Source organism: Gadus chalcogrammus, chromosome 5, assembly GCF_026213295.1.
Source record: "Gadus chalcogrammus isolate NIFS_2021 chromosome 5, NIFS_Gcha_1.0, whole genome shotgun sequence".
Classification (NCBI taxonomy): domain Eukaryota; kingdom Metazoa; phylum Chordata; class Actinopteri; order Gadiformes; family Gadidae; genus Gadus; species Gadus chalcogrammus.
This window is the reverse complement of record NC_079416.1, coordinates 809,033-869,980: the sequence shown is the minus strand read 5'-3', so window position 1 is coordinate 869,980 and position 60,948 is coordinate 809,033. Positions and strand designations below refer to the sequence as shown.

General features: G+C 45.0%; 2 protein-coding genes, 13 non-coding genes and 1 pseudogene across 15 annotated transcripts; 1 reads left to right on the top strand and 15 right to left on the bottom strand.

Moving 5' to 3' along the window:
• Nucleotides 1–672: 672 nt before the first annotated feature.
• Nucleotides 673–808, bottom strand: LOC130383316 (U1 spliceosomal RNA; annotated as a pseudogene).
• Nucleotides 809–2,866: 2,058 nt separating this feature from the next.
• LOC130383332 (U2 spliceosomal RNA) lies at nucleotides 2,867–3,057 on the bottom strand. The gene has a single exon (XR_008895771.1). It is a non-coding gene; the product is annotated as a U2 spliceosomal RNA (small nuclear RNA).
• Nucleotides 3,058–7,923: 4,866 nt separating this feature from the next.
• On the bottom strand, nucleotides 7,924–8,088 carry LOC130383314 (U1 spliceosomal RNA). The gene has a single exon (XR_008895755.1). It is a non-coding gene; the product is annotated as a U1 spliceosomal RNA (small nuclear RNA).
• Nucleotides 8,089–8,432: 344 nt separating this feature from the next.
• Nucleotides 8,433–8,623, bottom strand: LOC130383330 (U2 spliceosomal RNA). Its single transcript, XR_008895769.1, has one exon. It is a non-coding gene; the product is annotated as a U2 spliceosomal RNA (small nuclear RNA).
• Nucleotides 8,624–13,476: 4,853 nt separating this feature from the next.
• LOC130383313 (U1 spliceosomal RNA) lies at nucleotides 13,477–13,641 on the bottom strand. The gene has a single exon (XR_008895754.1). It is a non-coding gene; the product is annotated as a U1 spliceosomal RNA (small nuclear RNA).
• Nucleotides 13,642–13,985: 344 nt separating this feature from the next.
• LOC130383321 (U2 spliceosomal RNA) lies at nucleotides 13,986–14,176 on the bottom strand. The gene has a single exon (XR_008895760.1). It is a non-coding gene; the product is annotated as a U2 spliceosomal RNA (small nuclear RNA).
• A 5,696-nt stretch (nucleotides 14,177–19,872) lies between these two features.
• Nucleotides 19,873–20,037, bottom strand: LOC130383309 (U1 spliceosomal RNA). The gene has a single exon (XR_008895751.1). It is a non-coding gene; the product is annotated as a U1 spliceosomal RNA (small nuclear RNA).
• Nucleotides 20,038–20,381: 344 nt separating this feature from the next.
• Nucleotides 20,382–20,572, bottom strand: LOC130383328 (U2 spliceosomal RNA). Its single transcript, XR_008895767.1, has one exon. It is a non-coding gene; the product is annotated as a U2 spliceosomal RNA (small nuclear RNA).
• Nucleotides 20,573–23,869: 3,297 nt separating this feature from the next.
• On the top strand, nucleotides 23,870–26,324 carry LOC130382656 (E3 SUMO-protein ligase ZBED1-like). The gene is made up of 2 exons (XM_056590525.1): nucleotides 23,870–25,120; nucleotides 25,428–26,324. Exons 1-2 carry the CDS (start codon nucleotides 24,134–24,136, stop codon nucleotides 26,307–26,309), a joined length of 1,869 nt encoding a protein of 622 aa, XP_056446500.1. The 5' UTR covers nucleotides 23,870–24,133; the 3' UTR covers nucleotides 26,310–26,324.
• Nucleotides 26,325–30,549: 4,225 nt separating this feature from the next.
• On the bottom strand, nucleotides 30,550–30,714 carry LOC130383308 (U1 spliceosomal RNA). The gene has a single exon (XR_008895750.1). It is a non-coding gene; the product is annotated as a U1 spliceosomal RNA (small nuclear RNA).
• A 3,624-nt stretch (nucleotides 30,715–34,338) lies between these two features.
• On the bottom strand, nucleotides 34,339–37,204 carry LOC130382690 (uncharacterized). Its single transcript, XM_056590567.1, has 5 exons — nucleotides 36,616–37,204; nucleotides 35,742–35,870; nucleotides 35,432–35,625; nucleotides 34,985–35,132; nucleotides 34,339–34,882 (listed from the first exon to the last, which is right to left on the bottom strand). The coding sequence occupies exons 1-5, from the start codon at nucleotides 36,826–36,828 to the stop codon at nucleotides 34,637–34,639; spliced, it is 930 nt and encodes a 309-aa protein (XP_056446542.1). The 5' UTR covers nucleotides 36,829–37,204; the 3' UTR covers nucleotides 34,339–34,636.
• Nucleotides 37,205–37,532: 328 nt separating this feature from the next.
• LOC130383320 (U2 spliceosomal RNA) lies at nucleotides 37,533–37,723 on the bottom strand. Its single transcript, XR_008895759.1, has one exon. It is a non-coding gene; the product is annotated as a U2 spliceosomal RNA (small nuclear RNA).
• Nucleotides 37,724–42,151: 4,428 nt separating this feature from the next.
• On the bottom strand, nucleotides 42,152–42,316 carry LOC130383303 (U1 spliceosomal RNA). The gene has a single exon (XR_008895745.1). It is a non-coding gene; the product is annotated as a U1 spliceosomal RNA (small nuclear RNA).
• Nucleotides 42,317–42,660: 344 nt separating this feature from the next.
• Nucleotides 42,661–42,851, bottom strand: LOC130383319 (U2 spliceosomal RNA). The gene has a single exon (XR_008895758.1). It is a non-coding gene; the product is annotated as a U2 spliceosomal RNA (small nuclear RNA).
• A 4,850-nt stretch (nucleotides 42,852–47,701) lies between these two features.
• On the bottom strand, nucleotides 47,702–47,866 carry LOC130383302 (U1 spliceosomal RNA). Its single transcript, XR_008895744.1, has one exon. It is a non-coding gene; the product is annotated as a U1 spliceosomal RNA (small nuclear RNA).
• A 10,860-nt stretch (nucleotides 47,867–58,726) lies between these two features.
• LOC130383331 (U2 spliceosomal RNA) lies at nucleotides 58,727–58,917 on the bottom strand. Its single transcript, XR_008895770.1, has one exon. It is a non-coding gene; the product is annotated as a U2 spliceosomal RNA (small nuclear RNA).
• Nucleotides 58,918–60,948: the final 2,031 nt, after the last annotated feature.

The following is a 60,948-nucleotide window of genomic DNA, read 5'->3' as shown; positions in this document are numbered from 1 at the left end:
TTTTAACTAAAATGATCTTGTTTATTTGTGTTTATATGGATTGACTTTTCAATGAAACACATTCTGGTTGAAAAATAAAAGTTGTAAAAGTATTTTGGAGTCTCAGTGTGCTTGGGTTTCAGAAGGGGTGGGGTATTGGAAAGAAAAAACACACCAAAGAAATTAGAAGTCCTTGTGTCTTCACTCCCGCAACCAGAGGTGTGAATACACCCCCACTGTGATGGCTGCACTCCCTGTGTGGTCAAAACAATGAGTTATGTGAATGGCTCTTATTATTTTTCTTAATTCAGCCCAAAAATGTAACAATTTAACACTTTTCCACTTGATTGTATGAATCTCATCAGCTACATCCACTCAAAGTATGAAAATAATAAACAAAACATCCAGCAGACTAGTGGATTTTGATAATCTAGGCCTTGCACATGACATTTCTGAAAATAAAACCACCCACCAGTGGCCACCAGATGGAGCCGTCCGTTTTGATCCTCGATCCTTTTGGATCGATCCCAGTGTTGAGGGATAGGGACTTTGGGGGGTCATGAGCCATTCCCAGGCGGTCACCCATCCAAGTACTAACCAGGCCGGACCCTGCTTAGCCTCCGAGATCAGACGAGATCGGGCGTGCTCAGGGTGGTATCATTCATAGCTATTATTTCTTTAGAACAACATGATCAGGGGAGAGCGCGAACGCAGTCCCCCACTACCAGAAATTATGCAATCGAGATTCCCACATTTGGGGAATTCGCACGGGTCAGCAACAGCCTCAGTGCAATGGCTGAGCCTCGCTATGGGTGAACCAATTCAATTTTCAATTTTTAGGCGTTTATTTAAGTCAGGCACAGAGTTACATTTTACAACATGGTTTCAAGGTCAAAACACATTCAAAGGTTAACAAGCAAAATAGTTACATTTTACAGCAAGGTCAACGCATTCAAATGTTAACACAAAATTCTACATAACTCAGTGTTCTCTATTTTCCAGAGTTCCTTACATACCACAATTCCATATCGTTCCTTGTCCCTCCACACATAATCCTTTACCAAGGTTATGCTCAAATTAACGATTGATTCCGCTGAAAACAAAAGGCTCTTGTACACCATTAGGTTACGACACCTCCACATCGATTCTTTTGTGCAATTAATCAAGGCCCACCATCTTTCCCAGCCCTTACCGTCACCACTCTTTATAACCCCATACAGGACATCTGATTCCGTTGGGACTCTAAACAGGTCACCCAGCCATGGCCCCAATAAGCGCCAAACCCTCCGAGCCACCCCACATGACCACAGCAATTGTGAAACATCCTCATCTCCACCACACCCCACCCTGGGACATCTTGCACTCTTAGATGACCCCCGTCTCTTCAGAAAGTCTCGTGTAGGGAGACACCTCTGAACTGCCTGCCAAGCGAGCTCTCTATATGCATTGAACAAAAAAAGCGCATTGACATTTCTCCACACCCTAAGGCAGCTGGTTTCAGCCAGCACGCCAACAGTAACCAGTCTTGACCGTTCGGGGCTCAAACAACTCTCCACAAAGGCTCGGTCTACCCGACCAACATCCCGCCACTTTCCAGACTTTACAAAGGTCACCACCCTTTCATACAGCGGAGGTCTCTTCTCTGCATGAGGTCTTTTTAGGCACGGTCTTAACCCCACTTTCCTTAGGACTTGATGGCCTACCCAGAACATGGCGAAATTTGGCCATAGGCTCCTCCTATTTTCGTTTAGTACTGCATGCAATATGGGCGTCAGGAATAGAGCCTCCATTTTCTTTGCTAGATCAGGGACATTTTGACCCCCTTTCGGCAATGGTCTATACATTATCTCTCGTCTAATTCTCTCTTGCTGCGCTCCCCACACAAACTGTGGGGTGAGCTATGGGTGAACCACCTTCTTGATCATGGTATCTCCCTTGCCAGGTAAGTATGAGTTGTACACGTTCAGGTGGGCTGAACGATGCCCACGCGTGTTCCCCAGGAGAACGGTTGCAAAGCATTCGGAGATGTCTAGACTTTAATAAACACTGTAGACCACCGGTCACACGATGACAGGCGAATCTGAAATCAGCGTGATGGAAGCATAACGAAAGGAAACCTGGAGGTCCGAGTTATCGACACGCCACAGAAAGAATCCTTTTTTCTTTCTTAAACAACAGAATAGTGGTGGCGAGATGATGCCTCATGAAACGTCAAAGCCTCGCAGCCAGGTGAACCATCAAAGTGGTTCGACCTCGAAGCTTCAAATGAGTACGCTAGGGACAAGGAATGAAATTATGATGAAAGAAAGAGTTTCCTGTGATGATGTGATGTTTGCTTCGTACAACATCAAAACGTTTAAGAATTAAAGTCATTTCAGTGATACGTGTGAGTGTGCCGTTCATAAATATCTCCCGAGCTCATGGTAGAGAACAAATCATTTGACAAAGGTTTTAAGTCATCCCGGGCAAAATAGATTGTCTTATAACTACAGTAGCCTACTAATAATTGTAATAATAGAACTGCATGATGTCTGAGAACGAGTGTGATTAATTACATAGCCATAAAAGTGATCTTGGAACTGGGTAGGGTCTTCTTTTTGTAGAAATGTGCCAATTGTGAACCCATATCGCGGAACAGCCCGAGATGAAGCCTCGAACGTCACGCGCCACGTCATTTCGCCTATGTGATACGGAGCTTCGCTGGGGGAGGAGCCGAGGTACTCGACACACGCCCCGATGCCTCGACGCAAACCATAACATCACTACAACAGAATATCGTTGGAGTAATTGTAAACAGTGCGTTTGTGAATTGTAAATGACACTTTATTGTCTACAGGCGGACGGGTGTACTCTCAGGAGGAGTTTAGTTTTGTTTTTCACAGTGAGAGAGGGGTGCACCGGTCCTGGAGTTACTGCAATACCAGGTCGATGCGTGGAGTGGACGGAGCAAGCCCCTTTTCCATCTCCCAGTTCGAAAAATCAATTTAATATATGGTCCCCGGGTAGGGGACGTATCAGATATTAAACTGATAAGAACAGATACTACACTTGATCTTAGCCAAAAGGCCGAGAAGCGATGCACACACATGCTCAGACCAAGAGGCTAGCTTCCCAGACACGTCGCTCCACTTGGCGGTTTAACAGACAACGACGAAACAAAAAAAAGACCAAGCAATCTGTGTGCGTGTTTGTGTGTCTGTGAAAGCTGGAGAAATAAACCGAGGTCGCTACATCTCTTTGCTGCTGCCTGCTGGCAGTCTCACTATTCCGTCTGCATGTTTCACAAATAGAGTTTGGAGCAGTGGAGGCTTATATGAGACTACAGGTGAAGCAGTGAGTGAACGAAATGTTGAATGTATTTTCTTTCTTTATTTATTATTTATTATGTTACCTTTTTAAATTAGACCAGTACGTGAGTGCACTGAATTTCGTTGTACTTCTGTCCAATGACAAATAAATATATATCTATAACACCCGGAACTCTATTGCAGCCAATGAGCTCGAGTTGAAAAAGAAAATAGCTTACAGCGCGTGGTATTCCCCGGTGAAGCAGTCAACGGAGGATTCACTCAGGTACATTTTATCCCCTGCATCGTTTGCTAGTTAATAATTAGACATTTTTTTTTACGGTTTGTATTAAGCTGTTTCGATTTTGTAGAAAGAGAAAAGATTTCGACCGTGTCATAACGTGGTCGTTGTGTATAAAGGGAAGACGTAGAGGTTACGTTTTTAGCTGCTGGGTAGACTTTAGTCAACCTATCGCCGTTTTGTCGGTGAGCAACCATATTACCCGTGGGAAGTCTCGTTTTAATCGTGGCAATCTAAGCTTTCCAACGGTGTATGGCATTACTATATTCACCCAAGGGTTGTTGAAATAATAAGCTGATTAATGTGTGTTTTGTGACGATAGCTAGGCGCGGCTAACGACACTGTTTACAATAGTAAGGGCTACGTCGCATACCTGCAAACTTGTTGCTTTTCGGCGACAATCAACGTTTTCTTGGTCAATTTGATGTGGATATGTGTTAATATGGGTAAATGTGACTGTTGAGACAACAGCTGATGCGAGAGTAATTGTAACATGAAGCAATTTGGCGACCGTGTTAATCTCTTGACAATCTGGCGAGCTTGTTGTCCTAGGCTAATGCACCAACAGCAGATTTCTGTATAATAAAGGGCTACATATTGTCAATCTCAATGATCTGCTTTTAGTTTTACTCATTTATTCATGTTTTACAGTACCAGATGGAACATGCCTACACATCAGTGCACCGTGTGCGACAAGACATTCAGTGAAAAGTCCAAACTGGCGAGTCATCTGAAGATCCATGCAGACGCCAGGGAGACCTTTACCTGTGATGTCTGCGGGAAGAGCTTGGCCACTAAACCATCGCTGGTCAGCCATCAACAGCTACACCAGTACCCCAACATCATTTTGTACCGGCTAAGGAGAGGCCAGGCTGTACTGTACAGAGGCAGCAAGGTCTGTGGCAGAGGCCCGCAGCAGCACTGTTGTTGACCCTAAATGGCTGGATCTCAAGACAGCAGAGGCGGCTGCCAAGAGGTCGGGGGCTGAGCTGTGGAAAGGTCAGCTGGTCATCACGTTCGGGTAGTACGCCGGTCAGACCTTCAGGTGGCTTGTGGAGAATGATGTCGGCTGGCTGGTGTGGCTGCTGTTCCAGTACTGCCAGCAGGGAGAGCAGAACGAGCTGCTGAAGTGGCAGAAGGAGCGACTGCTCCTTCGGCCACAAGGTGACTCCTCACCTGAAAGTGCTGTCGGACGCACCGTTCCCGGAGGCTCCTGCGCTGCCAACATCCCTCCCTCCGCCAGACCGGCCTCAGGTCCAGTACCGGCTCATCCATCACGAGGCTGGAAAGAGACGTGGTGAGAAGCGGAGGTAAGTTGTCATAAGCACTTTGTTTCACCTGTTGGCTGTGGAAAGCAAATAGCACACACGTCATATCAATACTGATCACATGTGTATTTTATGTTTCCAGATTATTTGTTGATGTGCCACAGCCTGTGACTCCCGCGAACCGACCCGTTCAGCCCACTGGGTTGTCGTCCTCCACCCGGCCGAAGCCTGCTGCACTCACCCCCATTCTGCCGAGGCCTTCTGCGCCCACCCACCTCCAGCCGAGGCCACCCGCTGCGTTGACCTACGGCCCACCCCCTGTGTCGGCAGCACCCATACTGCAGGTCTTCCCCGCACAGCCACAGGCCCCCTCCGTCCTGTTTCGTGGGACATCCTGCAGCCAGAGCTTTGTCCCTCCTGCACCAACAGTGAAGGCATTCATGCCTAACAAGTCCTCAAGGCCATGTGGGCCTTGCCACATGCCAAACTGTGGTGGACAGTGGAAGAGGTACAACCCTTTCAAGGACAAAGTGGCTGGAAGCATGCAGAAAATGTTTTCCTACTGTCCATCCACTAGGAAGTCCACTACCCCTGGCTTCGACAATGTGGTGTATGACAACTTTGAACTCTTTAAGAGTGTCGTGGATGCAGAGTTGGAAAGGAGGACTGTGTGTGTGTGTGTGTGTGTGTGTGTGTGTGTGTGTGTGTGTTAGGGCTGGGCGATATATCGATATTTAAAATATATCGATATTTTTTCAAACGCGATATGAAACGAGACCATATCGTTAATATCGATATAATTTAATTTGCGTTGAAATTACAGCACATTTGTTCCAAATAACACCAGTTTCGAACCGCGCCTGCCGCCTGCTATTTCGTAACTCTGCTTATGTCTCTCCCGCTCTGCCTCCGGCTCACACACACAGCCTCTGCCTGCCCCCGGCCCCCTCCACTGACTCACGTCACTTTTTGAAACATGAGCCGTGTTCGAAATCGTTCACTATTTATTGGGTATTTTAAGTGCACTATATTGTGCATGAAATTAACCACTGAGAATTCGAACACCACTACAAAATGGCGAGCACCCTATATAGTGCACTATATCCGTGATAGGGAACGATTTCGAACACAGCTATGGAGTCCGCCTGCGCATGAAGCTTGCAGCTCCGAGGAGCTTGTTTGCAAGCGAAAGACCAACAGCTCCATAGTATGAAAATGGTTTGGATATAAGTTGTCTGACGAATTACAAAATCACGTAATTTGTGGAGAGTGCTTAAAAACTGTCGCAACCAAAGGGTTGCAATTCTGTCCATTATATTTCGGAGGCGCACAAAGCTTTTGGCCGTGATGTTATATATTATAATGTTCTCTAATACGAGGCGGAGGCAGTGTCTAGTCCACGGTTTATTCAACCATCAAACTGTATTCAATTCCGAACGGTAGAAATAGTAATATCAAATCTGCGCACGGAGCGCGCCGCACCCCCCCGCCTTCGACAAATATCGATATATATCTTATATCGATATTCTGCTTGAAGATATCGAGATATGACTTTTGGTCCATATCGCCCAGCCCTAGTGTGTGTGTGTGTGTGTGTGTGTGTGTGTGTGTGTGTGTGTGTGTGTGTGTGTGTGTGTGTGTGTGTGTGTGTGTGTGTGTGTGTGTGTGTGTGTGAATAACTTACCTCTGTGATGCCACTGTTCCTGTGCCATCTGTAAGAGAGAGAAAGAGGCTTGTTTGTGTGTGTTTGTCTCTGTCTTTGTGTGGGTTATTAAAGTGCTTCAGCAAGCACTATCTATTTATTTATATCGTTAAAAAAAATGCAAAAAAACTTTGTAGTATCCATTCTGGTCTATTTTCAATATCAAGGCCAATCTTTTTAACCTTAATCAGTTCCAATCTAACACAATCAGTTTACATACCCTTTGGTGGTTGTTCATGTTCAGATAATCTGTGTTTTTGTCATGCATGTTGTTTGTCTTTGTCAGCTTCATGTGTTTGTGATGTTTGTATGTATTTGTCTGCTTCAGTTTTAACAAAAGTTTGCTAAAGAAAACACAAAAAAACACAAAAGGGAGGAACAGCTTGAGCCTTTATTTGTTGATTGGTCACCTGAGTCTTTGGATAATCATGTTCATTATTGAACTTTAGCCTGTACAAGCCAATTGTTGAGTTGTATCTTGAGTACAAGTGTGTGTTCTTCAAATGTTGAGATTTTTGCATTATTATTAATGTTATTTATATGTGCCTTTCCTTTTGATGTGTGCATGTCTGTCAGCTCCATGTTTAACTAAATGTTTGCAAATGGTAGTACATGTTTGTCTCTCGTCTCATGCTCTCGTGTTCTCGCCTGTAGATCTGTACCTTGTTGTGGTGGGCGAGCTTTTAATTAAACAGATCTTGTTTACTTGTGTTTTATATGCATTGCCTTTTCAATGAAACCCATTTGGGGTGAAAAATAAAAGTTGTAAAAGAATTTGAGTCTCTTTGTGCTTGGCTTTCACAAGGGGTGGGGTAGTGGAAAGAAAAAACACACCAAAGAAATTAGAAGTCCTTGTGTCTTCTCTCCCGCAACCAGAGGTGTGAATACACCCCCACTTTGCTGGCTGCACTCCCTGTGTGGTCAAAATAATGAATTCTGTGAATGGCTCTGTCATCCAGACAAAGTGAGTGCACTGAATACATTCTTATTATTTTTCTTAATTCAGCCCAAAAATGTAACAATTAAACACTTTTCCACTTGATAATATGAATCTCATCAGCTACATCAACTCAAAGTATGAAAATAATAAACAAAACATTCAGCAGACTAGCGGATTTTGATAATCAAGGCCTTGCACATAATATTTCTGGAAATAAGGATCCATAATGAATGAAAGAAATGAATGAATGAATGAATGAATGAATGAATGAATGAATGCGTTATTCCAGACTCAGAGTTCCATATTTGAACGCAATGCATTACACTGCTTGGGCGTCATCGTTTGCGTGATCTTTTGAAGAAACGTAGCGATGCAAAACATGGTATGGACTGCAATATAGCACGATGAAGCCATTCATAGCTATTATTTCTTTAGAACAACATGATCAGGGGAGAGCGCGAACGCAGTCCCCCAGTACCAGAAATTATGCAATCGAGATTCCCACATTTGGGGAATTCGCACGGGTCAGCAACAGCCTCAGTGCAATGGCTGAGCCTCGCTATGGGTGAACCACCTTCTTGATCATGGTATCTCCCTTGCCAGGTAAGTATGAGTTGAACACGTTCAGGTGGGCTGAACGATGCCCACGCGTGTTCCCGTGGAGAACGGTTGCAAAGCATTCGGAGATGTCTAGACTTTAATAAACATTGTAGACCACCGGTCACACGATGACAGGAGAATCTGAAATCAGCGAGATGGAAGCATAACGAAAGGAAACCTGGAGATCCGAGTTATCGACACGCCACAGAAAGAATCCTTTTTTCTTTCTTAAACAACAGAATATCGTTGGAATAATTGTAAACAGTGCGTTTATGAATTGTAAATGACACTTTATTGTCTACAGGCGGACGGGTGTACTCTCAGGAGGAGTTTCGTTTTGTTTTTCACAGTGAGAGAGGGGTGCACCGGTCCTGGAGGTACTGCAATACCAGGTCGATGCGTGGAGTGGACGGGGCAAGCCCCTTTTCCATCTCCCAGTTCCAAAAATCAATTTAATATATGGTCCCCGGGTAGGAGACGTATCAGATATTAAACTGATAAGAACAGATACTACACTTGATCTTAGCCAAAAGGCCGAGAAGCGATGCCTACACACGCTCAGACCAAGAGGCGAGGTTCCCAGACACGTCGCTCCACGTGGCGGTTTAACAGACAACGAAAAAAAAAAAAAAAAAGAACGACCAAGCACCCTGTGTGCGTGTTTGTGTGTATGTGAAAGCTGAAGAAATAAACCGAGGTCGCTACATCTCTTTGCTGCTGCCTGCTGGCAGTCTCACTAGGCCGTCTGCATGTTTCACAAATAGAGTTTGGAGCAGTGGAGGCTTCTATAAGACTACAGGTGAAGCAGTGCTTCACCAAATTTTTTTTTAAAAATAAATAAACCAACAATACTATCGAATACTGCCAAAATGGTGGTGCCCACGATTTCCCCGCCCCAACAACGTCAACACCCGGAACTCTATTGCAGCCATTGCAGCCAATGAGCTCGAGTTGAAAAAGAAAATAGCTTACAGCACGTGGTTTCACTCAGGTAAATTGTATCGCCTTCACCGTTTGCTAGTTGATAATTAGACCTTTTTTTTTAAGGTTTGTATTAAGCTGTTTCGATTTTGTAGAAAGAGAAAAGATTTCGGCCGTGTCATAACACGGTCGTTGTGTATAAAGGGAAGACGTAGCGGTTACGTTTTTAGCTGCTGGGTAGACTTCAGTCAACCTATCGCCGTTTTGTCTGCGAGCAACCATATGACTCGTGGGTGGTCTCCTTTTAATCGTGGTAATCTAAGCTTTCCAACGGTGTATGGCATGACTATATGTACCCAGGGGTCGTTGAAATAATAAGCTGATTAATGTGTGTTTTGTAACGATAGCTAGGCGCGGCTAACGACACTGTTTACAATGAGTAAGGGCATACGTCGCATACCTGCAAACTTGTTGCTTTTCGGCGACCATCAACGTTTTCTTGGACAATTTGATGTGGATATGTGTTGATTTGGGTAAATGTGACTGTTTAGACAACAGCTGATGCGAGAGTAAGTGTAACATAAAGCAATTTGGCGACCGTGTTAATCTCTTGTTGCATGGGATGCGCTGCATACCTGGTAGACAGTAGCTAATTTCTAACAACATAGATAACAATCTGGCGAGCGTGTTGTCCACCTAGGCTAAAACACCAACAGCACATTTCTGTATAATAAAGGGCTACATATTGTCAATCTAAATGATCTGCTTGTTGTACTCATGTATTCATGTTTTACTGTACCAGATGGAACATGGAGGAGCCTACACATCAGTGCACCGTGTGCGACAAGACATTCAGTGAAAAGTCCAAACTGGCGAGTCATCTGAAGATCCATGCAGACGCCAGGGAGACCTTTACCTGTGATGTCTGCGGGAAGAGCTTGGCCACTAAACCATCGCTGGTCAGCCATCAACAGCTACACCAGTACCCCAACATCATTTTGTACCGGCAAGGAGAGGCCAGGCTGTACTGTACAGAGGCAGCAAGGTCTGTGGCAGAGGCCCGCAGCAGCACTGTTGTTGACCCTAAATGGCTGGATCTCAAGACAGCAGAGGCGGCTGCCAAGAGGTCGGGGGCTGAGCTGTGGAAAGGTCAGCTGGTCATCACGTTCGGGTAGTACGCCGGTCAGACCTTCAGGTGGCTTGTGGAGAATGATGTCGGCTGGCTGGTGTGGCTGCTGTTCCAGTACTGCCAGCAGGGAGAGCAGAACGAGCTGCTGAAGTGGCAGAAGGAGCGACTGCTCCTTCGGCCACAAGGTGACTCCTCACCTGAAAGTGCTGTCGGACGCACCGTTCCCGGAGGCTCCTGCGCTGCCAACATCCCTCCCTCCGCCAGACCGGCCTCAGGTCCAGTACCGGCTCATCCATCACGAGGCTGGAAAGAGACGTGGTGAGAAGCGGAGGTAAGTTGTCATAAGCACTTTGTTTCACCTGTTGGCTGTGGAAAGCAAATAGCACACACGTCATATCAATACTGATCACATGTGTATTTTATGTTTCCAGATTATTTGTTGATGTGCCACAGCCTGTGACTCCCGCGAACCGACCCGTTCAGCCCACTGGGTTGTCGTCCTCCACCCGGCCGAAGCCTGCTGCACTCACCCCCATTCTGCCGAGGCCTTCTGCGCCCACCCACCTCCAGCCGAGGCCACCCGCTGCGTTGACCTACGGCCCACCCCCTGTGTCGGCAGCACCCATACTGCAGGTCTTCCCCGCACAGCCACAGGCCCCCTCCGTCCTGTTTCGTGGGACATCCTGCAGCCAGAGCTTTGTCCCTCCTGCACCAACAGTGAAGGCATTCATGCCTAACAAGTCCTCAAGGCCATGTGGGCCTTGCCACATGCCAAACTGTGGTGGACAGTGGAAGAGGTACAACCCTTTCAAGGACAAAGTGGCTGGAAGCATGCAGAAAATGTTTTCCTACTGTCCATCCACTAGGAAGTCCACTACCCCTGGCTTCGACAATGTGGTGTATGACAACTTTGAACTCTTTAAGAGTGTCGTGGATGCAGAGTTGGAAAGGAGGACTGTGTGTGTGTGTGTGTGTGTGTGTGTGTGTGTGTGTGTGTGTGTTAGGGCTGGGCGATATATCGATATTTAAAATATATCGATATTTTTTCAAACGCGATATGAAACGAGACCATATCGTTAATATCGATATAATTTAATTTGCGTTGAAATTACAGCACATTTGTTCCAAATAACACCAGTTTCGAACCGCGCCTGCCGCCTGCTATTTCGTAACTCTGCTTATGTCTCTCCCGCTCTGCCTCCGGCTCACACACACAGCCTCTGCCTGCCCCCGGCCCCCTCCACTGACTCACGTCACTTTTTGAAACATGAGCCGTGTTCGAAATCGTTCACTATTTATTGGGTATTTTAAGTGCACTATATTGTGCATGAAATTAACCACTGAGAATTCGAACACCACTACAAAATGGCGAGCACCCTATATAGTGCACTATATCCGTGATAGGGAACGATTTCGAACACAGCTATGGAGTCCGCCTGCGCATGAAGCTTGCAGCTCCGAGGAGCTTGTTTGCAAGCGAAAGACCAACAGCTCCATAGTATGAAAATGGTTTGGATATAAGTTGTCTGACGAATTACAAAATCACGTAATTTGTGGAGAGTGCTTAAAAACTGTCGCAACCAAAGGGTTGCAATTCTGTCCATTATATTTCGGAGGCGCACAAAGCTTTTGGCCGTGATGTTATATATTATAATGTTCTCTAATACGAGGCGGAGGCAGTGTCTAGTCCACGGTTTATTCAACCATCAAACTGTATTCAATTCCGAACGGTAGAAATAGTAATATCAAATCTGCGCACGGAGCGCGCCGCACCCCCCCGCCTTCGACAAATATCGATATATATCTTATATCGATATTCTGCTTGAAGATATCGAGATATGACTTTTGGTCCATATCGCCCAGCCCTAGTGTGTGTGTGTGTGTGTGTGTGTGTGTGTGTGTGTGTGTGTGTGTGTGTGTGTGTGTGAATAACTTACCTCTGTGATGCCACTGTTCCTGTGCCATCTGTAAGAGAGAGAAAGAGGCTTGTTTGTGTGTGTTTGTCTCTGTCTTTGTGTGGGTTATTAAAGTGCTTCAGCAAGCACTATCTATTTATTTATATCGTTAAAAAAAATGCAAAAAAACTTTGTAGTATCCATTCTGGTCTATTTTCAATATCAAGGCCAATCTTTTTAACCTTAATCAGTTCCAATCTAACACAATCAGTTTACATACCCTTTGGTGGTTGTTCATGTTCAGATAATCTGTGTTTTTGTCATGCATGTTGTTTGTCTTTGTCAGCTTCATGTGTTTGTGATGTTTGTATGTATTTGTCTGCTTCAGTTTTAACAAAAGTTTGCTAAAGAAAACACAAAAAAACACAAAAGGGAGGAACAGCTTGAGCCTTTATTTGTTGATTGGTCACCTGAGTCTTTGGATAATCATGTTCATTATTGAACTTTAGCCTGTACAAGCCAATTGTTGAGTTGTATCTTGAGTACAAGTGTGTGTTCTTCAAATGTTGAGATTTTTGCATTATTATTAATGTTATTTATATGTGCCTTTCCTTTTGATGTGTGCATGTCTGTCAGCTCCATGTTTAACTAAATGTTTGCAAATGGTAGTACATGTTTGTCTCTCGTCTCATGCTCTCGTGTTCTCGCCTGTAGATCTGTACCTTGTTGTGGTGGGCGAGCTTTTAATTAAACAGATCTTGTTTACTTGTGTTTTATATGCATTGCCTTTTCAATGAAACCCATTTGGGGTGAAAAATAAAAGTTGTAAAAGAATTTGAGTCTCTTTGTGCTTGGCTTTCACAAGGGGTGGGGTAGTGGAAAGAAAAAACACACCAAAGAAATTAGAAGTCCTTGTGTCTTCTCTCCCGCAACCAGAGGTGTGAATACACCCCCACTTTGCTGGCTGCACTCCCTGTGTGGTCAAAATAATGAATTCTGTGAATGGCTCTGTCATCCAGACAAAGTGAGTGCACTGAATACATTCTTATTATTTTTCTTAATTCAGCCCAAAAATGTAACAATTAAACACTTTTCCACTTGATAATATGAATCTCATCAGCTACATCAACTCAAAGTATGAAAATAATAAACAAAACATTCAGCAGACTAGCGGATTTTGATAATCAAGGCCTTGCACATAATATTTCTGGAAATAAGGATCCATAATGAATGAAAGAAATGAATGAATGAATGAATGAATGAATGAATGAATGAATGAATGAATGCGTTATTCCAGACTCAGAGTTCCATATTTGAACGCAATGCATTACACTGCTTGGGCGTCATCGTTTGCGTGATCTTTTGAAGAAACGTAGCGATGCAAAACATGGTATGGACTGCAATATAGCACGATGAAGCCATTCATAGCTATTATTTCTTTAGAACAACATGATCAGGGGAGAGCGCGAACGCAGTCCCCCAGTACCAGAAATTATGCAATCGAGATTCCCACATTTGGGGAATTCGCACGGGTCAGCAACAGCCTCAGTGCAATGGCTGAGCCTCGCTATGGGTGAACCACCTTCTTGATCATGGTATCTCCCTTGCCAGGTAAGTATGAGTTGAACACGTTCAGGTGGGCTGAACAATGCCCACGCGTGTTCCCGTGGAGAACGGTTGCAAAGCATTCGGAGATGTCTAGACTTTAATAAACATTGTAGACCACCGGTCACACGATGACAGGAGAATCTGAAATCAGCGAGATGGAAGCATAACGAAAGGAAACCTGGAGATCCGAGTTATCGACACGCCACAGAAAGAATCCTTTTTTCTTTCTTAAACAACAGAATATCGTTGGAATAATTGTAAACAGTGCGTTTATGAATTGTAAATGACACTTTATTGTCTACAGGCGGACGGGTGTACTCTCAGGAGGAGTTTCGTTTTGTTTTTCACAGTGAGAGAGGGGTGCACCGGTCCTGGAGGTACTGCAATACCAGGTCGATGCGTGGAGTGGACGGGGCAAGCCCCTTTTCCATCTCCCAGTTCCAAAAATCAATTTAATATATGGTCCCCGGGTAGGGGACGTATCAGATATTAAACTGATAAGAACAGATACTACACTTGATCTTAGCCAAAAGGCCGAGAAGCGATGCCTACACACGCTCAGACCAAGAGGCGAGGTTCCCAGACACGTCGCTCCACGTGGCGGTTTAACAGACAACGAAAAAAAAAAAAAAAAGAACGACCAAGCACCCTGTGTGCGTGTTTGTGTGTATGTGAAAGCTGAAGAAATAAACCGAGGTCGCTACATCTCTTTGCTGCTGCCTGCTGGCAGTCTCACTAGGCCGTCTGCATGTTTCACAAATAGAGTTTGGAGCAGTGGAGGCTTCTATAAGACTACAGGTGAAGCAGTGCTTCACCAAATTTTTTTTTAAAAATAAATAAACCAACAATACTATCGAATACTGCCAAAATGGTGGTGCCCACGATTTCCCCGCCCCAACAACGTCAACACCCGGAACTCTATTGCAGCCATTGCAGCCAATGAGCTCGAGTTGAAAAAGAAAATAGCTTACAGCACGTGGTTTCACTCAGGTAAATTGTATCGCCTTCACCGTTTGCTAGTTGATAATTAGACCTTTTTTTTAAGGTTTGTATTAAGCTGTTTCGATTTTGTAGAAAGAGAAAAGATTTCGGCCGTGTCATAACACGGTCGTTGTGTATAAAGGGAAGACGTAGCGGTTACGTTTTTAGCTGCTGGGTAGACTTCAGTCAACCTATCGCCGTTTTGTCTGCGAGCAACCATATGACTCGTGGGTGGTCTCCTTTTAATCGTGGTAATCTAAGCTTTCCAACGGTGTATGGCATGACTATATGTACCCAGGGGTCGTTGAAATAATAAGCTGATTAATGTGTGTTTTGTAACGATAGCTAGGCGCGGCTAACGACACTGTTTACAATGAGTAAGGGCATACGTCGCATACCTGCAAACTTGTTGCTTTTCGGCGACCATCAACGTTTTCTTGGACAATTTGATGTGGATATGTGTTGATTTGGGTAAATGTGACTGTTTAGACAACAGCTGATGCGAGAGTAAGTGTAACATAAAGCAATTTGGCGACCGTGTTAATCTCTTGTTGCATGGGATGCGCTGCATACCTGGTAGACAGTAGCTAATTTCTAACAACATAGATAACAATCTGGCGAGCGTGTTGTCCACCTAGGCTAAAACACCAACAGCACATTTCTGTATAATAAAGGGCTACATATTGTCAATCTAAATGATCTGCTTGTTGTACTCATGTATTCATGTTTTACTGTACCAGATGGAACATGGAGGAGCCTACACATCAGTGCACCGTGTGCGACAAGACATTCAGTGAAAAGTCCAAACTGGCGAGTCATCTGAAGATCCATGCAGACGCCAGGGAGACCTTTACCTGTGATGTCTGCGGGAAGAGCTTGGCCACTAAACCATCGCTGGTCAGCCATCAACAGCTACACCAGTACCCCAACATCATTTTGTACCGGCAAGGAGAGGCCAGGCTGTACTGTACAGAGGCAGCAAGGTCTGTGGCAGAGGCCCGCAGCAGCACTGTTGTTGACCCTAAATGGCTGGATCTCAAGACAGCAGAGGCGGCTGCCAAGAGGTCGGGGGCTGAGCTGTGGAAAGGTCAGCTGGTCATCACGTTCGGGTAGTACGCCGGTCAGACCTTCAGGTGGCTTGTGGAGAATGATGTCGGCTGGCTGGTGTGGCTGCTGTTCCAGTACTGCCAGCAGGGAGAGCAGAACGAGCTGCTGAAGTGGCAGAAGGAGCGACTGCTCCTTCGGCCACAAGGTGACTCCTCACCTGAAAGTGCTGTCGGACGCACCGTTCCCGGAGGCTCCTGCGCTGCCAACATCCCTCCCTCCGCCAGACCGGCCTCAGGTCCAGTACCGGCTCATCCATCACGAGGCTGGAAAGAGACGTGGTGAGAAGCGGAGGTAAGTTGTCATAAGCACTTTGTTTCACCTGTTGGCTGTGGAAAGCAAATAGCACACACGTCATATCAATACTGATCACATGTGTATTTTATGTTTCCAGATTATTTGTTGATGTGCCACAGCCTGTGACTCCCGCGAACCGACCCGTTCAGCCCACTGGGTTGTCGTCCTCCACCCGGCCGAAGCCTGCTGCACTCACCCCCATTCTGCCGAGGCCTTCTGCGCCCACCCACCTCCAGCCGAGGCCACCCGCTGCGTTGACCTACGGCCCACCCCCTGTGTCGGCAGCACCCATACTGCAGGTCTTCCCCGCACAGCCACAGGCCCCCTCCGTCCTGTTTCGTGGGACATCCTGCAGCCAGAGCTTTGTCCCTCCTGCACCAACAGTGAAGGCATTCATGCCTAACAAGTCCTCAAGGCCATGTGGGGCTTGCCACATGCCAAACTGTGGTGGACAGTGGAAGAGGTACAACCCTTTCAAGGACAAAGTGGCTGGAAGCATGCAGGAAATGTTTTCCTACTGTCCATCCACTAGGAAGTCCACTACCCCTGGCTTCGACAATGTGGTGTATGACAACTTTGAACTCTTTAAGAGTGTTGTGGATGCAGAGTTGGAAAGGAGGACTGTGTGTGTGTGTGTGTGTGTGTGTGTGTGTGTGTGTGTGTGTGTGTGTGTGTGTGTGTGTGTGTGTGTGTGTGTGTGTGTGGACTATATGTACCCAGGGGTCGTTGAAATAATAAGCTGATTAATGTGTGTTTTGTAACGATAGCTAGGCGCGGCTAACGACACTGTTTACAATGAGTAAGGGCATACGTCGCATGCCTGCAAACTTGTTGCTTTTCGGCGACAATCAACGTTTTCTTGGACAATTTGATGTGGATATGTGTTGATTTGGGTAAATGTGACTGTTTAGACAACAGCTGATGCGAGAGTAAGTGTAACATAAAGCAATTTGGCGACCGTGTTAATCTCTTGTTGCATGGGATGCGCTGCATACCTGGTAAACAGTAGCTGATTTCTAACAACATAGATAACAACCTGGCGAGCGTGTTGTCCTAGGCTAATACACCAACAGCACATTTCTGTATAATAAAGGGCTACATATTGTCAATCTAAATGATCTGCTTTTAGTTTTACTCATTTATTCATGTTTTACAGTACCAGATGGAACATGCCTACACATCAGTGCACCGTGTGCGACAAGACATTCGGTGAAAAGTCCAACCTGGCGAGTCATCTGAAGATCCATGCAGACGCCAGGGAGACCTTTACCTGTGATGTCTGCGGGAAGAGCTTGGCCACTAAACCATCGCTGGTCAGCCATCAACGGCTACACCAGTACCCCAACATCATTTTGTACCGGCTAGGAGAGGCCAGGCTGTACTGTACAGAGGCAGCAAGGTCTGTGGCAGAGGCCCGCAGCAGCACTGTTGTTGACCCTAAATGGCTGGATCTCAAGACAGCAGAGACCTTTGGAAAGGTCAGCTGGTCATCATGTTCGGGAAGCACGCCGGTCAGACCTTCAGGTGGCTTGTGGAGAATGATGTCGGCTGGCTGGTGTGGCTGCTGTTCCAGTACTGCCAGCAGGGAGAGCAGAACGAGCTGCTGAAGTGGCAGAAGGAGCGACTGCTCCGCCAGACCGGCCTCAGGTCCAGTACCGGCACATCCATCACCAGGCTGGAAAGAGACGTGGTGAGAAGCGGAGCTAAGTTGTCATAAGCACTTTGTTTCACCTGTTGGCTGTGGAAAGCAAATAGCACACACGTCATATCAATACTGATCACATGTGTATTTTATATTTCCAGATTATTTGTTGATGAGCCTGTGACTCCAGCGAACCGGCCCGTTCAGCCCACTGGGTTTGTCGTCCTCCACCCGGCTGAAGCCTGCTGCGCTCACCACCATTCTGCCGAGGCCTCCTGCGCCCACCCACCTCCAGCCGAGGCCACCTGCTGCGTTGACCTACGGCCCACCCCCTGTGTCGGCAGCACCCATACTGCTGGTCCTCCCCGCACAGCCACAGGCCCCCTCCGTCCTGTTTCGTGGGCCATCCTGCAGCCAGAGCCTTGTCCCTCCTGCACCAACAGTGAAGACATTCATGCCCAACAAGTCCTCAAGGCCATGTGGGGCTTGCCACATGCCAAACTGTGGTGGACAGTGGAAGAGGTACAACCCTTTCAAGGACAAAGTGGCTGGAAGCATGCAGAAAATGTTTTCCTACTGTCCATCCACTAGGAAGTCCACTACCCCTGGCTTTTACAATGTGGTGTATGACAACTTTGAACACTTTAAGAGTGTCGTGGATGCAGAGTTGGACAGGAGGACTGTGTAAATACCTGGAAATGCGTGTGTGTGTGTGTGTGTGTGAATAACTTACCTCTGTGATGCCACTGTTCCTGTGCCATCTGTAAGAGAGAGAAAGAGGCTTGTTTGTGTGTGTTTGTCTTTGTCTTTGTGTGTGTTTTTTAAAGTGCTTCATTAAGCACTATCTATTTATTTATATCGTTAAAAAAAAAGGCACTTTGCAGATTTACTTGAAGTTCTTTTGTTCGCTTTTTATTTATTATTATTTATATTGCTGTTAAAATTAACTTTGTAGTATCCATTCTGCTCTATGTTCAATATCGAGGCCAATCTTTTAAACCATAATCAGTTCCAATCTAACACAATCAGTTTACATACCCTTTAGTGGTTGTTCATGTTCAGATAATCTGTGTTTTTGTCATGCATGTTGTTTGTCTTTGTCAGCTTCATGTCTTTGTGATGTTTGTATGTATTTGTCTGCTTCAGTTTTAACAAAAGTTTGCTCAAGAAAACACAAAAGGGAGGAACGGCTTGAGCCATTATTTGTTGATTGGTCACCCGAGTCTATGGATAATCATGTTCATTATTGCACTTTAGCCTGTACAAGCCAATTATTGATTTGTATCTTAAGTACAAGTGTGTGTGTGTGTGTGTGTGTGTGTGTGTGTGTGTGTTCTTTAATTGTTGAGTGTTTTTTATTATTATTAATGTTATTTATATGTGCCTGTCCTTGTGATGTGTGTATGTCTGTCAGCTCCATGTTTAACTAAATGTTTGCAAATGGTAGTACATGTTTGTCTCTCGTCTCATGCTCTCGTGTTCTCGCCTGTAGATCTGTACCTAGTCGTGGTGGGCGAGCTTTTAACTAAAATGATCTTGTTTATTTGTGTTTATATGGATTGCCTTTTCAATGAAACACATTCTGGTTGAAAAATAAAAGTTGTAAAAGTATTTTGGAGTCTCAGTGTGCTTGGGTTTCAGAAGGGGTGGGGTATTGGAAAGAAAAAACACACCAAAGAAATTAGAAGTCCTTGTGTCTTCACTCCCGCAACCAGAGGTGTGAATACACCCCCACTGTGATGGCTGCACTCCCTGTGTGGTCAAAACAATGAGTTCTGTGAATGGCTCTTATTATTTTTCTTAATTCAGCCCAAAAATGTAACAATTTAACACTTTTCCACTTGATTGTATGAATCTCATCAGCTACATCCACTCAAAGTATGAAAATAATAAACAAAACATCCAGCAGACTAGTGGATTTTGATAATCTAGGCCTTGCACATGACATTTCTGGAAATAAGGATCCATAATGAATGAAAGGAACGAATGAATGAATGAATGAATGAATGAATGAATGAATGAATGAATGAATGAATGCGTTATTCCAGACTCAGAGTTCCATATTTGAACGCAATGCATTACACTGCTTGGGCGTCATCGTTTGCGTGATCTTTTGAAGAAACGTAGCGATGCAAAACTGCAATATAGCAATATATATGGACTGCAATATAGCACGATGAAGCCATTCCTAGCTATTATTTCTTTAGAACAACATGATCAGGGGAGAGCGCGAACGCAGTCCCCCACTACCAGAAATTATGCAATCGAGATTCCCACATTTGGGGAATTCGCACGGGTCAGCAACAGCCTCAGCGCAATGGCTGAGCCTCGCTATGGGTGAACCACCTTCTTGATCATGGTATCTCCCTTGCCAGGTAAGTATAAGTTGAACACGTTCAGGTGGGCTGAACGATGCCCACGCGTGTTCCCGTGGAGAACGGTTGCAAAGCATTCGGAGATGTCTAGACTTTAATAAACATTGTAGACCACCGGTCACACGATGACAGGAGAATCTGAAATCAGCGAGATGGAAGCATAACGAAAGGAAACCTGGAGATCCGAGTTATCGACACGCCACAGAAAGAATCCTTTTTTCTTTCTTAAACAACAGAATATCGTTGGAATAATTGTAAACAGTGCGTTTATGAATTGTAAATGACACTTTATTGTCTACAGGCGGACGGGTGTACTCTCAGGAGGAGTTTAGTTTTGTTTTTCACAGTGAGAGAGGGGTGCACCGGTCCTGGAGGTACTGCAATACCAGGTCGATGCGTGGAGTGGACGGGGCAAGCCCCTTCTCCATCTCCCAGTTCCAAAAATCAATTTAATATATGGTCCCCGGGTAGGGGACGTATCAGATATTAAACTGATAAGAACAGATACTACACTTGATCTTAGCCAAAAGGCCGAGAAGCGATGCCTACACACGCTCAGACCAAGAGGCGAGGTTCCCAGACACGTCGCTCCACGTGGCGGTTTAACAGACAACGAAAAACAAACAAAAGAACGACCAAGCACCCTGTGTGCGTGTTTGTGTGTATGTGTAAGCTGAAGAAATAAACAGAGGTCGCTACATCTCTTTGCTGCTGCCTGCTGGCAGTCTCACTAGGCCGTCTGCATGTTTCACAAATAGAGTTTGGAGCAGTGGAGGCTTCTATAAGACTACAGGTGAAGCAGTGCTTCACCAAAAAATGTTAAAAAATAAATAAACCAACAATACTATCGAATACTGCCAAAATGGTGGTGCCCACGATTTCCCCGCCCCAACAACGTCAACACCCGGAACTCTATTGCAGCCATTGCAGCCAATGAGCTCGAGTTGAAAAAGAAAATAGCTTACAGCACGTGGTTTCACTCAGGTAAATTGTATCGCCTTCACCGTTTGCTAGTTGATAATTAGACCTTTTTTTTAAGGTTTGTATTAAGCTGTTTCGATTTTGTAGAAAGAGAAAAGATTTCGGCCGTGTCATAACACGGTCGTTGTGTATAAAGGGAAGACGTAGCGGTTACGTTTTTAGCTGCTGGGTAGACTTCAGTCAACCTATCGCCGTTTTGTCTGCGAGCAACCATATTACTCGTGGGTGGTCTCCTTTTAATCGTGGTAATCTAAGCTTTCCAACGGTGTATGGCATGACTATATGTACCCAGGGGTCGTTGAAATAATAAGCTGATTAATGTGTGTTTTGTAACGATAGCTAGGCGCGGCTAACGACACTGTTTACAATGAGTAAGGGCATACGTCGCATACCTGCAAACTTGTTGCTTTTCGGCGACAATCAACGTTTTCTTGGACAATTTGATGTGGATATGTGTTGATTTGGGTAAATGTGACTGTTTAGACAACAGCTGATGCGAGAGTAAGTGTAACATAAAGCAATTTGGCGACCGTGTTAATCTCTTGTTGCATGGGATGCGCTGCATACCTGGTAAACAGTAGCTGATTTCTAACAACATAGATAACAATCTGGCGAGCGTGTTGTCCACCTAGGCTAATACACCAACAGCACATTTCTGTATAATAAAGGGCTACATATTGTCAATCTAAATGATCTGCTTGTTGTACTCATTTATTCATGTTTTACTGTACCAGATGGAACATGGAGGAGCCTACACATCAGTGCACCGTGTGCGACAAGACATTCAGTGAAAAGTCCAAACTGGCGAGTCATCTGAAGATCCATGCAGACGCCAGGGAGACCTTTACCTGTGATGTCTGCGGGAAGAGCTTGGCCACTAAACCATCGCTGGTCAGCCATCAACAGCTACACCAGTACCCCAACATCATTTTGTACCGGCAAGGAGAGGCCAGGCTGTACTGTACAGAGGCAGCAAGGTCTGTGGCAGAGGCCCGCAGCAGCACTGTTGTTGACCCTAAATGGCTGGATCTCAAGACAGCAGAGGCGGCTGCCAAGAGGTCGGGGGCTGAGCTGTGGAAAGGTCAGCTGGTCCTCACGTTCGGGTAGTACGCCGGTCAGACCTTCAGGTGGCTTGTGGAGAATGATGTCGGCTGGCTGGTGTGGCTGCTGTTCCAGTACTGCCAGCAGGGAGAGCAGAACGAGCTGCTGAAGTGGCAGAAGGAGCGACTGCTCCTTCGGCCACAAGGTGACTCCTCACCTGAAAGTGCTGTCGGACGCACCGTTCCCGGAGGCTCCTGCGCTGCCAACATCCCTCCCTCCGCCAGACCGGCCTCAGGTCCAGTAGCCGGCTCATCCATCACGAGGCTGGAAAGAGACGTGGTGAGAAGCGGAGGTAAGTTGTCATAAGCACTTTGTTTCACCTGTTGGCTGTGGAAAGCAAATAGCACACACGTCATATCAATACTGATCACATGTGTATTTTATGTTTCCAGATTATTTGTTGCTGAGCCACAGCCTGTGACTCCCGCGAACCGACCCGTTCAGCCCACTGGGTTGTCGTCCTCCACCCGGCCGAAGCCTGCTGCGCTCACCCCCATTCTGCCGAGGCCTTCTGCGCCCACCCACCTCCAGCCGAGGCCACCCGCTGCGTTGACCTACGGCCCACCCCCTGTGTCGGCAGCACCCATACTGCAGGTCTTCCCCGCACAGCCACAGGCCCCCTCCGTCCTGTTTCGTGGGACATCCTGCAGCCAGAGCTTTGTCCCTCCTGCACCAACAGTGAAGGCATTCATGCCTAACAAGTCCTCAAGGCCATGTGGGGCTTGCCACATGCCAAACTGTGGTGGACAGTGGAAGAGGTACAACCCTTTCAAGGACAAAGTGGCTGGAAGCATGCAGAAAATGTTTTCCTACTGTCCATCCACTAGGAAGTCCACTACCCCTGGCTTCGACAATGTGGTGTATGACAACTTTGAACTCTTTAAGAGTGTCGTGGATGCAGAGTTGGAAAGGAGGACTGTGTGTGTGTGTGTGTGTGTGTGTGTGTGTGTGTGTGTGTGTGTGTGTGTGTGTGTGTGACTATATGTACCCAGGGGTCGTTGAAATAATAAGCTGATTAATGTGTGTTTTGTAACGATAGCTAGGCGCGGCTAACGACACTGTTTACAATGAGTAAGGGCATACGTCGCATACCTGCAAACTTGTTGCTTTTCGGCGACAATCAACGTTTTTTTGGACAATTTGATGTGGATATGTGTTGATTTGGGTAAATGTGACTGTTTAGACAACAGCTGATGCGAGAGTAAGTGTAACATAAAGCAATTTGGCGACCGTGTTAATCTCTTGTTGCAAGGGATGCGCTGCATACCTGGTAAACAGTAGCTGATTTCTAACAACATTGATAACAACCTGGCGAGCGTGTTGTCCTAGGCTAATACACCAACAGCACATTTCTGTATAATAAAGGGCTACATATAGGGCTGTCGCAATAATCGCAAAAATGAAATATCGCGATATTTAGAGCACACCGCGGTAGATAATGGGCCACCGCGATCACCGCATATGACCTGGTGCGGGTTGCGCGTTCATGAAACTGACCGTGGAATTCTAGAATGAAACGTGCGTTGCCATGATACCCATTCATTAACGTTCATTACTCTACTTCATTTAAGAATGCTCGATTCTGATTGGCTGGGAGGGGTGCATTAATCCGGCATATTGCCCGCTGACTTGTCGGTTCTACTTGCTGCTGACTGAGCACAACCTTGTGTGGTTGGTTGCTATAGAAACGCGTTACCTACAGTTGAGCTAACGTTATTCACCGTAGTTCTAAAGCGAACTACTTTTCGAGGGAGATGAACTTAAACAGAGCATACATTTAATAAGCATGCAATACGAATAAGAAAAAGGCTAATTATTAAAGTATATGAATTGTTTTATTATGTTGGCCGGCGCGAATAAACGGAATAATCACCTCAAGGCAGGGCAATAAACAGTTTGATATGCCCGGCTCGCGGAAGGTTACCGCCCGAGACGATTGCCCGGCCTCTCTGTGATTATTCCTTACTTCATTTAGTTAGTAGTAACCTGCTCCCGCCAAAGCAAACGTCTAAAAAAAAGTGAATGAATGAAAGAATGGCAGCACTCGTATCAAAAAAAAATTGTACCTCGTCCCTTTGGGAGCATTTCGGCTTTCAGCCAAATGAAAAGGGGGAACCAGCCAATTTAGATGTGGCCATCTGTAAAATCTGCCGCAAATCGGTTCAAGTTAAACGTGGAAATACAACAAATTTAAGGGCTCACCTATCAAGCTACCATCCATCTATTGCGGCGCGGATTGCCACACAGGGTAGCGGAGCAGCTCATGTCGGTGCTAGCCGACAGCTTGGAGTCGCCGAAGCCTTTTCTCGAGTCGGCAAATACAGCAGAGACAGTGACAGACATAAACGCCTAACAGGCGCTGTTACAAGGTATCTAGTTGAGGAGATGGTGCCGTTTTCCACTGTACAGAAACCTTCTTTCAAGTCACTGCTCGAGAAATTTGATAAGCAATATGAGTTGCCAGGAAAAACCTACTTCTCAGAAACTGCTGTGCCTAAAATGTACAATTCAGTAAGAGCATCAGTTCAGAGTGAGCTCAGAAGTGTGGACTTTTTCTCTGCCACCACTGACATGTGGTCAAGTGTGAACATGACTCCTTACATGAGTCTTACTGTTCATTACCTGACCACAGACTGGACTCTAAAATCACGCTGCCTCGAAACAGTGTTTATGCCCCTGAATCACACATCTGACAACATCGCAGAGGCTCTACGCAGCGCATTTGATGAGTGGTCCCTGGATGAGAAGAAGCTGGCGTGCGTAACGACAGATAACGGGGCAAACATCGTGGCAGCAGTGAAACAATTGGGCTGGACGTGGCTGAACTGCTTCGGACACAATCTACACTTGGCAGTGACAAACGCAATGGCAAGCGTTAAAGATCGCACATCGCGAGCAATGGGCCAGTGCCATACCTTAGTGGGTGCGTTCTCCCAGAGCTGGCTGAAGAGGAGGGATCTGGCGAAAGCGCAAGCGGAGCTTCAAACCCCGCAGCACGTACTCATAATGGTAAGGCTTTCAGAAGTTATTTTTAATTGTAATCCACTGTAAGTCCACTTAATAACACAATTGGCCTATCATTGAGCCTCCATATTATGATTTGTCAAAATAAACACCTAGTTGACGCACTTGCAGCCGACAGGCTATTTTCCCGTCTTGCTGTGATTATTTGCTTTTTGAGATGCTGAAAAAATATTTTTCGTTTAGAAAAAAATACACTGAAACGAAATATAATGGTAAATGTTGACTTTTATTTAGAAATAATAATAAGCTGGTGTTATTTCAGTTCAAAAATTATATTAATCCGTCCATGCAGGACTGTCCAACAAGATGGGGCTCCAAACAAAAAATGGTGGACCGAGTCTTGGAGCAAATCCCCGCCATAAAACGAGTTTTGGATGATCGGCGGCATCAGCATCTCATCCCCAGCTGGCAGGACATTGCCGTTTTGGAGTCGGTGAACGCGGCGTTAAAGCCAGCGGCTGATTTTACGGATCTGCTGTCTGGCGAGAACTACGTCACGGTCTCATCAATTAAACCTGTCCTGAAACTCCTCACGGAAGATGTCTTAAAACCATCAGACGAGGACACCACTCTGACCTCAGACATCAAGCGGAAGATGTGCAGTGTTCTCGAGGAGAAGTACAGACCAGCTGCTCTACAAGCAACTTTGGCAAAGTCCTGCTTGCTGGACCCAAGATATCGGGGCAACAATTTTGATGAGTATGCGGAGGAGGAGACAAAGTGCGCGCTGATCAATGAAATGTTGGACACGGAAGACAGAGAGAGCGGTGCCAGTGCGTCAGCTGCTGACCAGCCAGAGTCCTTGGTGCAGACAGCGGTGCCACCACCCACCAAAAAAAGAACGCTCGGAGACCTGCTGAAGTCACGGACAAGCACGTCTGCAACCGTCCCGAAGAGAGCCAGAGCCGACCTGGAGCTCACTCGCTACCTGCAGGAGGAACCCATCGACTCTAATGACAACCCCCTGGCATGGTGGTGCAACAACCAGGAGAGATTTCCCTTGCTCTCCAAAGTGGCACGCAAGTACATGTGTATTTGCGCAACAAGCACACCATCCGAGAGGGTTTTCAGTGTCGCTGGAAATGTTGTCACCCCTCTCAGATCCTGTCTCAAACCGCATAAGGTTAACATGCTGGTTTTCCTTGCTCGTAACAAGGACATGACCGAGTTATAAATCATCGCGTGTGTGTGTGTGTGTGTGTGTGTGTGTGTGTGTGTGTGTGTGTGTGTGTGTGTGTGTGTGTGTGTGTGTGTGTGTGTGTGTGTGTGTGTGTGTGTGTGTGTGTGTGTGTGTGTGTGAAATTGTAGTGCCTGGTTTCTCTTATTTTGTATAGGCTACTTAATTTTTTACTTTATTTATTATTTATTTTATTTTATGCATTTAAACGTTCAGCCTTCACCTGAATTTAGTTTTTAAGTTCAATCAGGAGAAACAACTTGCATCTGTGCCGTTACCGCCCTTTGATCTGCATTCAATAAATAAGAAGTGTTATAAAATTGCCTCGTCTTTTTTTTAATAACCTTTAATAACTTTTTTAAATTAAGCAATAAGCCCCAAGAGGCCGTGCTTTGCGGGGATTTTTTTTTTGCAATATTATCGCATACCGCGATATTGCGCCCCCTGTCTTCACCGCGGTGAAAATTCCTCAACCGTGACAGCCCTAGCTACATATTGTCAATCTAAATGATCTGCTTGTTGTACTCATTTATTCATGTTTTACTGTACCAGATGGAACATGGAGGAGCCTACACATCAGTGCACCGTGTGCGACAAGACATTCAGTGAAAAGTCCAAACTGGCGAGTCATCTGAAGATCCATGCAGACGCCAGGGAGACCTTTACCTGTGATGTCTGCGGGAAGAGCTTGGCCACTAAACCATCGCTGGTCAGCCATCAACAGCTACACCAGTACCCTAACATCATTTTGTACCGGCAAGGAGAGGCCAGGCTGTACTGTACAGAGGCAGCAAGGTCTGTGGCAGAGGCCCGCAGCAGCACTGTTGTTGACCCTAAATGGCTGGATCTCAAGACAGCAGAGGCGGCTGCCAAGAGGTCGGGGGCTGAGCTGTGGAAAGGTCAGCTGGTCATCACGTTCAGGTAGTACGCCGGTCAGACCTTCAGGTGGCTTGTGGAGAATGATGTCGGCTGGCTGGTGTGGCTGCTGAAGTGGCAGAAGGAGCGACTGCTCCTTCGGCCACAAGGTGACTCCTCACCTGAAAGTGCTGTCGGACGCATCGTTCCCGGAGGCTCCTGCGCTGCCAACATCCCTCCCTCCGCCAGACCGGCCTCAGGTCCAGTACCGGCTCATCCATCACGAGGCTGGAAAGAGACGTGGTGAGAAGCGGAGGTAAGTTGTCATAAGCACTTTGTTTCACCTGTTGGCTGTGGAAAGCAAATAGCACACACGTCATATCAATACTGATCACATGTGTATTTTATGTTTCCAGATTATTTGTTGATGAGCCACAGCCTGTGACTCCCGCGAACCGACCCGTTCAGCCCACTGGGTTGTCGTCCTCCACCCGGCCGAAGCCTGCTGCGCTCACCCCCATTCTGCCGAGGCCTTCTGCGCCCACCCACCTCCAGCCGAGGCCACCCGCTGCGTTGACCTACAGCCCACCCCCTGTGTCGGCAGCACCCATACTGCAGGTCTTCCCCGCACAGCCACAGGCCCCCTCCGTCCTGTTTCGTGGGACATCCTGCAGCCAGAGCTTTGTCCCTCCTGCACCAACAGTGAAGGCATTCATGCCTAACAAGTCCTCAAGGCCATGTGGGGCTTGCCACATGCCAAACTGTGGTGGACAGTGGAAGAGGTACAACCCTTTCAAGGACAAAGTGGCTGGAAGCATGCAGAAAATGTTTTCCTACTGTCCATCCACTAGGAAGTCCACTACCCCTGGCTTCGACAATGTGGTGTATGACAACTTTGAACTCTTTAAGAGTGTCGTGGATGCAGAGTTGGAAAGGAGGACTGTGTGTGTGTGTGTGTGTGTGTGTGTGTGTGTGTGTGTGTGTGTGTGTGTGTGTGTGTGTGTGTGTGTGTGTGTGTGTGTGTGTGTGTGTGTGTGTGTGTGTGTGTGTGTGTGTGTGTGTTAGGGCTGGGCGATATATCGATATTTAAAATATATCGATATTTTTTCAAACGCGATATGAAACGAGACCATATCGTTAATATCGATATAATTTAATTTGCGTTGAAATTACAGCACATTTGTTCCAAATAACACCAGTTTCGAACCGCGCCTGCCGCCTGCTATTTCGTAACTCTGCTTATGTCTCTCCCGCTCTGCCTCCGGCTCACACACACAGCCTCTGCCTGCCCCCGGCCCCCTCCACTGACTCACGTCACTTTTTGAAACATGAGCCGTGTTCGAAATCGTTCACTATTTATTGGGTATTTTAAGTCCACTATATTGTGCATGAAATTAACCACTGAGAATTTGAACACCACTACAAAATGGCGAGCACCCTATATAGTGCACTATATCCGTGATAGGGAACGATTTCGAACACAGCTATGGAGTCCGCCTGCGCATGAAGCTTGCAGCTCCGAGGAGCTTGTTTGCAAGCGAAAGACCAACAGCTCCATAGTATGAAAATGGTTTGGATATAAGTTGTCTGACGAATTACAAAATCACGTAATTTGTGGAGAGTGCTTAAAAACTGTCGCAACCAAAGGGTTGCAATTCTGTCCATTATATTTCGGAGGCGCACAAAGCTTTTGGCCGTGATGTTATATATTATAATGTTCTCTAATACGAGGCGGAGGCAGTGTCTAGTCCACGGTTTATTCAACCATCAAACTGTATTCAATTCCGAACGGTAGAAATAGTAATATCAAATCTGCGCACGGAGCGCGCCGCACCCCCCCGCCTTCGACAAATATCGATATATATCTTATATCGATATTCTGCTTGAAGATATCGAGATATGACTTTTGGTCCATATCGCCCAGCCCTAGTGTGTGTGTGTGTGTGTGTGTGTGTGTGTGTGTGAATAACTTACCTCTGTGATGCCACTGTTCCTGTGCCATCTGTAAGAGAGAGAAAGAGGCTTGTTTGTGTGTGTTTGTCTCTGTCTTTGTGTGGGTTATGAAAGTGCTTCAGCAAGCACTATCTATTTATTTATATCGTTAAAAAAAATGCAAAAAAACTTTGTAGTATCCATTCTGGTCTATTTTCAATATCAAGGCCAATCTTTTTAACCTTATTCAGTTCCAATCTAACACAATCAGTTTACATACCCTTTAGTGGTTGTTCATGTTCAGATAATCTGTGTTTTTGTCATGCATGTTGTTTGTCTTTGTCAGCTTCATGTGTTTGTGATGTTTGTATGTATTTGTCTGCTTCAGTTTTAACAAAAGTTTGCTAAAGAAAACACAAAAAAACACAAAAGGGAGGAACAGCTTGAGCCTTTATTTGTTGATTGGTCACCTGAGTCTTTGGATAATCATGTTCATTATTGCACTTTAGCCTGTACAAGCCAATTGTTGAGTTGTATCTTGAATACAAGTGTGTGTTCTTCAATTGTTGAGATTTTTGCATTATTATTAATGTTATTTATATGTGCCTTTCCTTTTGATGTGTGCATGTCTGTCAGCTCCATGTTTAACTAAATGTTTGCAAATGGTAGTACATGTTTGTCTCTCGTCTCATGCTCTCGTGTTCTCGCCTGTAGATCTGTACCTTGTTGTGGTGGGCGAGCTTTTAATTAAACAGATCTTGTTTACTTGTGTTTTATATGCATTGCCTTTTCAATGAAACCCATTCGGGGTGAAAAATAAAAGTTGTAAAAGAATTTGAGTCTCTTTGTGCTTGGCTTTCACAAGGGGTGGGGTAGTGGAAAGAAAAAACACACCAAAGAAATTAGAAGTCCTTGTGTCTTCTCTCCCGCAACCAGAGGTGTGAATACACCCCCACTTTGCTGGCTGCACTCCCTGTGTGGTCAAAATAATGAATTCTGTGAATGGCTCTGTCATCCAGACAAAGTGAGTGCACTGAATACATTCTTATTATTTTTCTTAATTCAGCCCAAAAATGTAACAATTAAACACTTTTCCACTTGATAATATGAATCTCATCAGCTACATCAACTCAAAGTATGAAAATAATAAACAAAACATTCAGCAGACTAGCGGATTTTGATAATCTAGGCCTTGCACATAATATTTCTGGAAATAAGGATCCATAATGAATGAAAGAAATGAATGAATGAATGAATGAATTAATGAATTAATGAATGAATGCGTTATTCCAGACTCAGAGTTCCATATTTGAACGCAATGCATTACACTGCTTGGGCGTCATCGTTTGCGTGATCTTTTGAAGAAACGTAGCGATGCAAAACATGGTATGGACTGCAATATAGCACTATGAAGCCATTCATAGCTATTATTTCTTTAGAACAACATGATCAGGGGAGAGCGCGAACGCAGTCCCCCACTACCAGAAATTTTGCAATCGAGATTCCCACATTTGGGGAATTCGCACGGGTCAGCAACAGCCTCAGTGCAATGGCTGAGCCTCGCTATGGGTGAACCACCTTCTTGATCATGGTATCTCCCTTGCCAGGTAAGTATGAGTTGAACACGTTCAGGTGGGCTGAACGGTCCGTGTACTTTGCGGCCAATGGATTTTCGTTTTGAAATGAGAAAACCAAAATCGGGAAACGAGCTGTTTCCTGATTACCATATAGAGATAGGAAAACAAAAATCCGAAAATGACCCATTTTCCGAATTTTGTTTTGATAATAGAAAACGGAAAACGGTAAAACGACCAGTTATCTGATTTTCTTTGATGTGCTTAAACATTGACATCGGGAATTAAAATACTGCGTGGAAATCTTCTTTCTCAATTTTGCGAAGATTTTGTGTTGTGACCCGGAAGTTCCTCTCACAAGCTTAACCGTTACATTGCATGGAATGGAAATGGAGAGCTTCATATTGTTTCGCGGACCCAAACGGCTGACTATGAAGCAAGAGGACATGTCTGCAGACAAAATTTGCAGGATTTTTCAGGTGATGTTACTTTTCAACTTATAATTGACACTTTTATCCATTGCAAAAAAAATGCTCACACAGTTCACAGCGCCTTAGCTTGGTGGCATGTCATTCTACGACAGGTAGAATGAGTTAATGTTAGCATAGCCGCGGCTATTTTTTGAGCGCAAAATAGTTTTTTGACTTCCCACATGCAATTTTACAAACGGTAACATTAACATTTTGATTTTAACAATAACTCATTTGTTGGAGAGACTAGTGATGTAGTAGTAGTAGTGGTAATAATACTAGTTGACATGACATAACTGTTTAGGGATGTTCTCTCAACTAGATTGATTAGTTAGCATAGTTCGCTAAATATCTAACTGCCAGGGCTCGCAAATATCTAGCCACTCCTTCATCCACAATGCCGTGTGAAAGACGTTGTTGTCACTTGTCAGTCACAGGACACATGGTGCTAAAGAAGCCGTCAGCTTTGCTATCAGGGAATGTGAACAAGGTAGTTTGCCACACCAGCTGGCGAAAGGAAGACTATATTGTGTCATGGTGTGGTCAATGGTTGTTTGACAATAAAGAGACATTTTCAACCATCCACTGGCTAAGAAGCCCAAATCATTTCTGTTTGATTTGAAAAGATAAGAAACATTTGTATTCAACCAAACAATAGCTAAAAAGCCCGAATTCTTTTTGGGATGATGATATATTAATGTTCCATATGGAAAAGCAAAGAGAACTGCTAAAGACTTGGCGCTCTGAGATTCTTCTGAACAAACTTCTGAAGAGTGCGTTACAAATAAAATGAATTATTATTAAAGAACTGCTGAGTTGCAGCACCATTGTTTTAGTTTTTCATTAATGAAAAAAGAAAACATGTTAAATGTATATATCCGTCTTTTGTCATGATTAATATACAGAGAAAATCGGTAATATGTGATAAATCATGATTAATCCACAGATTAATCCACACTTTTTTTTTTTATCATTTCACAGCCCTAATGTATATATGAATTGTTTTAAGTATGTTGACCTGTGATGTATATTTGTTATGGAAACACGGGATTAGTAGTATTTGTACTATTTAATTACAATGTTTTTTAATCCTTTATGGTATTTTTCATTTAATTCTATTAAACAGGTCAGTTGCAGCAGTCTTTATATCACGGACGACTCCAACACGGCAATATTTCCAGAGCCAGCAGGCCATTTTTCAATAATTAATCTGACTAATCGCAGTCATTATGAGGTCCACGGCGATGCAGAGCACCTTCCACCCGCTGCTGGTGCCCCTGCTTTTGGGTTCATGCGCCGACCCTCACCGGCTTCTGCTTCTGCCACATCTTTTTCTGCGTCTGGTTTTTCCACTGAAACACCACCACCACCACCACGAGCTGGAACTCCACGAGCTAGTGGAGCTAGCTTGTTCCAGGGAAGATCATTCCAAAGGTTACTTGTTAAATATGTAACTTGTTAAATATGTAACTGATCTCTGCTGCTAAAATCTCGTCCTATAATATATAAATATCATTTTAGGCCCATAGGTGTGATTTTAAGACGGTCTGATTTATCCCCAGGTCAATCCATCTGGCAGAAATTGTTAATGAGAAACTCAGTCCTTCCAGGACAGTAGTTGTGCGCTTTTTGGAAGCTGAGGCCTGCGTTGAACGAATTTCGGCCAAAGTTCAAGATGCCGTGGGCTCTGATGAGCCTATTACCTTGACGGACACCCAAGGAAACGAAATAATGGACTCTGAGGGCACAAGAAGTAAGTTGTATGATCAGAAACTTGCTTCTAATTTGTGGTTTCTAATAAACCTTAATGTTGATTTTAAAGGAGTCATTGATTGCAAAAAACAAATTTACCTTGTCACAGTTGATTAACGACAGTTCAGTGGGTAAAATGTACATACAATGAACCCTTAAAGTCCATTGACACTTCTTTCATATGCAAATCTCACAATTAGAAACCGGTAGGTATGTAAAGCAGGATTTGCTAAGAAGATGTAGCTGAAAAGGTGCTGTTCTGACCCTTTGTTCATTACAACCGCAAGCTGTAGTATTATGTTGTTGCTAACGTATCCTCCCTGTTTCTATTATCGGTAGATGTGATGGTTTAGTTTATTGGCAATGTGGCTAACGTTATTTCATGTCCCTGACTGTTTCATTCAAATAAATAACACGTGTTTGTTTACAGCCCAACCAATGTTACATACCCTATTCGGAGACCGTAAGGAACCGTGTGAAATACCCCCAAAAAGTCAATGACCCCTTTTAAAAACAAGTGAAGTTAATGTTTTCTGACTTCTTAGGTTCCCAGTTCTGGAAACAGAACTCAAGAAAAATATATGCTGTGCCTGAAAGTGACTTTGTGGAGTTTCAGAATGGGAGAAGAGCTAAAACAAGGTAATACAACATTTGATCTGTAGGCAAATTCATATATGAACTAAAACTTCCTGAAGGAAATACCAGTGTAATGCAAAAGTTAAGAAAGGAAAAAGAAAGTAGAGTGGAAGAATAATTATTATTTGAACTTAATTTGGTCTGCTTTTTTGAGTGATGATCATGAATGAAGTCATTATGATTCAATTATATGACAACAATGTCTCATAGGTTGACGCTTTTACAGAGTAAATTAAGATTTATAAAATATTCAGAAAGATATTCAAACATTTGTTCATATGCACCATTTGAAAAAAATCTTTAATCCTTTCTTTTCTGTTCATACATTTAAGTCGAAGGGATGGAGATTCAAGCCTGCAGGAGGTCCTTGGACGTGTTGACCAGCTGAAGCAAGCCGCCGGGAGTCTCCAAGAGGTCACTAATTCAATCAACCAGCTGTCTCAGCTGGCCAAGTCTCAAAAGGAGGAGATAATGGCAAATGTCGGTTTGCAGCCCTTAAAGGAAGCCTTTGCATGTCTTGTGTGTAAAGGTACGTGTAAGATATGTAACAGTAGGTCATTCTACAGTACAAAACATAGCCGCCTGCCACCCTCAAGCACTGCGCTGACCAGCTGTCACGGGTGTTCATCGCCATCTTCAACATTCACTCTGCGATAAAACACACTTCTGATTGCTTAGTTAATTTCCTTCTATATTGCAACTAACAATTAAATGTTATTTTCTGATGTTTTGACTTGTTATTTTAGTTGTCTTTCACAGCATATTGGAGTTGACAATAATGACAGCTTAATTCAGATGGGGGTCATTCCTACAAAATTCACCCAATGTAAATGCCCTCAAATTAAAGATGAATGTCTGTGCTTTGAGCATGTATTCATTTACATTCAACTCCAAACCTGTAGAAGTCATCTAAAAAAGCAAGAACATGGTCAACGTCCAAAAAACTTGATTCTAACTAATAACATGTTTTACTAATTGAATCTGCCCCTCTACAGAAAGTACTGGATTTGCAGTGTTGCAATTTGAGCTACACATTTGTGAATCCATTTCAGATTGAACTCTACAATAGAACATCAAAATTAATTTACACTGCTTTATTAGCAAGTTATGCCTGTAATACCGCCAGTAAAATGAAATTAATCATACCTGGGATCCTGTGTGCATTCCATGCCTGTACGACATTTGTGATGCCAATCCTAGCCAGCTGGCATGTCAGGTTTGACACACAATACCTGGATGTGTTGTCCTCCATGTCCAGTTCCTCCTGGTCCACCAGCTGTACCAGAGCTGTCTTCAAAGGGTAGTTGACTCGAGCATTCACCTCCGACCACATTCTCTCTATCACATGGTTCTGTGCAGGTTATAAGGATAGTGTCAGTCTGCCTGCCCTCATTAGAAATACGCCTCAATGGCAAGAAACCAGGATTAATTTTTAACAACACATTTATTTTACCCTTGTAGAAGGTGTCTGAAGGTAGGGCTGCCTTTGAGTATTGTGTCGATGTTCTGCCAGTTTTTCCTGGATGAATAAAGCCAGATAGAATTCTTTCCCACAGTCAACTCTGACCTGGTCCCATATTCCATAGGAAAGAACAGCAGGCCTGAAGATAAATCACCGACAAACGTAAAATATACATAAACAGCATCAGTCTCTTAGCCATGGCCAGCTAAAGTGACAATTACATTTTTTTGTCAAAATTGGAATGATATCAATAATAGTAAAACTGGAAAATTAACTAAGAAACTGGAAGAGGGAAAAAGTTTTTTGTTTTTTCCAAATTAATTATTTCCATATTACAAATCTAGGTTTTAACCTTTTTTAATGTACTTGTTCAAGTCTGGGTCCTCCTAAGGAGACAACTTTGGGTTCCACCTTACAAAGTCTGTGAAGTTAATTTACCGGTACACTTCCTCATAAATCACGATGTTGTTCTTTATTGGCATGGTGGAGTGACCGACCACCTTCTTGCTGAAACCATCGATAGCCATAACATGAGTCACTCCAAACATAACAAGCTTCTCATTCTGATCTACATGCAGCTTGTGACCCATGTATTCTGCATTGTAGGGTATGGGGTTCAGATTCCGGGCACCCTAAAATATAAGAATTCCATTATAATAAAAACTCAATAATCTTTCATTCGTATGATTAGAATCTCAACACGTATGTTCTATTGAAATGTAGAAAACACAATGCTATTTGACCTTACCTGCTGTCTTGCAATGTGGTAGGGTTGATGAATACTTCTCAACACATTGCCCACTCTGCCTTCAGAAGCTTTAACCCCTTTTGCGGATAGATATCCAGTCATCATTTTTCGACCAAAAGACGATCCAGTCTGGGGGGGTGGGGGGGGGGGGTGTAGGTATGATGTTTAGCATACATAATATATATACATATTATAAAACAATTGGGTTCTATCGAGTTATTAAGCCGTTTCTGATTGGACGAGAGACGTTCCATGAGTTGGAATATCCCAGGACATCCCAACTCGGACTTTCACAGCTAATAATAAATCACTCTGCGATGAAACATTCTAAAGCGCGCTGATGATAACTGTTAGTTCTTGTAATTCCAAACCAAGACGTTGACTGGAACTATTTTTTGTTGCGGAGAAACAATGGTGAAATTAACATTTTTTAAATCAATAACTTCGTGTTGAAATGTTAATTGGTTGAATATAAAATTGTTTTATAAAAGCAATATAGTACTCGTGCGAGTGGGGTAGGTAAGGGATATTGTTACCTGCTGTTACCTACGGCCGAACACCACCCGTGGGAATATCCCTTACCTACCCCACTCGCAGCCTACTATATTGCTTAAATATATATATTTAATTATAAATAGTAAATCATCTTAGTTTAAATTTAAGATTAAGACGTGCATTTTTTAAAAATACAGAAATATTTCCTGTTGATTAACAACCAACGTGTTTATGAATTAAATCCAAAAATTGCATTAGCACCAGTCAGATGCCCGACTTTGCATATAACTGTGGTCAGCTTTTTATGTAAGAGTAGCATTCCTTTGTATGCTTAACAAAAGCGGTAATCGTGAAAGGCGGATGATAAAAAAAAACCTACCTCGAGAATACCTTCAGCGACTTCAACTTCAAGTTGACTATCAGGGCAGAAGTCCCTGACAAGCCCCTGCTCAGCACACCACCTCCGCACATTCCTCTCGGAAAACCCCCGTGTAGTTCCAAACTGGGTGCATAACGCAGTGGCGATATCCCCACAGGACATTCCATTATTTCGGTGTTCTGAAATAAAACCTGCATATTCGTGCAATGCCATTTTGAGGTGCGTCTCAAGGATGTCTGGCTCCAAATTAAATACACCGCCAACTACTGATAGCTTGGCTCCAAATTAAATACACCGCGCGCCAACTACTGATAGCTTCCGGGTCACAACACAAAAATATTCGCAAAATTGAGAAAGAAGATTTCCACGCAGTATTTTAATTCCCGATGTCCATGTTTAAGCACATCAAAGAAAATCAGATAACTGGTCGTTTTACCGTTTTCCGTTTTCTATTATCAAAACAAAATTCGGAAAATGGGTCATTTTCGGATTTTTGTTTTCCTATCTCTATATGGTAATCGGGAAACAGCTCGTTTCCCGATTTTGGTTTTCTCATTTCAAAACGAAAATCCATTGGCCGCAAAGTACACGGACCCTGAACGATGCCCACGCGTGTTCCCGTGGAGAACGGTTGCAAAGCATTCGGAGATGTCTAGACTTTAATAAACACTGTAGACCACCGGTCACACGATGACAGGAGAATCTGAAATCAGCGAGATGGAAGCATAACGAAAGGAAACCTGGAGATCCGAGTTATCGACACGCCACAGAAAGAATCCTTTTTTCTTTCTTAAACAACAGAATATCGTTGGAATAATTGTAAACAGTGCGTTTATGAATTGTAAATGACACTTTATTGTCTACAGGCGGACGGGTGTACTCTCAGGAGGAGTTTAGTTTTGTTTTTCACAGTGAGAGAGGGGTGCACCGGTCCTGGAGGTACTGCAATACCAGGTCGATGCGTGGAGTGGACGGGGCAAGCCCCTTTTCCATCTCCCAGTTCCAAAAATCAATTTAATATATGGTCCCCGGGTAGGGGACGTATCAGATATTAAACTGATAAGAACAGATACTACACTTGATCTTAGCCAAAAGGCCGAGAAGCGATGCCTGCACACGCTCAGACCAAGAGGCGACGTTCCCAGACACGTCGCTCCACGTGGCGGTTTAACAGACAACGAAAAAAAAACAAAAGAATGACCAAGCACCCTGTGTGCGTGTTTGTGTGTATGTGAAAGCTGAAGAAATAAACCGAGGTCGCTACATCTCTTTGCTGCTGCCTGCTGGCAGTCTCACTATAGGCCGTCTGCATGTTTCACAAATAGAGTTTGGAGCAGTTGAGGCTTCTATACGACTACAGGTGAAGCAGTGCTTCACCAAAAAAATGTTAAAAAATAAATAAACCAACAATACTATCGAATACTGCCAAAATGGTGGTGCCCACGATTTCCCCGCCCCAACAACGTCAACACCCGGAACTCTATTGCAGCCATTGCAGCCAATGAGCTCGAGTTGAAAAAGAAAATAGCTTACAGCACGTGGTTTCACTCAGGTAAATTGTATCCCCTTCACCGTTTGCTAGTTGACAATGAGACCTTTTTTAAGGTTTGTATTAAGCTGTTTCGATTTTGTAGAAAGAGAAAAGATTTCGACCGTGTCATAACACGGTCGTTGTGTATAAAGGGAAGACGTAGCGGTTACGTTTTTAGCTGCTGGGTTAGACTTCAGTCAACCTATCGCCGTTTTGTCTGCGAGCAACCATATTACTCGTGGGTGGTCTCCTTTTAATCGTGGTAATCTAAGCTTTCCAACGGTGTATGGCATGACTATATGTACCCAGGGGTCGTTGAAATAATAAGCTGATTAATGTGTGTTTTGTAACGATAGCTAGGCGCGGCTAACGACACTGTTTACAATGATGTAAGGGCATACGTCGCATACCTGCAAACTTGTTGCTTTTCGGCGACAATCAACGTTTTCTTGGACAATTTGATGTGGATATGTGTTGATTTGGGTAAATGTGACTGTTTAGACAACAGCTGATGCGAGAGTAAGTGTAACATAAAGCAATTTGGCGACCGTGTTAATCTCTTGTTGCATGGGATGCGCTGCATACCTGGAAACAGTAGCTGATTTCTAACAACATAGATAACAATCTGGCGAGCGTGTTGTCCACCTAGGCTAATACACCAACAGCACATTTCTGTATAATAAAGGGCTACATATTGTCAATCTAAATGATCTGCTTGTTGTACTCATTTATTCATGTTTTACTGTACCAGATGGAACATGGAGGAGCCTACACATCAGTGCACCGTGTGCGACAAGACATTCAGTGAAAAGTCCAACCTGGCGAGTCATCTGAAGATCCATGCCATCGCCAGGGAGACCTTTACCTGTGATGTCTGCGGGAAGAGCTTGGCCACTAAACCATCGCTGGTCAGCCATCAACAGCTACACCAGTACCCCAACATCATTTTGTACCGGCAAGGAGAGGCCAGGCTGTACTGTACAGAGGCAGCAAGGTCTGTGGCAGAGGCCCGCAGCAGCACTGTTGTTGACCCTAAATGGCTGGATCTCAAGACAGCAGAGGCGGCTGCCAAGAGGTCGGGGGCTGAGCTGTGGAAAGGTCAGCTGGTCCTCACGTTCGGGTAGTACGCCGGTCAGACCTTCAGGTGGCTTGTGGAGAATGATGTCGGCTGGCTGGTGTGGCTGCTGCTCCAGTACTGCCAGCAGGGAGAGCAGAACGAGCTGCTGAAGTGGCAGAAGGAGCGACTGCTCCTTCGGCCACAAGGTGACTCCTCACCTGAAAGTGCTGTCGGACGCACCGTTCCCGGAGGCTCCTGCGCTGCCAACATCCCTCCCTCCGCCAGACCGGCCTCAGGTCCAGTACCGGCTCATCCATCACGAGGCTGGAAAGAGACGTGGTGAGAAGCGGAGGTAAGTTGTCATAAGCACTTTGTTTCACCTGTTGGCTGTGGAAAGCAAATAGCACACACGTCATATCAATACTGATCACATGTGTATTTTATGTTTCCAGATTATTTGTTGCTGAGCCACAGCCTGTGACTCCCGCGAACCGACCCGTTCAGCCCACTGGGTTGTCGTCCTCCACCCGGCCGAAGCCTGCTGCGCTCACCCCCATTCTGCCGAGGCCTTCTGCGCCCACCCACCTCCAGCCGAGGCCACCCGCTGCGTTGACCTACGGCCCACCCCCTGTGTCGGCAGCACCCATACTGCAGGTCTTCCCCGCACAGCCACAGGCCCCCTCCGTCCTGTTTCGTGGGACATCCTGCAGCCAGTGCTTTGTCCCTCCTGCACCAACAGTGAAGGCATTCATGCCTAACAAGTCCTCAAGGCCATGTGGGGCTTGCCACATGCCAAACTGTGGTGGACAGTGGAAGAGGTACAACCCTTTCAAGGACAAAGTGGCTGGAAGCATGCAGAAAATGTTTTCCTACTGTCCATCCACTAGGAAGTCCACTACCCCTGGCTTCGACAATGTGGTGTATGACAACTTTGAACTCTTTAAGAGTGTCGTGGATGCAGAGTTGGAAAGGAGGACTGTGTGTGTGTGTGTGTGTGTGTGTGTGTGTGTGTGTGTGTGTGTGTGTGTGTGTGTGTGTGTGTGTGTGTGTGTGTGTGTGTGTGAATAACTTACCTCTGTGATGCCACTGTTGCCAGCCATATACAAATATCATCAGCATTTACAGTTTCATTGAACATCCTGACGATTACGGTTTTAATGGAATCGTCATTTAGTCTCTCCACTTCAAATGCTGAGAACTGGTCTTTTACCGTGTCGTAGCGTGTCCAAAATTCTTTGAGGGTTGTTGCGGCTGCGAAGCTAACATCGAATCCTTTGTTAAAGGGCAGAGTAAGAATACAATTCAAGTCGTTTCCGGTAAACTTCAGGATTCCTTGGATGTGCTTCCTTGAAAAATCAAGCCGGGACATCTGAATTAAAATTCCATTGATTGACTTAAATTTAAAACGTACACTGTGGTGCCTCCTCATGCCGGAGGGGTTAACCGACATGATGGAGACACCACACTCTTAAAAATTCAAGATGTTAAAAGCAATAAAACAGTGAGTAAACAAGGTAATACAGGCAACAATAAAATGCACTTTACCGTTTAAACAAACTGGACAATGGTCTTCTTGGTAAAGGGTATCAGCAACTGGTATTTGACCCCAACTTACCAAAAAGATGGTGCAATATCCTCCTAACCTGCTATATAATTGCCACTAAATAGGCAATATATAGACAGACAACGGAGGGGATCACTGTCTTAGCCAAAAGGCCGAGAAGCGGGTCAATCTTTTTAACCTTAATCAGTTCCAATCTAACACAATCAGTTTACATACCCTTTAGTGGTTGTTCATGTTCAGATAATCTGTGTTTTTGTCATGCATGTTGTTTGTCTTTGTCAGCTTCATGTGTTTGTGATGTTTGTATGTATTTGTCTGCTTCAGTTTTAACAAAAGTTTGCTAAAGAAAACACAAAAGGGAGGAACAGCTTGAGCCTTTATTTGTTGATTGGTCACCTGAGTCTTTGGATAATCATGTTCATTATTGCACTTTAGCCTGTACAAGCCAATTGTTGAGTTGTATCTTAAGTACAAGTGTGTGTTCTTCAATTGTTGAGATTTTTGCATTATTATTAATGTTATTTATATGTGCCTTTCCTTTTGATGTGTGCATGTCTGTCAGCTCCATGTTTAATGAAAATGTTTGCAAATGGTAGTACATGTTTGTCTCTCGTCTCATGCTCTCGTGTTCTCGCCTGTAGATCTGTACCTTGTTGTGGTGGGCGAGCTTTTAATTAAACAGATCTTGTTTACTTGTGTTTTATATGCATTGCCTTTTCAATGAAACCCATTCGGGGTGAAAAATAAAAGTTGTAAAAGAATTTGAGTCTCTGTGTGCTTGGCTTTCACAAGGGGTGGGGTAGTGGAAAGAAAAAACACACCAAAGAAATTAGAAGTCCTTGTGTCTTCTCTCCCGCAACCAGAGGTGTGAATACACCCCCACTTTGCTGGCTGCACTCCCTGTGTGGTCAAAATAATGAGTTCTGTGAATGGCTCTGTCATCCAGACAAAGGGAGTGCACTGAATACATTCTTATTATTTTTCTTAATTCAGCCCAAAAATGTAACAATTAAACACTTTTCCACTTGATAATATGAATCTCATCAGCTACATCAACTCAAAGTATGAAAATAATAAACAAAACATTCAGCAGACTAGCGGATTTTGATAATCTAGGCCTTGCACATAATATTTCTGGAAATAAGGATCCATAATGAATGAATGAATGAATGAATGAATGAATGAATGAATGAATGAATGAATGAATGAATGAATGCGTTATTCCAGACTCAGAGTTCCATATTTGAACGCAATGCATTACACTGCTTGCGCGTCATCGTTTGCGTGATCTTTTGAAGAAACGTAGCGATGCAAAACATGGTATGGACTGCAATATAGCACGATGAAGCCATTCATAGCTATTATTTCTTTAGAACAACATGATCAGGGGAGAGCGCGAACGCAGTCCCCCACTACCAGAAATTATGCAATCGAGATTCCCACATTTGGGGAATTCGCACGGGTCAGCAACAGCCTCAGTGCAATGGCTGAGCCTCGCTATGGGTGAACCACCTTCTTGATCATGGTATCTCCCTTGCCAGGTAAGTATGAGTTGAACACGTTCAGGTGGGCTGAACGATGCCCACGCGTGTTCCCGTGGAGAACGGTTGCAAAGCATTCGGCGATGTCTAGACTTTAATAAACACTGTAGACCACCGGTCACACGATGACAGGCGAATCTGAAATCAGCGAGATGGAAGCTTAACGAAAGGAAACCTGGAGATCCGAGTTATCGACACGCCACAGAAAGAATCCTTTTTTCTTTCTTAAACAACAGAATATCGTTGGAATAATTGTAAACAGTGCGTTTATGAATTGTAAATGACACTTTATTGTCTACAGGCGGACGGGTGTACTCTCAGGAGGAGTTTAGTTTTGTTTTTCACAGTGAGAGAGGGGTGCACCGGTCCTGGAGGTACTGCAATACCAGGTCGATGCGTGGAGTGGACGGGGCAAGCCCCTTTTCCATCTCCCAGTTCCAAAAATCAATTTAATATATGGTCCCCGGGTAGGGGACGTATCAGATATTAAACTGATAAGAACAGATACTACACTTGATCTTAGCCAAAAGGCCGAGAAGCGATGCCTACACACGCTCAGACCAAGAGGCGACGTTCCCAGACACGTCGCTCCACGTGGCGGTTTAACAGACAACGAAAAAAAAACAAAAGAATGACCAAGCACCCTGTGTGCGTGTTTGTGTGTATGTGAAAGCTGAAGAAATAAACCGAGGTCGCTACATCTCTTTGCTGCTGCCTGCTGGCAGTCTCACTAGGCCGTCTGCATGTTTCACAAATAGAGTTTGGAGCAGTGGAGGCTTCTATAAGACCACAGGTGAAGCAGTGCTTCACCAAAAAAATGTTAAAAAATAAATAAACCAACAATACTATCGAATACTGCCAAAATGGTGGTGCCCACGATTTCCCCGCCCCAACAACGTCAACACCCGGAACTCTATTGCAGCCATTGCAGCCAATGAGCTCGAGTTGAAAAAGAAAATAGCTTACAGCACGTGGTTTCACTCAGGTAAATTGTATCCCCTTCACCGTTTGCTAGTTGACAATTAGACCTTTTTGTTAAGGTTTGTATTAAGCTGTTTCGATTTTGTAGAAAGAGAAAAGATTTCCACCGTGTCATAACACGGTCGTTGTGTATAAAGGGAAGACGTAGCGGTTACGTTTTTAGCTGCTGGGTTGACTTCAGTCAACCTATCGCCGTTTTGTCTGCGAGCAACCATATTACTCGTGGGTGGTCTCCTTTTAATCGTGGTAATCTAAGCTTTCCAACGGTGTATGGCATGACTATATGTACCCAGGGGTCGTTGAAATAATAAGCTGATTAATGTGTGTTTTGTAACGATAGCTAGGCGCGGCTAACGACACTGTTTACAATGTGTAAGGGCATACGTCGCATACCTGCAAACTTGTTGCTTTTCGGCGACAATCAACGTTTTCTTGGACAATTTGATGTGGATATGTGTTGATTTGGGTAAATGTGACTGTTTAGACAACAGCTGATGCGAGAGTAAGTGTAACATAAAGCAATTTGGCGACCGTGTTAATCTCTTGTTGCATGGGATGCGCTGCATACCTGGAAACAGTAGCTGATTTCTAACAACATAGATAACAATCTGGCGAGCGTGTTGTCCACCTAGGCTAATACACCAACAGCACATTTCTGTATAATAAAGGGCTACATATTGTCAATCTAAATGATCTGCTTGTTGTACTCATTTATTCATGTTTTACTGTACCAGATGGAACATGGAGGAGCCTACACATCAGTGCACCGTGTGCGACAAGACATTCAGTGAAAAGTCCAACCTGGCGAGTCATCTGAAGATCCATGCCATCGCCAGGGAGACCTTTACCTGTGATGTCTGCGGGAAGAGCTTGGCCACTAAACCATCGCTGGTCAGCCATCAACAGCTACACCAGTACCCCAACATCATTTTGTACCGGCAAGGAGAGGCCAGGCTGTACTGTACAGAGGCAGCAAGGTCTGTGGCAGAGGCCCGCAGCAGCACTGTTGTTGACCCTAAATGGCTGGATCTCAAGACAGCAGAGGCGGCTGCCAAGAGGTCGGGGGCTGAGCTGTGGAAAGGTCAGCTGGTCCTCACGTTCGGGTAGTACGCCGGTCAGACCTTCAGGTGGCTTGTGGAGAATGATGTCGGCTGGCTGGTGTGGCTGCTGCTCCAGTACTGCCAGCAGGGAGAGCAGAACGAGCTGCTGAAGTGGCAGAAGGAGCGACTGCTCCTTCGGCCACAAGGTGACTCCTCACCTGAAAGTGCTGTCGGACGCACCGTTCCCGGAGGCTCCTGCGCTGCCAACATCCCTCCCTCCGCCAGACCGGCCTCAGGTCCAGTACCGGCTCATCCATCACGAGGCTGGAAAGAGACGTGGTGAGAAGCGGAGGTAAGTTGTCATAAGCACTTTGTTTCACCTGTTGGCTGTGGAAAGCAAATAGCACACACGTCATATCAATACTGATCACATGTGTATTTTATGTTTCCAGATTATTTGTTGCTGAGCCACAGCCTGTGACTCCCGCGAACCGACCCGTTCAGCCCACTGGGTTGTCGTCCTCCACCCGGCCGAAGCCTGCTGCGCTCACCCCCATTCTGCCGAGGCCTTCTGCGCCCACCCACCTCCAGCCGAGGCCACCCGCTGCGTTGACCTACGGCCCACCCCCTGTGTCGGCAGCACCCATACTGCAGGTCTTCCCCGCACAGCCACAGGCCCCCTCCGTCCTGTTTCGTGGGACATCCTGCAGCCAGTGCTTTGTCCCTCCTGCACCAACAGTGAAGGCATTCATGCCTAACAAGTCCTCAAGGCCATGTGGGGCTTGCCACATGCCAAACTGTGGTGGACAGTGGAAGAGGTACAACCCTTTCAAGGACAAAGTGGCTGGAAGCATGCAGAAAATGTTTTCCTACTGTCCATCCACTAGGAAGTCCACTACCCCTGGCTTCGACAATGTGGTGTATGACAACTTTGAACTCTTTAAGAGTGTCGTGGATGCAGAGTTGGAAAGGAGGACTGTGTGTGTGTGTGTGTGTGTGTGTGTGTGTGTGTGTGTGTGTGTGTGTGTGTGTGTGTGTGTGTGTGTTAGGGCTGGGCGATATATCGATATTTAAAATATATCGATATTTTTTCAAACGCGATATGAAACGAGACCATATCGTTAATATCGATATAATTTAATTTGCGTTGAAATTACAGCACATTTGTTCCAAATAACACCAGTTTCGAACCGCGCCTGCCGCCTGCTATTTCGTAACTCTGCTTATGTCTCTCCCGCTCTGCCTCCGGCTCACACACACAGCCTCTGCCTGCCCCCCCCCGGCCCCCTCCACTGACTCACGTCACTTTTTGAAACATGAGCCGTGTTCAAAATCGTTCACTATTTATTGGGTATTTTAAGTGCACTATATTGTGCATGAAATTAACCACTGAGAATTCGAACACCACTACAAAATGGCGAGCACCCTATATAGTGCACTATATCCGTGATAGGGAACGATTTCGAACACAGCTATGGAGTCCGCCTGTGCATGAAGCTTGCAGCTCCGAGGAGCTTGTTTGCAAGCAAAAGACCAACAGCTCCATAGTATGAAAATGGTTTGGATATAAGTTGTCTGACGAATTACAAAATCACGTAATTTGTGGAGAGTGCTTAAAAACTGTCGCAACCAAAGGGTTGCAATTCTGTCCATTATATTTCGGAGGCGCACAAAGCTTTTGGCCGTGATGTTATATATTATAATGTTCTCTAATACGAGGCGGAGGCAGTGTCTAGTCCACGGTTTATTCAACCATCAAACTGTATTCAATTCCGAACGGTAGAAATAGTAATATCAAATCTGCGCACGGAGCGCGCCGCACCCCCCCGCCTTCGACAAATATCGATATATATCTTATATCGATATTCTGCTTGAAGATATCGAGATATGACTTTTGGTCCATATCGCCCAGCCCTAGTGTGTGTGTGTGTGTGTGTGTGTGTGTGTGTGAATAACTTACCTCTGTGATGCCACTGTTCCTGTGCCATCTGTAAGAGAGAGAAAGAGGCTTGTTTGTGTGTGTTTGTCTCTGTCTTTGTGTGGGTTATTAAAGTGCTTCAGCAAGCACTATCTATTTATTTATATCGTTAAAAAAAATGCAAAAAAACTTTGTAGTATCCATTCTGGTCTATTTTCAATATCAAGGCCAATCTTTTTAACCTTAATCAGTTCCAATCTAACACAATCAGTTTACATACCCTTTAGTGGTTGTTCATGTTCAGATAATCTGTGTTTTTGTCATGCATGTTGTTTGTCTTTGTCAGCTTCATGTGTTTGTGATGTTTGTATGTATTTGTCTGCTTCAGTTTTAACAAAAGTTTGCTAAAGAAAACACAAAAAAACACAAAAGGGAGGAACAGCTTGAGCCTTTATTTGTTGATTGGTCACCTGAGTCTTTGGATAATCATGTTCATTATTGCACTTTAGCCTGTACAAGCCAATTGTTGAGTTGTATCTTGAGTACAAGTGTGTGTTCTTCAATTGTTGAGATTTTTGCATTATTATTAATGTTATTTATATGTGCCTTTCCTTTTGATGTGTGCATGTCTGTCAGCTCCATGTTTAACTAAATGTTTGCAAATGGTAGTACATGTTTGTCTCTCGTCTCATGCTCTCGTGTTCTCGCCTGTAGATCTGTACCTTGTTGTGGTGGGCGAGCTTTTAATTAAACAGATCTTGTTTACTTGTGTTTTATATGCATTGCCTTTTCAATGAAACCCATTCGGGGTGAAAAATAAAAGTTGTAAAAGAATTTGAGTCTCTCTGTGCTTGGCTTTCACAAGGGGTGGGGTAGTGGAAAGAAAAAACACACCAAAGAAATTAGAAGTCCTTGTGTCTTCTCTCCCGCAACCAGAGGTGTGAATACACCCCCACTTTGCTGGCTGCACTCCCTGTGTGGTCAAAATAATGAATTCTGTGAATGGCTCTGTCATCCAGACAAAGTGAGTGCACTGAATACATTCTTATTATTCTTCTTAATTCAGCCCAAAAATGTAACAATTAAACACTTTTCCACTTGATAATATGAATCTCATCAGCTACATCAACTCAAAGTATGAAAATAATAAACAAAACATTCAGCAGACTAGCGGATTTTGATAATCTAGGCCTTGCACATAATATTTCTGGAAATAAGGATCCATAATGAATGAAAGAAATGAATGAATGAATGAATGAATGAATTAATTAATTAATGAATGAATGCGTTATTCCAGACTCAGAGTTCCATATTTGAACGCAATGCATTACACTGCTTGGGCGTCATCGTTTGCGTGATCTTTTGAAGAAACGTAGCGATGCAAAACATGGTATGGACTGCAATATAGCACTATGAAGCCATTCATAGCTATTATTTCTTTAGAACAACATGATCAGGGGAGAGCGCGAACGCAGTCCCCCACTACCAGAAATTATGCAATCGAGATTCCCACATTTGGGGAATTCGCACGGGTCAGCAACAGCCTCAGTGCAATGGCTGAGCCTCGCTATGGGTGAACCACCTTCTTGATCATGGTATCTCCCTTGCCAGGTAAGTATGAGTTGAACACTGTTACGTATTTTAAGAATCTAAGCTACCCACACATAAACCCAATGAAGACCAAACATATTAGCCGTAAATACCATACATAGCCACAAGGGGAGCCTTACTGAAGGCTGCAATAGATACTTTATCCACAGAGGGCAGCACCACAGACCAAGCGAGGAAAACCGAGGATTACGTCCCACCGGTTTTCTCCAAGTCTTCCGGCCCTCCGAGTCCATAAGAAAGCCTCCACATCGTGAAGACAGGTAGAACTCTCCAGGCAGCGCTAGGACATTCGTGGGCTAAAGTCTTAGACCAGCTAGGAGAACACTCTCGCACGTGCTAAGGCACATCTTCAATCTCTCTTAACTTCAGAGCATCAGTTTACCATACCGAAAATACTTTACACAAATAAAGTATCTTTAAAGCTATTCCTTTGGATTCGACCCCTCTTTCCTTGAAGAACATAATAATTGGTTGACCCCGACGTTCGTGGAAAGTCCGGACCGAGACTGGCGACCGCGAGGCCGTTCGGAAAGCAGTACAAGCTACTTACAGGCGCCACAAGAAAGGTAAACAGAACCTGTTGTCAATGACTAAACTCTGTATAGTTAGATTAGTAACATTAGGTGAATAGCTTGTACTGCATCCGTCAGGCTGCGGGGACGTGTAATCTCGGACTGGTTTAAATTCATACAGCCGGTTACAAACGGCCTAGAATAAGCTAACAGATTGAAATTAAATAACGAGCTCACGAAGTATAAGGGCTAGGAGTGTGTTTTATATGGGTTTGTAGATAGACTATATGCAATCCTGATTAGATCTAAATGTTCGTACCAACGTGGGAGACATATCACCTGTGGTTAAGTGTTATTTATTTGGTGAAGCGCCGAAGTTAAACCGGGCCACCATAAGGTATATTTATTACCGACCATAAACTTCTGAACTCTTACGGCGGAGTGAGGAAAGGTCAGGTTTTTAACGTTAATCTAGCTTAGTTGCATATTAAACCGGAAGCTTGGCCGTAGTTAGCCAAGGAATTCAAATCGAATTGATTCCTCACAGCCCGGTTCATGTAACATCTAATGTGCAATTTTGGTTAGTATAGAACGCAGCCGTAGAGGTGGACTTACGCAGTAATAACCCATCTGCTATCAAGTGCCTCGCTAACCCGCCGTGGGGACAAACTTGCAGGAATCTCATACTTCTTATAGAGATCCAATACATGCTTTTGACTAGAGCTACCTGGGTCAAAACTAGTTTGTCTCTACAGCCCTTTGGATGTCCCACGTGGTGTACGATTTAAGGGGACCCACGTCTTGGAAAAGTGCGTTTCCTTTGTTCATACCATCAGTCGTTATAGTCGAACTCCTTTTTTGAAATAGACGCCATTTCTCTAAAGCAACGGGGGGCTCAACTTAAGTGTTACATCCTATCCCTCTCTCTCTCTCTCCCCCCCCCTCCCCTCTCTCTCTCTCTCTCCCTCCCCCCTCCCCTCTCTCTCTCTCTCTCTCTCTCTCTCCTCTCTCTCTCTCTCTCTCTCTCTCTCTCTCTCTCTCTCTCTCTCTCTCTCTCTCTCTCTCTCTCTCTCTCTCTCTCTCTCTCTCTCGCAAGTCGGTAGGAGATGAATGGTCAGTCTTTTGTTAAGACTGCATAACCTCTGACCTAGGCAAAAGCAGATCTCTCTCTCTCGGTGCCGGTGCTATCTTGTGGCCTGGTTGCGCAGTCCGGTAGGACTGGAACAACTCGAATAGTTGTTGTACTTTTTCTCCCATACCCTAGAAAACCCCTTTGATAACCCCAACCCTTCTGTCTCTATAGATCTGGTCGTAAACTCACCCCCCTCTCCCCATCCTTTGTCCCAATATCCCATATCCTATCGTAAACTCACCCCCCCCTCCCCACCCTTCTGTCCTTGTCCCCACATCCTATTGTAAACCCCCTTCACACCCCTTTCATCTCTCTCCGCAGGTCCTGGAGTAAAAGCCCCCCACCCCCCTTTATTTTTTCACTTCTCCACCTTATCTCCACCCTCTCCGCAGGTCCTGTTGCAGATCCCTGTCCCCATCCCATTGAATACTGTTTATTGACGGGTACACTCACAGCACGACGTGCGAATAGTGTGTGCTTGGTCATTTAAGTGTTGGATATAGGTAATAGGTTATCACAGCCTTTTGTCGTTCAGATAGAAATCAAGAAAAGTTTCTTTATCGATAAATAAGTTGTGAATTCCGAAAAACCCAAACACTCTTAGTACTTCGCAGCCCCTGTGCCGCGACCCCCACCCCCACCTAACCTCCCCCTCTCTCTCACTCACTCACTGTCTCTCTCGCTCTCTCTCCCCCGCTCCCTCTTCCTCTTCCTCTCTCTCTCACTCACTCACTCACTCACTCACTTTGATACTCACTCACTCACTCTCTCTCTTCTGCAAATAGGTAGGGTCTGCAATGGTAAGTCTTTTGTTAAGACTGCATGATCTCTGACCTGGGACAAAAGCAGATCTCTCTCTCTCTCTCTCTCCCCCTCTCCCCCTCTCTCCCTCTCCCCCCCTCTCTCTCACCCTCTCATCTCTCTCATCTCTCTCTCTCCTACAAGTCAGTAGGGTCTGAATGGTCAGTCTTTTGTTAAGACTGCATGACCTCTGACCTGGACAATAGCAGATCTCTCTCGCTCTCTCTCCCCCGCTCCCTCTTCCTCTTCCTCTCTCTCTCTCTCACTCACTCACTCACTTTGATACTCACTCACTCACTCTCTCTCTTCTGCAAATAGGTAGGGTCTGCAATGGTAAGTCTTTTGTTAAGACTGCATGATCTCTGACCTGGGACAAAAGCAGATCTCTCTCGCTCTCTCTCCCCCGCTCCCTCTTCCTCTTCCTCTCTCTCTCTCTCTCTCTCTCTCTCTCACTCACTCACTCACTTTGATACTCACTCACTCACTCTCTCTCTTCTGCAAATAGGTAGGGTCTGCAATGGTAGGTCTTTTGTTAAGACTGCATGATCTCTGACCTGGGACAAAAGCAGATCTCTCTCTCTCTCTCCCCCTCTCTCCCTCTCCCCCCCCACTCTCTCTCTCTCACCCTCTTATCTCTCTCATCTCTCTCTCTCTCTCTCCTGCAAGTCAGTAGGGTCTGAATGGTCAGTCTTTTGTTAAGACTGCATGACCTCTGACCTGGAATAGCAGATCTCTCTCGCTCTCTCTCCCCCGCTCCCTCTTCCTCTTCCCCTCTCTCTCTCTCTCACTCACTCACTCACTTTGATACTCACTCACTCACTCTCTCTCCACTTTGTTTGTACAGACATATTGCTTTTGGGCAACCAGGAAGGTTGTTTCACAGATTCAATACGGAATATTGAAGAGTAATTAACGTTGTACAATCTTGTAACTCCCAATTCCTCGCTCTTTCTCTCTGTCTGCCTGCCTGTCTAAAGGTAGGCCCTCCCTCACCCTTTAAATTCCTTCCCCATCCTTTAGTCCCTATCTCCCACCCCCCCTCATAAAGACCCCCCCCCCCCCCCCCCCCCCACAAGTTTTGAGTACTTGTAGTTAACGATTGTTCATGGTTATGGGTGCGAGGTAAGGTCCTCCACTATCGGTCTCTGTGAAGATCGAGCCACAAAAGAACATTAACGAGAGTTCCAATCTCCTCCTCCACTGTCTTAATGAACCCCATCCCCCACCACCAATCTTCCTCCCTCTAAACCCTCATCATAAAGACCACCCCCCCAGCCTCTCCCACGACACATCTCTCTCTGTCGCTATTTTTAACAACGATAACTTTTATTTGTAGTTCCCCTTATCATCCAAGGAACATATAGGACTATCTATGTATATATACATGTACACACAACGCGGAGAAAGTGTACTGAGAGCGCAAAATGCGGTTAAGTGGTAGCCTTATGCCATAAGGTACCACAGTGTTCAGCCGGACAGATAGAACTCAGAAGTTTCTGTAGTCGGCTGATACGTATGTAGTATGCACCGCAGCCATATTTGTAGTTCTTGGTAGTGCCGCCTACTCGTTAACACGAGATTATTCCAAATGTACCACAAGTATATAACTATTATGAGTCCCAACTAGACGTCCCCCCAACTTTCCAAGTAGCCGATCTCTTGCATTTGTAATAAATTTGTTCTCTTTTCTCGTCAGGCCTTGGCAACCCGAGCAGTAATGGATGCCCGACATTCATCATTTTAATCGTTAACATTACTACAAATATTCTCTTTTCTAATCAGGGAGTGGCAACACAACGATCAGTTGCCCATCATCATCATTTTACTTCTGTGCATAAAATATTAATTCTCTTTTCTCTTTAGGAGGTGGCAACACAAGCATTATAGTTGCCAAACACTCATCTTTTTACTTCTCTGCATTGATCTTAATTCTTTCTCTCTCCAGGAAATGGCAGTATAAGAACGAATGCCAAACACTGACAGTAATTATTTTTTTTCAGGTTGCTGAGCCCTTCTGTCTATTCAACATGCGTTTTGTGTAGCAAGACAGGTAGAGAACCAGGCTGGTTCAAATAGACACGGGGTTCAACTGCTAGAATAATATGTTGAATTAATAAATGGTGCACATGGTTTTAAACGGTGCCCAAGGAGGGAGTTAGCTCAACTGCGGTAGACACAATTTTAATACGTTTTTTGCGAATATTAAATCTACATGGCTTAAATTCTGCTATAATCAGCTACTACATACGAATAAACACTGCGTGAAATGTTCAAAGGTCAACTATTGCCTCCGTTGGAGCGATTGCAATAGATATAATATCGTACCACAATATGAATGCATTATCTTGTATTCGACAATTAGGAAAGCCGGATTCCAGAAACTAGAAGCCTACAAAAGGGCACCAACCCAGAGGTCTTGCATCAACCAGATCCCTGTACGGCAGTTACACAGTGATCTTAAAATAGCTAGACTCCACATCATGAACGGTTAGCCTTTAAAGTTGTCCATAGCGTGCATACCGCTCGTCCACAGAAATCCGGGGTTATCCAGGCCTGGGGATTCTTATTAGAAGAGTTCTGGGATAACCTCCAATAGAGGAGTCCCCCCCAATAGAGGATCCTGAGGACAAGCGGTAGAAATGCATAGTTCAACAGACCTGACGAGGTCCAAAATACCAAAATAAGAAATGGTTAGGATTGGTTAATTTTAATGCGCATGGCTGAAGCAATGCGCAAGGAGGGATGTAGTGTGAATATTAAATCAAGGATTGAAAGTTGTGTAGCAAGACAGATCACAGACCAGAAGCCGTCCGATCCAGAGAATCCTTCACCAACGTCGGTGACACCTGGCGAGTGGATCTGGGTGAAAAAACACCATCGAAAGACCTAGAAGACCGGTGGAAGGGGCCATACAAGGTACTCTTGGCCACACCCTTTTCTGTTTCTGTAGAGGACCGACGCGGAGCCCAGTGGCACCACCTGAGCCAGTGCCGCAAAGCAGATACTCCTGGCAGATCGTGGACTGAGACCCTGACCGACCTAGCTGCACTCCAAGCCAAGGACAAACACTCCTCATCCCAAGACGATGGGCCACAGCGTGCCCTTGGTAAAGTACCTGGTGGGATTCCTTCTGGTAGTCCTGTTCCAAGAAGGAGCGGGAGACAACATCGCCAGGTACCCACCGTCAAAACCAGTAACAACAGGTCAGGTCTGGTTAAGGTACTGTCGAGGGATAGAAAGTATCTTTGAGCTGAATTTTTGTGATATGCTGCCCTGTGGGACCAGGATGGACCGGGTCTACCAGGCAGAAAAGTACATGTGCGTAAGTACCAGACGAGACGGTAGCTACATGAGAGGTTATTCCTGCGTAAGTAGTGGTCTCAGGCATCGTGGCTTACCCATCCTGGGTACAAGGAGGGCTATTATCCCCTGTGGTCCAACTACAAGGAAATCCAAAAGGGAATCTCCCTTACCAGAAGATTATATGGCTATAAGGAAGTCTGGAGCAATAATGGTCTAGCAGTCAAGGGAGAGTCAATATTCATAAAAGTAAGGGCAGATTTACTCATTCCCGAAAACAGATCTCATAAGACAGACAAAGGCCTGGTTTTTCTAACGTTAAGGGCGGATACTTATGGGGAGGACCTAAAGGTAGTTATCCATCTATCAGGAATTGCATGCGGTCCCAATAAATTTCCATTTAGAAGGGCGTATGATTCCTTAGAAGCGCCACATCTCTCACCACCCCCGGTAGTGCACCCAAATGGAGGGACGCACGAAGAATATTGGGAGGTAAAGACGGGTGAGCTTGATCAGAACATGTGGTTAAAATGGATGAACTACACGGCCCGAGCCCAGGGCAAGACCAACTGCATTATCTGTGCCGCCGGCCGCCCCTCCTTGACCACAGCCCCCGCTAGAATCACCCCGCATAATTCACCGCAAGGTTTTGTTTGTCTATTGGAATTATTCGTGGACGGCCACATCCCAGGGTGCACAATTGCAATAAAATCCAGACTAAATAACATGTATCCTCAGACCCCGATTAGATCTTTACCCCCAAGATTTGAAGTTAATTTAACTCCGGACTATCATTGTATCACAGGAAGGGGAACAGGGAGAAAGGTGGGATCATTTCCTCTTGACTCTTGTAACACCACTAGAGAGATAAAATTGTTGTCCAATATGACCCGTGCCCGTAGTGATATATGGTGGTTCTGTGGAGGTCTGATCCTCAGGGGAGTTCTCCCCTTTGAATTCTCAGGAACATGCGCAATCATACAGTTAATAATGCCCATCTACATTTTACCCGATAGCAAGACGGTGATGGATCTCACATTATCCAGCAACGGTGGTCTCCCGGACTTGACCCGTCGGAAACGAGAGTATGCACCAGTCCCGGGTAGTTTTGATAAAAACATATACATAGACGCAATAGGAGTACCCCGAGGGGTCCCCAACGAACATAAAGCCCGGAATCAGGTAGCGGCAGGATTTGAATCAGTTCTATTTTGGTGGTCTACTATTAATAAAAATGTTGACTGGATAAATTACATATACTATAATCAACAACGGTTTGTTAATTTTACAGAAGAGGCAGTCAAAGGACTGTCCGAACAATTGGATGCCACCTCCCGGATGACCTATCAGAATAGGCTAGCTTTAGATATGTTATTAGCAGAACGAGGAGGGGTGTGCGGGATGATAGGGACAACATGTTGTACATTTATCCCCAATAACACAGCACCAGATGGGTCCGTGGCCAGGGCATTGGCTGGACTGCAATCCCTCAAGTTGGAGTTGGCCGAGAACTCCGGTATTGGTGACCCAATAGCTGGATGGATGGAGAACCTGTTTGGTAGGTGGAGAGGTATGATCCAGTCAGTACTCATCGCGGGAATAATGGCAGTAGCCGTGTTAATTGTTGTCGGCTGCTGTTGTATTCCCTGCGCACGAGGGCTACTGAATCGGCTGATCACCACAGCATTGGGCGCCACAAAAGTGCCAGGTGACATTCATGCTTACGTAGGAATCAGATATAATCCGTTGAACTTGAATGAGATACCACCTGAGGAACCTGAACCTATCCAATTACAATATATAGAATAAAATGCCACCATTTGTAGCACCTGTGTCTAAGATAATCAATATCCTGGATTTACTTGAATAATTAATTATTGAACCACCAAGACGAGTTGTGCTTGTTATTATATAGTATTGTTTGGTTGTGAGTACAACTCGTTATTTCTGAATCGCTGCATTAATAATGGTACAGTTGATCTTCCTTGAGGCGATTGTTTTACAGGCCACCTGTTACTGACACGACGACGACGGAGAACCTGTTTGAAGGCTCCCATGATGTAGGAGTAACCTCTCTGAGTTGAGCCCTTGACAAGGAGGGACGAGTCTTGGGTTCATGAATTACAGGCCAGACGACGACAGAAAAAACAATGACTGCAATAATAACAAGCCCAAAACCACCCACATGAACCGGCGCACCAAAACACGAAGATCACCTGAACCCCCCAAATCTATGCCCAAACCACCCACATGAACCGGCGCACCAATACACGAAGATCACCTGAACCCCCCCAAATCCATGATAGCTTGTCAATTATTTTGAAATTTTAAAATTGTATTATGTCTACCAATTTTTACTTTACTTTTGCACATGATGAAAATTGTATGGCCTTGTAGCACATAACCAAAAGTATCAGCTCAGGATTTCTATGAATAGTTTTGTTTGTGTGATATTTGGCCATGTGATTGTATGATAACAAGATTTATGTTCATTGTTGTATTGTTAAATAATGACCTGTATTCCCAATGAGACCCACAAAGTGGATGCCATTTCAGTATTATGAGCCCGTTGTGGTTTTTCCCTCTATTCAAGAGTTTTCCACAACGGTAGATGGTGTTGATCCTAATTTGACTATGTTTTCGGTGTGGTAAAAGGTGTTTATGATTTAAAATATTATTGTATGGTCATCTGAGATGACCAAGGAGGGACTGTTACGTATTTTAAGAATCTAAGCTACCCACACATAGACCCAATGAAGACCAAACATATTAGCCGTAAATACCATACATAGCCACAAGGGGAGCCTTACTGAAGGCTGCAATAGATACTTTATCCACAGAGGGCAGCACCACAGACCAAGCGAGGAAAACCGAGGATTACGTCCCACCGGTTTTCTCAAAGTCTTCCGGCCCTCCGAGTCCATAAGAAAGCCTCCACATCGTGAAGACAGGTAGAACTCTCCAGGCAGCGCTAGGACATTCGTGGGCTAAAGTCTTAGACCAGCTAGGAGAACACTCTCGCACGTGCTAAGGCACATCTTCAATCTCTCTTAACTTCAGAGCATCAGTTTACCATACCGAAAATACTTTATACAAATAAAGTATCTTTAAAGCTATTCCTTTGGATTCGACCCCTCTTTCCTTGAAGAACATAATAACACGTTCAGGTGGGCTGAACGATGCCCACGCGTGTTCCCGTGGAGAACGGTTGCAAAGCATTCGGAGATGTCTAGACTTTAATAAACACTGTAGACCACCGGTCACACGATGACAGGAGAATCTGAAATCAGGAGATGGAAGTGTGGTGAGACGCAGGGGCAGAGCCCTTCGTAATGATCAGGGCCGTCACAGCCAATGGCTTGCGTCTCCACCTTATTTATTCTGAGGTAGCTTTTTGTGTCGGGAGGTGCCACAATTTGTCTCCTCGTTATTTCCTGCTACGCCCCTCCAGGCAACTTGCTACCGGTATGTACGCATGCTTTCCCTATGGACGCTCTAGCTGATTTGTTTGGCATGGTGATTTACTTTTTCACACTGGTCGCTTTGCAGCGCTTGTGCCTGTTGCTTGCTGGTGCCTGCTGGTGCCCTGCCTTGGTTGGTGATGCGTGCAGGTTGTTGATCGCGTAACAGTCTCGGTGTGGATTCCAACCGAATGCTAACATTCAGCGGTGCGCTGTGAGCCGCTGGCTTAAGTAGGAAGTTGCCAACTTCCTGGTAGGTATCCCTTATTTTATATCGCTATTGTTTTTAGAATTATGTTTAGCACTAACGGGGTGACCTGTATGCCTTCTAGGTACTGCCGATTGTGTCGTTGCCGACTGCTGTTTTTGCCACCCGTTGTTTACCACCAAAGCTGCCCAACTGTCCTGGGCTAGCCTGGAGGATAGCGGCGAAGACGCCAACGACCACTATCGGAACGTGATCTGTCTGTTGACTTGTCCTTGTGTGTTTCCACCTGTCCGTGTCGCAACTAGTGTGTGTCGGTGTGTGTGTTTGTAGAGTGTTGGCGAGTGCGTGCGTGTTTGTCCTGGGCTAGCCTGGAGGATAGCGGCGAAGACGCTAACGACCACTCTTTGAACGTGATCTGTCTGTTGACTTGTCCTTGTGTGTTTCCATCTGTCCGTGTCGCAACTAGTGTGTGTCGGTGTGTGTGTGTGTGTAGAGTGTTGGCGAGTGCGTGCGTGTTTGTCCTGGGGAAGTGTTTGGTTTAATTTGGGGGATTCTGTTTATGGTTTGTTTTGAGCCCTGCTTCTGTTAAGCCACTGGCAGGAGGCCTTTTTTTTATAGCTGCGGATAACCAGTGGGCTATCACGCATGTTTAAGATCCTTTTTGGCCTGGTTTGTGTGTTTGTGTTATATTTTGTTTTCTTACTCATTTCCTTTTTGTGAATTACATTTTGTGTAGTTGTGTTTATTGTTTTGTTTGGTCGTTTGTATCTGCCCTCATCTCTCTTTTGTTCCTTCGTTTCCAGGCGCTGAGTGCCCACCGCAGGGAGGCAACTAGATCCTTTAGGTGGTGGTGCCCCCTTCCCGAGTGTGGTTTCACGTGTGTCCTCTTGGAATTTCTCTTTTATCATTTTGATCCTGTGTTGCTGTGTGTATGTGCGAGCACGAGTGACTGGTTGGTGTTTATGTGTCTCCCCCCTCCGTCTCCTGGTATCTTGCCCCCTGCTGGTAAGCCTCAGCCCTAACCATCCTGTCTATCCCCTACATACCAATTGATTTCATTTATCCTGTTTTATTACATGTGGAACACGCATGTTTTAGTTAATAAAAACAACCTATTTTTGGAACTTCGTCTCTGGTGCCGTCAGTCAAACGAACGTGTGTGCTATATAATTGTTTGGATTTAATTGATTAGTATATCCCTGGGTGCAATCCCTAGGGTGGCGTTGTCGGTTAGCTTGTTTTTCCCCTAATGCCACAGAAGCATAACGAAAGGAAACCTGGAGATCCGAGTTATCGACACGCCACAGAAAGAATCCTTTTTTCTTTCTTAAACAACAGAATATCGTTGGAATAATTGTAAACAGTGCGTTTATGAATTGTAAATGACACTTTATTGTCTACAGGCGGACGGGTGTACTCTCAGGAGGAGTTTAGTTTTGTTTTTCACAGTGAGAGAGGGGTGCACCGGTCCTGGAGGTACTGCAATACCAGGTCGATGCGTGGAGTGGACGGGGCAAGCCCCTTTTCCATCTCCCAGTTCCAAAAATCAATTTAATATATGGTCCCCGGGCAGGGGACGTATCAGATATTAAACTGATAAGAACAGATACTACACTTGATCTTAGCCAAAAGGCCGAGAAGCGATGCCTGCACACGCTCAGACCAAGAGGCGACGTTCCCAGACACGTCGCTCCACGTGGCGGTTTAACAGACAACGAAAAAAAAACAAAAGAATGACCAAGCACCCTGTGTGCGTGTTTGTGTGTATGTGAAAGCTGAAGAAATAAACCGAGGTCGCTACATCTCTTTGCTGCTGCCTGCTGGCAGTCTCACTAGGCCGTCTGCATGTTTCACAAATAGAGTTTGGAGCAGTTGAGGCTTCTATACGACTACAGGTGAAGCAGTGCTTCACCAAAAAAATGTTAAAAAATAAATAAACCAACAATACTATCGAATACTGCCAAAATGGTGGTGCCCACGATTTCCCCGCCCCAACAACGTCAACACCCGGAACTCTATTGCAGCCATTGCAGCCAATGAGCTCGAGTTGAAAAAGAAAATAGCTTACAGCACGTGGTTTCACTCAGGTAAATTGTATCCCCTTCACCGTTTGCTAGTTGATAATTCGACCTTTTTTAAGGTTTGTATTAAGCTGTTTCGATTTTGTAGAAAGAGAAAAGATTTCGACCGTGTCATAACACGGTCGTTGTGTATAAAGGGAAGACGTAGAGGTTACGTTTTTAGCTGCTGGGTAGACTTCAGTCAACCTATCGCCGTTTTGTCTGCGAGCAACCATATTACTCGTGGGTGGTCTCCTTTTATTCGTGGTAATCTAAGCTTTCCAACGGTGTATGGCATGACTATATGTACCCAGGGGTCGTTGAAATAATAAGCTGATTAATGTGTGTTTTGTAACGATAGCTAGGCGCGGCTAACGACACTGTTTACAATGAGTAAGGGCATACGTCGCATACCTGCAAACTTGTTGCTTTTCGGCGACAATCAACGTTTTCTTGGACAATTTGATGTGGATATGTGTTGATTTGGGTAAATGTGACTGTTTAGACAACAGCTGATGCGAGAGTAAGTGTAACATAAAGCAATTTGGCGACCGTGTTAATCTCTTGTTGCATGGGATGCGCTGCATACCTGGTAAACAGTAGCTAATTTATAACAACATTGATAACAACCTGGCGAGCGTGTTGTCCTAGGCTAATACACCAACAGCACATTTCTGTATAATAAAGGGCTACATATTGTCACTCTAAATGATCTGCTTGTTGTACTCATTTATTCATGTTTTACTGTACCAGATGGAACATGGAGGAGCCTACACATCAGTGCACCGTGTGCGACAAGACATTCAGTGAAAAGTCCAACCTGGTGAGTCATCTGAAGATCCATGCCATCGCCAGGGAGACCTGTACCTGTGATACCGGCTCATCCATCACGAGGCTGGAAAGAGACGTGGTGAGAAGCGGCGGTAAGTTGTCATAAGCACTTTGTTTCACCTGTTGGCTGTGGAAAGCAAATAGCACACACGTCATATCAATACTGATCACATGTGTATTTTATGTTTCCAGATTATTTGTTGCTGAGCCACAGCCTGTGACTCCCGCGAACCGACCCGTTCAGCCCACTGGGTTGTCGTCCTCCACCCGGCCGAAGCCTGCTGCGCTCACCCCCATTCTGCCGAGGCCTTCTGCGCCCACCCACCTCCAGCCGAGGCCACCCGCTGCGTTGACCTACGGCCCACCCCCTGTGTCGGCAGCACCCATACTGCAGGTCTTCCCCGCACAGCCACAGGCCCCCTCCGTCCTGTTTCGTGGGACATCCTGCAGCCAGAGCTTTGTCCCTCCTGCACCAACAGTGAAGGCATTCATGCCTAACAAGTCCTCAAGGCCATGTGGGGCTTGCCACATGCCAAACTGTGGTGGACAGTGGAAGAGGTACAACCCTTTCAAGGACAAAGTGGCTGGAAGCATGCAGAAAATGTTTTCCTACTGTCCATCCACTAGGAAGTCCACTACCCCTGGCTTCGACAATGTGGTGTATGAAAACTTTGAACTCTTTAAGAGTGTTGTGGATGCAGAGTTGGAAAGGAGGACTGTGTGTGTGTGTGTGTGTGTGTGTGTGTGTGTGTGTGTGTGTGTGTGTGTGTGTGTGTGTGTGTGTG

Bases quoted from the DNA above. Each gene is read 5' to 3' on its own strand.
- LOC130382690 (XM_056590567.1), bottom strand. From the start codon at position 36,828: ATGGCATTGCACGAATATGCAGGTTTTATTTCAGAACACCGAAATAAT. The intron at 35,871-36,615 runs GTAGGTTTTTTT...CCACCCCCCCAG, and splicing joins TCGCTGAAGGTATTCTCGAG to ACTGGATCGTCTTTTGGTCG. The intron at 35,626-35,741 runs GTAAGGTCAAAT...CTTATATTTTAG, and splicing joins ACCACATTGCAAGACAGCAG to GGTGCCCGGAATCTGAACCC.
- LOC130382656 (XM_056590525.1), top strand. From the start codon at position 24,134: ATGAATGAAAGAATGGCAGCACTCGTATCAAAAAAAAATTGTACCTCG. The intron at 25,121-25,427 runs GTAAGGCTTTCA...CCGTCCATGCAG, and splicing joins CGCAGCACGTACTCATAATG to GACTGTCCAACAAGATGGGG.